General features: G+C 59.7%; 5 protein-coding genes across 7 annotated transcripts; 2 read left to right on the top strand and 3 right to left on the bottom strand.

The window, feature by feature from the left end:
• Nucleotides 1-34,670: 34,670 nt before the first annotated feature.
• Nucleotides 34,671-44,928, bottom strand: MEF2B (myocyte enhancer factor 2B). Of its 2 annotated transcripts, none has more exons than XM_065652691.1 (9): nt 44,789-44,928; nt 38,372-38,451; nt 38,042-38,245; nt 37,842-37,970; nt 37,600-37,762; nt 36,562-36,692; nt 36,091-36,187; nt 35,912-35,993; nt 34,671-35,443 (listed from the first exon to the last, which is right to left on the bottom strand). In XM_065652691.1, exons 2-9 carry the CDS (start codon nt 38,423-38,425, stop codon nt 35,143-35,145), a joined length of 1,161 nt encoding a protein of 386 aa, XP_065508763.1. In that variant the 5' UTR covers nt 38,426-38,451; nt 44,789-44,928; the 3' UTR covers nt 34,671-35,142. The 2 variants fall into 2 exon arrangements, with proteins under 2 accessions (XP_065508763.1, XP_065508764.1); XM_065652692.1 differs by having other exon boundaries at nt 36,091-36,163.
• A 2,781-nt stretch (nt 44,929-47,709) lies between these two features.
• On the top strand, nt 47,710-51,991 carry TMEM221 (transmembrane protein 221). Its single transcript, XM_065652780.1, has 3 exons — nt 47,710-48,005; nt 51,144-51,229; nt 51,480-51,991. The coding sequence occupies exons 1-3, from the start codon at nt 47,710-47,712 to the stop codon at nt 51,989-51,991; spliced, it is 894 nt and encodes a 297-aa protein (XP_065508852.1).
• Nucleotides 51,992-52,297: 306 nt separating this feature from the next.
• On the bottom strand, nt 52,298-59,304 carry BORCS8 (BLOC-1 related complex subunit 8). The gene is made up of 5 exons (XM_065652695.1): nt 59,240-59,304; nt 58,044-58,156; nt 54,229-54,293; nt 53,659-53,766; nt 52,298-52,801 (listed from the first exon to the last, which is right to left on the bottom strand). Exons 1-5 carry the CDS (start codon nt 59,274-59,276, stop codon nt 52,759-52,761), a joined length of 366 nt encoding a protein of 121 aa, XP_065508767.1. The 5' UTR covers nt 59,277-59,304; the 3' UTR covers nt 52,298-52,758.
• A 114-nt stretch (nt 59,305-59,418) lies between these two features.
• On the top strand, nt 59,419-64,201 carry RFXANK (regulatory factor X associated ankyrin containing protein). 2 transcript variants are annotated; one of them, XM_065652433.1, is made up of 10 exons: nt 59,419-59,605; nt 59,934-60,139; nt 60,314-60,379; nt 61,023-61,103; nt 61,397-61,462; nt 61,623-61,723; nt 62,705-62,830; nt 63,208-63,274; nt 63,454-63,534; nt 63,840-64,201. In XM_065652433.1, the coding sequence occupies exons 2-10, from the start codon at nt 59,941-59,943 to the stop codon at nt 63,896-63,898; spliced, it is 846 nt and encodes a 281-aa protein (XP_065508505.1). In that variant the 5' UTR covers nt 59,419-59,605; nt 59,934-59,940; the 3' UTR covers nt 63,899-64,201. The 2 variants fall into 2 exon arrangements, with proteins under 2 accessions (XP_065508505.1, XP_065508504.1); XM_065652432.1 differs by having other exon boundaries at nt 59,419-59,653.
• Nucleotides 64,202-64,682: 481 nt separating this feature from the next.
• On the bottom strand, nt 64,683-66,565 carry NR2C2AP (nuclear receptor 2C2 associated protein). The gene is made up of 6 exons (XM_065652688.1): nt 66,508-66,565; nt 66,036-66,082; nt 65,814-65,904; nt 65,603-65,708; nt 65,258-65,325; nt 64,683-64,969 (listed from the first exon to the last, which is right to left on the bottom strand). The coding sequence occupies exons 2-6, from the start codon at nt 66,074-66,076 to the stop codon at nt 64,853-64,855; spliced, it is 423 nt and encodes a 140-aa protein (XP_065508760.1). The 5' UTR covers nt 66,077-66,082; nt 66,508-66,565; the 3' UTR covers nt 64,683-64,852.
• Nucleotides 66,566-66,814: the final 249 nt, after the last annotated feature.

The following is a 66,814-nucleotide window of genomic DNA, read 5'->3' as shown; positions in this document are numbered from 1 at the left end:
CTGTGGGCGCTGGTGGGTGCCCCTGGTCCAGGCAGGGTGCTGGTGGCCCCGGGGGGTTGCCATGGATATCGATCTCCCAGGCGACGGGATGCGCTTCCCACTAGATGTCGCTTCCGCCCGTGCCCCGAGCATCCCCGCCGGTTGGGGTACCCAAGTTTGGGGGGTGTCACATCCTCCCTGCCCCTAAAACACACCCAGGCCATGCAGCCCCCACTGTGCCCCCTGTGCTGGCTTTGCCCAGGAGCTGAGCAGCCCTTCCGCTGGCGGTGGGGAGAACTCGGGGGTTGTGATGCCAAAAAATCCCCCCAAACCCCTGGTCCTGGTTGCCAGGTGTCCCTGTCTACTAGCCAAGCCAGGGGCCGGGGAAGTAGCACCTTTGCTGGGTGGGCACAGCCCATGTCCTGGTCCCACCCAGAGCCCCCAGACCCCTCCAGCGCTTGCACTGGGGATGCAGCACTGACCGCGGGGTTTGCACAAACCTCTGGAACAAATGCAGGGCCCCAGGATCCTCACAGCCCCCCCACGGCATCGGCTTTCAGCTCCGCCGAGACACAAAAAAAAGGAGGGAAAGGTGGGAAGATGGATGCTCGGGGCACCCCCAGCCCGGCTGCCCTCCCCCAGGACACAAAAGCCCCTTTGAGGGCTGATTTTACACCGCTCCTGCCGGGATGCTCGAATTAGCATCAGCAAAGGGAGCTGCCGAGACAGACGGTTGTCGGTGCTGCTGTAAAGTCGTTGAATTAACAAATTAACAGGGGTCCCCAGTCCCACGCGTGGTGAGGGGGTGTCAGGCCCAGCATCGTCCCCGTATGCACCGGGGGGGCACATTTCCTTGAAGGGCTGGATTCTCAACCGAGAATCCACCGGTCCCGCAGCCAGGGGACCCCATGGGCACCACAGGTGGGGACATCTCGGGGACATCCCACCTCTGGGTGACACTGGGGGCAGCTGGCGTTGCCGGGACCCTCTCCGTGCCCGTTCCCCCCGCACAAGTTTCCCCGTTTTGCACAAAGCCGGCGGCGGGCGGGCATTGTCCGGGCTGCATCGCATTACCCAGGGCTCCCGGAGAAATCGCTTGTATTTCACGCTCCATTGAGCAGCTGCCTGTATATATTTTCTGTGTTGCACTTTTAGCATGACAAAAGGAGAGGGCCTGTGAACTCCTTGCTCTTCAGACCTCTCCGACACGTCCCCTGAGCGGAGCCCCCCTCGGTTAGCATAACAAACTGCCACACTCCCTCCGGCGTGCTCCGACTCCTTCCCAGCCCTTTTCCCCAGGGGGAATTTAATGGATAAGCTCAATATTTGGGCGTCTGGGTCGCCGGCGGCGGGCGGGCAAGCGCGTGCTGGGGGGGTTCGGAGGGATTTCAGCAAGGTCGTCCTTCCGATGCATCCACAGGGGAGACGGTACGGCCCCACGTCACACACACTGTGTTTAACTGGTCACAAGTAAAACACTGGTGGGACCTTGCATCCCTCCCTGGGCATGGGATTGAGCTGACCTGGCACCAGCTCCGCGGCTCTGGCATCCCGATGCTGAGTGAGCAACAGGAGTAACGGAGCTCTGTGGTGACACTGTGCATCGTCCTCTGCCTGCTCCAGGAGCTGCAGGTCTCCAGGCTCTGGTTTTTGCTTTGAAATTTGACTTAAAAGACAGAAAAATAGGGGCTGCGGGGCTGCAGTGAGGCTCAGGACCAGCAGCACCGGCTGGGGCTGGAGCAACCAGTCGGTGCACTGGGAGCTGGTGGTGTTGGTGGGTGTTTGTCCCTCCAGGTCCCCATTTGCACAGCCTGTCCCACCTGTCCCCCATCAGGGCCACCCCTGGGGACCAGCAAAGTGGGGCCAGACCCAGTTCCCAGGTCTGGGGTGGAAATGAGGAGAGGAAGAAGGAGCAAAGTAGAGGTGAGACGTGCCCGTCCCCACGCCAGCCAAGCCCAGAGCTGGGCTGCTCCTGCCTCCCCCAGCCCAAAAGGGACAGGACATTGTCCCCATTGTGGGGAGGGGCAGGGCTGGTGAAATAAAACTCGACCCGCTGGGAAGGAAACACACCCTGGACACCGCGTCGTGCAGGGATTTGGGGTGTCCTGCAAGAAAAAAGGGGTAAAATCCTGCTCAGACACCAGACCAGGCTGCGACACAGCGGGGCTTCCAACACCTTTAATGCGCTTGAGGGTTTTTTCCCTTCTGCCTCGTTGAGCTGCCGACCTCGTCCTCCCGATGCCTGGGGCTTGGTGGCAGCGGCTCCGTGTCCCTCCAGCTTCCCAGGATGTCACCTCACGGTCCGTGCACCTCGCTTGGCACCACTCACGTCACCTGTTAATGGGATAAACTGGTGTGAGCCCAGTCCCAGCCTGGTGAGAGCTGGGGCCACGTCTGCACTCCCTCCTCCCCGGGCTGCCCTGCCCTCGCCAGGCTGGGAACAGCTTGAGTGTCCAGGCAGAGAATTAATTTAAATAAATTTCCATAGGGATTAATTTCTGCCCCTTTCCCATGTGTGCGTGAGAAAAACTGAGCCCGTTTGGGGGGTTTGAGGAGGATGGGGGGACCTTAATCTGCCCACAGCCTCATCCACCCTCGCTGCCCTTCATGTCCAGCTTTGGGAAGGATTTAAGCCCAGCCTAGTGGGTGCTCGGTGCCAGAGATGCTGGTCCTAAGCCAGGGGGAACATCCAGTACCGCCAAAATTTCAAAACTGTCCAAACCAGAGGTACAGAGAGCCAAGAGTCAGTGTTGGGTGCCCCAAAATCCCATCAGGGAGAGAGATTTGGGCTGTGCAAGCCGGCGGGGAAAAAATCCACAGGATTTGCCAGAATCAAAAGCCCACGGATGTCCCCAGTGCACCAGGAGCCTCACCTGGCCTGCGTCCTTCTGGCCCCAAAATCTGCATTTTGTTTTTCCCCCACCGCGAACAGGGCTGGGAAAAATATTCCTGGAGGAGCCGCACGGTCCTGATGCTTGGAAATCCCGGGAGCCAATAATGCCATGATGGTTTTTGGCTTTTCCAGCCCTGCCCAGGACCCTGGTGCACAGGGGCCACTTTTGGCGAGAAGAAATTATAATCCCACCTCCTTAAACAAGTGCAAAAACCTCTAAATGGCAGATGCAGGGTTGTTTTTTTTTTTCCATTCTGCTTAGGATTTGGGATTAAAAGCGTGTGATGGATTCAAATAAGCGGGGTAAATAAATCAAGGCTAGTGAACGCTTGGAAACAAGCAGAGCAATAGCTATTTTTGGCTGTCAAATTTGGGAGGTTTTTAAGGCTCCTTCAGGGCATGAACCGCTGCAAGAATTTGTTACCGTTGCAGCAAAATAAAAGCGCGGGGAGGAGGGAGAATTTCCTTTCTGCTCCCGAGGAGATGGAGACGGGCAAAGCCACCGATGTTGGATCCACCAGGGGTCTCGCACCCACAGAAATGCTGGTTTTGGGCTCTGGGGTGGCCACCGGGGACCCTGGGTGATTTCTGGGGGGACTGTCCCCATGGAGGGTCTGTCCCAGGAACCTGCCGTTGCTCACGAGCGGAGGGTTTTTTCCATCGGGGACAGAGATAGCGGAATTAACCCCATTTCTTGGAAAACGCCGAGCGCGGCGCAGAATGTTGCTGGAATTTTTTGCGAACTAAAAAGAAAAAAAAAAAAATCTCTTTTCCATTTAGATTTTTTTTGCAGGAATCCTAATTTTTCAGTGACTCATGTGTCCCTTTGGGAAAGCAAGGCTGGTGGAAGGGCAGAGCCCACCCACTCGGGCTCTTTTGGGGTGCACAGTGTGCCCCCAACCCTCCTTTTTTGCAAGAAGAGGCTCCTGTTCCCAGGTAAACCCCCCTTGTTTTGTGCCCCCAGCCCATCCCAGAGCCCAGAACGGGCACCCATGGCCCACCCCAGGGTGGGCAGCACCCATGGGTGCTGGGGACCTGACCCATGGGGCAGCACCCAAATAAAAATAAGCTGAATTATAATTTAAGGCAAAGCTCAGCATCAGCACGGAGGTTTCTCTGCTCTTTGCCATGGAAACAAGCGTTGCTAAGGGATTGCTTAATAGGGAGTAAAATATTCTTAAAAATCCAAATTTATGTGGTAGCGGGATTGAACCCTGGGGGGCAGATGGGGGTGGTGGGGGCTGCCCTGCGGCAGATCCCACACACCCCCAAAAATTCCAGTTCTCCGTCCAGTTGGAGAAACCCCTGGCACTGGGAGAACTGGGCACAGGGTGCTGGGTGACATGGGGTGGGACTGGCATGTCAAATGTGAAACTCTTTAGGGATATATGGTATTAAACAGGCTTGTAAAAGGGCTCCCCGGGGGATAACGACACCAGCACCGTCCCCTCGGAGCAACGCTGGGCTCCCGCATGCTGCCTCAGTTTCCCCTCCCACCATCAGCACCCGTGTCCCCCGGCATCCCCCGCGGGCACGTTCGTTTTATTAATTTTATGGGCATGAGGAAAGGGGCTTGGACCCCTCATATCGCCGAAAATAACCCAGGCAGGACCCACCTCTGACCTTGACCCCCGTCCCGGCTCCCTGCGGCAGCTGGGCCGGCGCGCCGGCGGCTCAATGGGCGCTTTGTCTGCGCCCGCCGGCCCCGCGCGGCCCCGTCGGCCCCACTAATATTTATGGAGTCGGCGGTCACCTTCTCCCCCTGTTCCATGCATCTCAATAACAGCCGGGCCGGGGACATCCAGGGAATTTGGGAATTTATAGTCCGGAGAGTTGCTGCTCTATAGCCCTCGGGGGTGTGGAGTGGGGGGTCCTGCCCCTTGGATATCTCATGTGAATAACACACCCTGGCTCACTTTAGGGTCCAGTTCACAGCCCAAAAGCCTTTTCTTAGTTATTATTTTCCTTAAAAAAAAAACCTGTCTAAAAGCAAACAGGTGAGGAGAATTTTCTTGCTTTTCCCAAGTCTTGCAAAGCCCAAAACCAGCTTTTGCAAGGTGGGAAATGTGACGAAGATGCAGCGCTGATTTATTTTACTGTGTTTCTGCTCGCTGCCCAGTTCCTCCATCAATTAAAACAACCAAAAGCTCCAGCAAAAGAACATTTTAAGCTCCTGCCAGAGATGCTGGGGGTGGGTGCAGCCCTGGTACCCAAGCGGAGATTCAGGGCTGCCCTGAGCCCGTCGACATCCCGGGAAGCATCCTGGGCTCCAAAGAATATGATTTAAGAAAGGAAAGGGATCGACCAGGGAAAACTTAACATTTGGGGCAAAAAGAGGATGGATGAAGGCGCAGGATTTGTAAAACCCCAATAAACTTTTCTTTGATGGGTGATTTGGGGCAAGAAGGGACCGAGCATGAACGCAAATTCCTGCGGGGTTATTTCAAACTCTGCTGAAAAAAAAGGGCTGAAGCGGCGGATCTCTGCGGGTGGGAAATGAGGCCAATACGGGCTGTTTCGGTTGTTCCCACAAGTTCCAGAAACTGGTCGATTGAGCCCGATGCTGCCGCCGCTGTTCCCACCTGGATAGGAGCAGGAGCCGCTCCGTGCGGATCGGATGCCGAGTGATGGGGAGCTGCTGATGTTCACATCTCCCCCGCTTCTTGGGGGGAAAATGCAGCGTAAAAATGATCCAGCAAATCCCCCAAATGACTCACCAGACACCCGGCCATGGACACCGGCGGCTCTTCCAGCAAATCTTCAGGGACCCTCAATCCCCCCCGGGACGTGGAGCTGCTCCCACGCGCCGTCCCCAAAGGCACGTGCTGCCCCGTCCTGCAGAAACCGGATTTTGGGGCTGTTTCACTGGACTCTGGGAAATGCCCCAGGATAAATGAACCAAACTGGTCCTTTCTCAGCTTTGCCGTCATTTGCTGATAAATCCTCTTGATTTGGAGCAAACCAGCCCCTGGCTGATCCCGGCGCGGAGCGGAGCAATCCCCTGGTGCCGATGGGCGTTTCTGTGCTGGTTCGGTGCTTAATTGGGCTGGGAGGCAATGAGCAGAAAGGTGCTGGGATGCCAGGTGTGTCCAGAAACTGCCCTGCATGGAAAAAAATCCTGGGTTTGGGCTGTTTAACCCCAGAGCTGTGCTTCAAGCAGGGTTTTCTCTGGGGCCGTGCTTATCCTGACCCCCAAATATCGCATGGGAGAGAAGGGGAGGAAGGGGGATGCTGGGGAAAGCGGAGCTGTGATTTTTACGCACGCTGAGCTCCTTTCTAGGGGAACAGCTACAACCTCAGTCCCTCTGTCCCCACCGCACTGGGACACCCTGGGGAAACACGAGCTTCCCCCAGCACCAACCCTGACGCAGCTTGAGCTGGAGCAGCTTCCAGCCTATTTAAAAGAAAACTAATTTATTTTCCTCCTCCTTTGCTGGATGCGGGTTGGAAGGTGCCATGGAGCATCCTGCCCGATGCTCAACGCTGAGCTGTGTCTGCGCAGCCCGGAGCTGCCGTTTCCCGCAGTTGGTCCTCGCGGAGCCGCAGAGCATCTCCCGTCATCCCTGCGCACACGCGGCTGCTTCTCCTTCCCCTTCCCCAGGGCTCGGTCAGGGAAATGCTGCGTGACACGGGTCCCTCGAGCGCTGGCGGCTGGAGATGAATCTGGAGTGTCACCTCCTGCCACCACCCTCGTCCCCAGCCTGCGGAGGGGGACGCATGGGGGATAACGTGCCCCTGCAAATAGTGGGGTGAGCAGAGGAGGATGGGAAAGTCCCGGGAGGCAAAAATAAACCAATTTTTGTGAAGCTGGAGCTCCAGACCTCCTTTATGCAAAGGGTTGGTGTTGCTGTCTGTGCAGGGCAAGAGCTGATGGGGCTGGGGGATGATGATTTTTGGAGATGCCTTGAGCAAGGTGGGTTTAATCCAAGTGGGAAACAGGGGTTTTGCTGCAAGAGGAGGTTGCGGGGAGGTGTTTGGGGCACAGGGGCAGCTCACCCGGGGATGCCCAAGCAAGAGCTTCCACCAAACCACAAACCAGCTTGCGAACGGCTCGACCAACAGGGACAGGACCCAATGGTGGCACAACAAGGACCGAGACCGGCACAGCCCTCCCGGGAGCGAACCGCCAGCGGGTGACGGAGGGTGGTTGTAACGAGCATCATTGCCGGCTTGCTGAGCTCGGCATAATTGTTGCAAAAACCGCTGCGCACATGCTGAGCTTCATAATTATCAGCCTTGTCTGCCAGGCTCTCCCCTTCCCCCAGCACAACGGCACACTTGATTATGATTATGGTGGCTAATTTTGTCTGGTGCATCTTAGGCATATGGGCCCCCACCTGCTCTGAATATGCAAACGCCGCTGATTTGCTCCTCGGTGGCCGGGGGGGCCGCAGAGCAGGCGGGGAGGGGGGACCCTGCCCAGCGCCGCGAACAAAGAAACCCAATGCGGCGGCGCGGGCACAAAGAGCCGCCGGCACCGGCGCTGCCCACGGAACGGCACGACACGGCACGACGTGGCACGAACTGTCCGGTTTTGTTCCCCGTGGGTGAGATGGAGCATCCGTGAGCAGCAGAAGGATGGTGTGCATGTATAGCATGGTGTGCACATGCACACATATCCCAATTTGTGCACGTATACCGTGACACGCGTGTATACACATATACCAATTCATGCACGTGTACTGTGGTGTGCACATATACACACGTACCAAATTGTGCACGTATACTGTGATATGCACATATACACATGTGTGAATTTGTGCACATATACCGCGGTGTGCACGTACACACGTATCCCAGTTTGTGCACACATACTGCGGCGCGACATATGCACATCTGCCAATTCGTGCGCGTATACCGTGGCGTGCACAGATACGCATATGCCAATTTGTGCACATATACACATCTCCCAACTCATGCACGTGAACCGTTGCATGCACATGCACATCCCTGCACAATCCGCACCCTCCAGACACCCCCCACAACACAACCCCCCGTATTTCCCCACTCCAGCCCGGTTTTCCCGCATCCCCGTTGGATGCACCCGCGTCCTGCAGCCTTGCAACCCCTCCCGTGTTGTTTTACGAAACGTCAGAGTGGGGTTTTTGCTGGCGGGGCAGTAACATGATGGCGAGGGGGCAGCGGAGGTGGGCTCGCGTCTGGGGCCGCTGGCGGGGGGGGACTTTGCCATGCTAATGGATAATTAGATGGGCAGACAGACTGACAAAGATCCAGATGGATGGATAGATGCCATGAGGATCTGGTGACAGATAAATAGGCAGATGCTAATGGGCAGCGCAAACAACAGCTTAGGCTCCTGCTAATTCCCACTGTAATTTTTAAGCTCTCTCCATCCCCCCGCCTTTTCCCCTGCCTCTCTCCCCCAATGCAGAGCTCTCAGCAGCGCATCCATCACTTATTATTTTTATATATATATTTTTGTTGTCGTTGTTGTTGTTTTGGTTTTTGCACAGAAGTAGCAGAAATGGCTTGTAAGGGCTCTAACGAATAACAAGTCACAGTGACCTGGGGTGCGCATCATGCGGGGGGCTTGGGGAGGAAACCCCTGGGGTTACCCTGGGATGGGTCAGAACCTGGCTCGGCTGTTGGGGCATCTCCATCCCTCCTTCTCCAACACTATTTCTCAATTAAAAAAAAATAAAAAAATAAAAAAAATAATTAAAAAAAAAAGGTTTGCCATTTTACTTCCACCGCAGGGACAAGAAGAAAATTGGGAACAGAGGGGAGAGGAGGATGAGGCGGACAGAGCCAGAGAGCTGTGGCCGAGCGGCGGTGCAGACAAAAGAAAGCATCTTCGCTTGTTTTCCCTTGCCGGGGGGAATCCACGTGGCGGTTGCGGGAAGGCGGGGAAAGTGGGAAGGGGAGAAAAATCCCGCTGGAAGGGCTTTCGGGAGATTTATCGCCCCGCACGGCGCAGCCACCTGCCTGCCATGGGTGCCGCTCGCGGGACCGGGCTCGTTAGCTGCGACCCCCAGTTAACGAGCTACGGGCTTCAGGGATGCTCAGGGGGTTCTAGAACTTTGAGTCTTCCCAGTTTGGTGTCACCAGCGTTGTCACCCCCTGTCCCAGCCTGGAGGGGCTGAGCTTTGGCATCAGCCGGAGCCTCGAGCATCGGCGGCAGGTACCAGCCCCGTGTCTGCCCCGCTCTGGGCTCCTCTCCATCCTACCTGCCCGTCTCCTGCCGCATCACCTCGCCCTGACTTGTCTCTCAACCCCCGGAACCTCCTACCAACACCATACATCCATATACACCATACCACCATGTATATGCACACCATATATGTGTGTATATATAACAAACATATAATCTCTTCCTTTTTCTTGTTTCCAGTGGAAGCAGGCTGCTGATACAATTAAAAGTTTCACCAGAAACGACCCTGTTGCAAGCATTCTGAGGTTGGTTTGGTTGGGTTTTTTTTGGTTTTGTTTTTTTTTTAAGAAGCCGATTCGAGTTCTCAGCAACTTGCTGAGAAAGCGCCCGGGGGCTTTTCTGATGAGCTCCCGCAGGTATTCCCAATTTCCTTCCTTTGCTTTGCGAGGTAAGTGGGAAAAAAAAAAAGAAAAGATAAATATTTTCCTTATAAATATAAATATATGTATAAAATACATTCCAGGGATTTTTTTCCCTGTGCAGATCCCTCTTTCCAAGACTTATCCAGTTTCTGCACCATCATCTCACCCAGCAGTTACGGGTCAGGGTGACAGGGTGGGCCCTATTAAGTAATGTGGAAATGTGCGAAAGCTTTAATTCCTAGTTTAAAAAAAATTCCTTTTCTGGGCACAGATGTCAAAAGCACCTTCAATTCTTGACTGTTTTCCTTCCCGTCACAAAATACCTTGGGAGAAATCCCCAAAAGCAGCTTCACCCCTCCCCGTGCATCAGCCAAGGGCAGCACCTGGGTGATGCCAGGACGTGGAACCATCACTAAAAAAAAGCCAATATTGGGAACGTGAAGGATCAGAGAGGTTGAAAATACAGCCCAGCTTTTGCGGAATTAATTCTAGACCAATTTCTTGCTGCGGCCATCACCTGCCAAAATCCCACCTCTCCTTTTGGGTGTCGCCCTCATCCCTCTACAAGCACGTGGGTTTTTGGGGGAGGGATAATGGAGGTAAGGACACGGCCGTTGACCAGGACAGACGGACGGCATCCCCAGGACGGACGGAATTTGGCGCGGCGAAGGGGGTGGCGGTGGCATCGCCCAGACACGGCGTTTAATTAAGATGCAGGAGCGGTATTTTGGGTGCAAAAAGCGGAGGGGGAAGGGTTAAGGGGCGGCGGGAGAGAGGGGTGAGAAGAAAGCCCCGAAGAAAAGAAGGGACCTCTTAGCGCCCAGCGGCGGGGCTTGATGGCTTAATTACCATATTCAAATCTAATTAATTCCCCTTTGCATAAAAAGGCCACGGCTGGGCGTGGGACCAGCCTTGCAGATGGCGTCTCATGCTCAGCACCATTTTGGGGCCGCCGGCCATCTTAGAGCAACGAGGAGGAGGAGGAGGAGGAGGAGGAGGAGGAAGGCGGCTTTGCCCACAGCGCCGAGCATCTGCTCGGGGCACCCGTTGTGCACGGGGCTGCGCCGGGCGCCAGCACCGACAAACCCCATCAACCAGTATTAATATCACTCTGAGGAAGAAGAGGCTATTTAAAAGCAGGGAGGAAGAGGGAACGAAGCAAAAAACGGATGGGGAGGCGGGGCGCAAAGCGATGGGGCGTCGTAAGTTTGGGGGTATTAATGTGTCCCTCGTCTTTGGTTGGGGATCCCTGCCCCATCGCGGCATCTCGGGGTCTCCGGGTGGGACGGCACCGGTTTCTGTGCTGAGGGATGACGTGGGGATCAGCATCTCAGAGGGGGTGGGCGATGGGGAGCAAGGCACGGCCCGGGGCTCAGGGAGACGTACGTCTTGCTCCCCAAAAAATCAGCATCAACATGGCCATGGGAACATCCCAGCCCCATCTCTAGAGGATCCTGCATCACCCTTGGAGTGCCGGCCAGCAGGAAAAGCAGCAAGAAAATATACATCCTCAATAAGCAGATACCCCAAACCACTTCTGCACAGGCATTTTTGGGGGGAAAACAGGGGATAATACTCTTTATCTTTATTCTTTATCTGCCCATCGTGCACCTGGGGGTGAACCAAATCCCTGCCAGAAAACCAGCCCCGAGAGCACGGGCATCGCGGCAGCGCCAGCTGCCAGGCTCACCCTGGGAAAAGTGAGTGTGATTTTTTTTCTTTTCTTCTTCCTAATGTTTCGGACAGCTTCGCTGTCACGTGAAAAACTCGGAGGATCGAGGACCGCAGGGGATGTCGGGTTTTTTTCTCCCTTGACTGACTCCCAAGGATGCGATGCTGCTGCTGCTGCTGCGGGGCTGCGCTCCTCCCCACCCCCCTTCCCAGCGCCGCTGGGGCCAGGATCCAACCCCTACCCCAAACCAGGAGAGGGAATCACTTGTGGGGCTAAATCCACCAGGAAAAATGGGATTTGGGGGGGTTTGGGTGGGGCAGAGCAGGAGAATCTGGGGGTGGTGAGGGAGGCTGCGCATCCAGCTGGGGGCAAAGAGAGAGGTGGGGGAGGAAGATTCTCCCTTGTGCTGTTTAGTCACAGAAAAGGATGTTTTTGAGTCACAGAGGAAAGATTTTTAGATGTACATTAAAAAGGAAATTGGGGGAAAATGTCAATTATTTGGCAACCAAAAGCTGTTACCGGTAGTCTTCCACTAGATTTGAGAGGGCAATCTAAACGTTTTCAAAGAGGAATATAAATAAAATGGGGACAGAAGCTGAGATTTTTTTTCCCCTGACAACAATAAGAAAAAACCCCACCCATTGTGGGTGCCCCCTCCCCGGTGCTGCACCCCCAAATCCCCAGCTGGTGAGAGCCCGGGGAGAGGTTTTGCAGGGAAAACTCAGCGCTGGGTTTGCAAGAAGAGCGAGGAAAACAAAAAAAAGTTCAAACTTACCCCGTCTGGGAGAAACGAGGGGGTCTCGAGCATCCCTGGGGGAGAACGTCCCTCACCAGGCTCCGCAGGTCTGAAGGGATGTGACCAAACCAGCCTGTCCCCGATGGTCACATATCACTTTGTCACTGCAAACCCATGGCAGGCAGGCAGGAAAGCCTGTTCCAAGGCACCCACAGGGCTCCTCCAGCCTTTGGTGTCCAGGGCGAGGATGCTGCGGGGTTTGGGGTCTCCCCACGCTGGCCTGGCTGCTCCCCTGGGCTCTGGATGCTGCGCCCCATCCCCATCCCGGTGAGAGATGCTGCTGGAGCACATTGATCCAAGCAAAGTGGGGATTTCTCCTCTGCAAAAACCAAAACGAGCGATACTGTCACATCCAAAACCACAGTGATCGTCTGCAAACACACACCGATCACCTCCTTCATCCCACATCCTGCATCCCGCAGCCCACACCCTGCATCCTGCATCCTGGATCCCACATCCAGCATCCTGCACCCCATGTCCTGTATCCTCTGTCCCACACCCTGCATCCTGCATCCCGGATCACACATCCAGCATCCCGGATCACACATCCAGCATCCTGCATCCCACGTCCCACATCCCACATCCTTCATCCTGCATCCAGTTCTGCAGTCCTGCATCCCAAAAACTCTACCCCTCGGGTGTCTGATGGGAAGCAGGGACCCCAAAACCACCAGAGATGTGGGGGGGGGAGTTGTCGGCGCTGCCCCAGACGGGTGGTTGGAAATGGAGGCGGGGGACACCAAGGGGACACCCAAGGGGACGGGGGGGTCAGACACAATGCTGCCATTGAGGGGGCCACGCCAGGGGTCCTGGCCCTTCCTGCCCAGACACAATAGGGGCGGCCCCGCGTGCCACTTGTGCGCATTGTGCGGTGACGAGCCCCCCCCCCAGCCCCTCCTTTCTGTCCCCCATCGGATAATGGATCCGCTTTGTGTGCTTGGCTGGACAAGGACTTTGTGACAGAGAAAGAGCCGGTGTTTGTCTGTCAGAAGAGATCGGCCAAGAAAGGGACGGGGAGGAGCGGTGGCGGGAGCGGGGCAGGGTCCCTCGCCGCAGCATTGGACTTGCACGATGCCTGTGCCACCGGGGCGGGAGGACAAGTCCTTGCCGGGAACTTGGGGACATGCAGCCTGGTGACCACGGTGCTGCTGGACCTGTCGCTCAAACCCCGTCCCCGGTCCTGGTGAGCATCCCGGCGAGCATCCCACCATCCTCTCCCCAAGCCCAACCCAAATCCGTGGTGGCAGAGGGTCCGTGTCCCCCTGCCCGGCTCCGGTCCTAGCAAGCCCCCCCCAGCCACTGTTTCTGGGGATGGGATCAGCAAAACCTATGGGAGATTAATCCTCCGTCCGCCTCGCTCTCGCCGTACTGGCGTGCGGGAAGGCGGATGGGATAATCCCCAGCTCCAGCCTAGCCAGAGCTGCAAAGAGCAGGATTAATAAGAACCAGGCTTTAATTTCTGCAGGTCCCTTTTCCTGCAGTGTCCCCAATTCCAGCACATCAGGTAATTAAGGGACAGGGGAGCTCTGCCATGTCCTGGCTGCTCTGGGAGGGGAGAGCCAGCCCTGGCACCATCCGGCTGGGAAAACTGGGATTTCAGCTGTCGTTGCATGTGCAGGTACACGTGTGTGCTCACGGGGACACGCTAACGCCACGCGGCCACACACGCTCCACGGGAGCAAGCGCAGGGTCCCTCCGGCAGCAAACCCTGCGCAACGCGGGGCTGAAAAACCAGGATTATTTCCTGTTAAACCAATTGAGGAAACTGTTCACATTTATCCTATAGGTTGGGGAAGGTTTCTTAGTTGCTGAAATTCTGTTTGGTTTTTTTTTTTTTTTAAATCAGGTCTGTGCAAGTGCCGGTATTTAATTAAAACGTAGAATTTTATTTCCCCAAATTTTAGGCTGATAATTGGTCTCTTGATTTGTTGACGGGTCTGTGCTCGCTACCGGGTGCTTGGGGAACATCTGCCAGCCCCGACCCTTCCCAACGAGGCCAAGATGGGGACATAACTTCAGGAAAAACCCAAACCTCATCACACCAGGTGCAGGTTCATCCATCAGTGGTATTACCAGCCCAGGCTCTGCATCCCAGGACACTCCTCGCGTGGGTGGCATTTTGAGGTGACAACAACCATGGGGCTGGAGGTGGCATCTCAGCAGCACATCCCCCTCCCCCAGTGTATTTTCATGTTTGTTTTGGGGTGCGGGTACCCACATAGGGTGAGCATCTCCGGCAGCATCACCCCGGGGGACCCTGAACCCGCATCCCGGGTGCTGCGGGCGGCTTGTCGCCCATCAGGGAAAGCGGCTGGAAGGAGGGGGATGATTAGGGTGGCCTGTGGAGTAATTATCTCATTGGGCAAGTAATACCCTTTCAGCAGGAGCGGGGTGGGGAAGTATTGTTCGGGTTTAGGGATTACATCAACCCGGCTGGAGCAGACAATGTGCTCCCCCTGGGAAGAGGCAGCTCAGCCCCGGGGGGAGAGGAGGGAGGCAGGGGCTGGAGCTGTCTCAATTAGCGAGTGTCCCAGCCTGGAAAAGGATGGTGGGGGCTCATGGGGGGTATATGGGGGGGAGAAAAGCATCCTTAACCCTTCGTGTTCCTCCCAGGAGGGAACTGGGTCCTTCACCCCTGCACTGAGCGCTGCAGGGACAAGGAGATGCTGAGAGGGCTGAGTGCATCCCCTCCTCCCCGTGATGCTGAGGAAAGCAAAGCACAGCCCGTTTTGTCCTTTTTTTGCCTCTTTTTTTGTTTATGACAGCCCAATGCCAGCCCCTTCCAGCCTCCCTGCACATCAGTTGGCCACTGCATCCTCACATTGGGGACAGACAGCAATTGGGGACAGTGCCCAGGGTCACTGGAGGGTCCAGGCAGGTGGTGAGGAGGGCACGTCCCCACCCCCAACCCCAAAAAGCCATCCTGGGGACAGAGGGGACAACAACCCTGTGCACCTACACCCAGTGACCCGCAGCAGGGGGCACGGCAGGTCCTTGGCAACCCCCCAAAACACCAGCTTTGGGCACCAGCCCACCCGGCACGGCCGCCCCGCTCTGCCCGGCGTGGGCTTGGGGTTAGTTTTGGGCCGGATTCATGGTAAATCAGGCGTGAGGCCGGCGAGGCGGCGGCAGCCACGGCGCCAGGTTACCGGCGGAGCGAGGGGCCGGCTCCACCTGGCCCTCGCCATCCGCGGGGTGATTAAACACGGGGCTCCCAGCTGCCATACATTTTTAAATAAATGAATAATACATAGCGGGGTGATAAATAAATAACGGCCATACATTTGAACTTAGCCTCTGAGAAAATCCTTTTAGTTCAAAAGGACCGGGGCTCTTGGAAAGGGGGAGCCCATGCATTTTGAATGGGCTGCCATCAAGTGTCAGGGCTTGGCAAGGGAGACGAGGAGGGGGAGGGATAAAACCGGCTCCGCCACAAGCAGGGGGGACAGGGACAAGGTCCTTGGGCATCGTCAAGGGTGGCTTTAGCGGGAACAGCAGTGATGGCACCGAGGGCTGCAGGTGCCCCGATGCTGGGCACCGAGAGCACAATGTGCCCCGAATCCCTGGGAAGGAGGGGGGTGAGGATGGAGGGTGCCGTGCCAAGACGCGAAGGGCAGGCCCGGAGGAAGGCGAGCGGCACATGAAAGGTCCGGTCCTGCTAAGCCTGGCTCTGCTGAGGAAGAGTCCCCGTTTAACAGAGCAAAGGCAGCGTTTACTTAAGCAGTGGCCCCATAAAGAGGTGGGTGGCCCTGGAAGGCGGCCCAGACAAATACGAGGGGATTAGACAAGTGAAAGGTGTGAGCAGAGGGACAGAAGGGAGGAGGATGCTCAGAGAAAACCGTTAGCGGGGGCATAACAAAGTGCCTGGAGAGGCAGAGGCAGGTGGGAGCTGGATGGGGGGAACCGTATTGTCAATTTTTAGAGAGGAATCCAGAGAGACCCCATGTCAGAGGAGCTGGGGGGGAGTGGGATTAGCTTGTGGCTGCCCCGAGCCCCTGTATGGGGCGGCTGATGGTGGCGCACCTGCCCCAAAGACGTGTCCCTGACACACACAGCCATGCACACGCATGTTCTGGCCATGCACATGCATGTTCCAGCCATGCATATGCATGTTCCCGCCATCCTCAGCCATGCACACGTCTGTTCTGGCCATGGACACGCATGTTCCAGTGAAGCACAGCCCTGCACAAACATGTCCCAGCCATGCACAAGTGTGTTCCAGCCATGCACAACCATGCACATGCATGTCTAGGCCATGCACAACCATGCACGCATATGTCCTGGCCATGCACATGCATGTTCCGATAAAGCACAGCCGTGCACACACATGTCCCAGCCATGAACACATGTTCTGGCCATGCACACACATGTTCCAGCCATGCACACGCATGTCCCAGCCATGCACACACATGTCCCAGCCGTGCACATGTGTCCCAGGACACGCTCCTGGTGGGACTCACTCCCTTGCCCTTCGTGAAGCCCAAGAGCCGTGGAGGCAACTTTAATTCTTTGTGCAAACTGCTCCCGCTCGCTTGCATCGCTAAGTGGGTATTGATTTATTAGGCTGTAATTTAAGGCAGAACGTTTTCAAATGAACTCACACACCAAGCCCAGGCACGAGAATAAACAAGACCTGATTTATTTGCTGCCCGTCTCTCAGCAGATGCCTGGCTGGGCCGGCGGCACCGTGGGGCGAGGGGGAAGAGGGACCAGCTGTGGCTGGAACCTGGCATGGGACAGCCAGGAGGGGACAATCCCCTTCTCGTCCCACACACATCCCGCGCTCCCCAGCAGCCCCGTGCAATGTCCCCCAGAGCCACCACCAGTGCTGGGGTGCAGGGGATGGGGACAGTGGCAGCGAGGACAGCCCAGACCCAGGCTCACCATCCCAAGGGGCAGCAGAGTCCTCCTGGCACCAGGACATCGCCCCTGTGCCCCTGGCTGCCGGGACATTGTGCCAGGACCACCAAGACCCCCCCAGCAGCACTGGATCATTCCCTGTTTGGGCTCTGGAAACTGCAGCCTTTGGACCAAACCCTTTAACTTGTCCCCAGCACAAACCCACAGCTTCATCCTCCTGACGCGCAGCCACGAGGCCAAACCTCCGCCGGCATCACTGAATGCGCAGAGCCGGGACCGGGGAGGCGGGGGGGTCATTTCACACCCCCCTCCAACATCTCAGCATCCCCGGTCCGCCTCCACCAGCTGAGTCCCCGGTGTCAAACCCCCGCCAGGTCCCATCTGCGGGACCCGGTGGCCGCGGCGCATTCCTGCGAGCCGGCCCCGGCGCAGCAGCTGCCGGCCAGAGCCCATCGCCGCGGCGCGGGCAGCTCGTCTTGACCTTGCCGGTCAGGTGTTGGGAGAAAGAAGCCGGGGGGGAATAAAAAATAAAACAACCCCTCGGTGCCGCCAGCCGTCATCGGGGCACGGGGAGGGTTTAATGCAGCGGGGACCATAATGGGGCCGGCTGGGGGAGCGAGGGCGAGGAGAAATTAGTGTCAATGTGTGTGTGCCTTAAACAAACCTGCGCCGGGGTGACGTGAATGAGGGCACAGCCTTGTGTATATATTAGTGATGGGATCTGACCTCGCTGGGAGGGCTCCTTCCCTCGCTCCGCTCCTCTGGGCGTGGGAAAAAGGCCTGGGCTCTTTTCACAGCTGTTCTCGCTGCTGCACTGAGCTAATGGAGGGGCTGCCCGGCTCCCTCCCTCCCCCCCCGCCGCCTTTTCAGTCCTTCAGCAAAAAAAAAAAAAAAAAAAAAAAAAAAAATCCCTTTCACAGTCCCTTAAAAACACACCTCATTGTTCCCGCCTGGGTTGCATTGAAATGCCACTCGCACCCCCCGTCTCCCGGAGCAGCCGGCCCCCAACACCGGCTTGGGCTGCGGCGTGCACACGCGTGTGCAAGCCCGGGCGTGCGGGTGTGCCCGGCTAGAAGCTGATACATTGCAGATGGCAGGGGGTTTCATGCCTTTTTTCATCTCCCTTTTATCCAGATGCTTCAATTTTGATATAAGAAATTAGCCAAAAGGTACCAGCGCCCATCTCTTCTTTGCAAACCCAGAGGCTCAGCGAGAGGAGGGGACACGTGGCCGTCCGTCCATCTACAACCCAGCCGTGGGGACCCCAAACACTCCGCCACCACCCTGAGCTCCTCTGTCCCTGTTTCACAACCAGCATTTGATGCTCCCAGAGCAAATATTCCACATTAAATCCCCATCTGCCACACGAAGCGATGAGATTCCCCGGGGATGGGGCGGTTGGGGCACATCACACCTTGATTTCCCCCAACATCCAGCCTGTGGCTTTCCCCAAAAATCCTCTCCGAGCTCTGTAGAAATCCAAGATTTCTAGAAAACAATAAACAGCCGTGCGAGGATCAGCCCTCGCCTGGTTTCCCAGGGAATTAGGGCAGAGAAAGTCTGGGCTCAGCCTCCCGGGGAGCTGCCGGGGCCCTGCTCGCCGCGCAGCCGCCGAGGAGGGGGGGCTGCTCCTTGAAGCCGGTGGCGGTGGCACAGGCACAGCCCCCCCGCCAGCCCCAGCATCTTCCCTTGTCTGCCAGGGCCCAGCCCCAGAATAGCACCGGGATCGTGCTTTTCATTAAAAATAAATAAATACATTTCTGGTGGCGGCGGGGGAAGGCATGAAAACACCATGCGCAAAGGCTGGAGAACCAGGAGACGAAGGCGGCGAAACCCAGAGTTGTTATTTTTTTGAAGCATCTGGAATTTTTTAAGCTGATCTCCTGCTATCCTTGGGGGCAGGAGGGGGACATCACAGCTTGGCGTTAGCAGCAGGACGGACGGACAGGACAGCATCCTCGGGGCCCGCTCGTGCCTCCCCGCGTGCTTTTCCCGCTGACCTTTCCCCGCTGCTCTGATAGATACTTTCTGACAAAAGCGGGGACATCACACACCTTCCATCCTCCCTCCGCGCCCGACGCAGGGACATCGCCACTAGCAAGTCCCTGTCACCGGCTATTAGGGGGACAAGGTCTCTGCTGCCACCCTGCTCTTTCCGCATGATCACCAGCCCCAGTGCCAGGCGGGGGGGTGGTCCCCTGACCCCCCTGCTAAATAACGCATGTGCCCCATGTTCGCCGTTTCCAAACGCAAATCTGTTTAACCGCCACACGCGGGTTTGTTAGCGGCGAGGACGAGCTCTGGCTCTTTGAAGTCAACATATGGACGTGATGCTGCACGTATGTGCGTGACCTACATTCAGGGCTGGAGCAGTTTTTCCCCGGGGTGGGCGATGCCCACGTGTGCCCGTAGTAAGGGGGCTCGACAAAACCTTGTCCCCCACCAAAGAACCATCAGTCCCTGAGGGATTTTCCCTGTGCCGGGAGGATTCCGGCTGTGGGGAGAGGGAAAGGCTTCGGCAAACGCTGCTGGGTTGGAGCATCCTGAAAAATCAGGAGCCTGAGCAAAGGGTTTGGCTTTGGCAAGAGTCACACAGTGACAAAGGCCACATCTTCGGCACCCTGAGCATCACCAACACATGGCGGGTCCCCCTGTATCCCTACCCCGGTCCCCACGCCCCAGCGAGCACCCGCCCCGCTCCTCTCGCTTTCAAATCTTGCCATTTTCCCGGCTGGTTTTGATTTTTCCACCCAGTGCAGCCATGGAGTTTCCATAGAAACACGAACATATTAAACTGTAAATTATAATTTCTCCATTAAAAAAAAAAAAAAGAGAGAGAGAGAAAGCAAAGCTCCAGCGCATCGTGTGGGGCTGGGAACAGAGAACAGAGCCCAATGTCTGAGGAAGCTGGTCCTGCACGCAGGGTCTCCCTCCACCACCAGCACCTGATTTATCCAGGTTGGAGCCTTTTCCTGACATCTATAAAAATGAGCAGCTAAAGAGCCAGCTGGGCCATCCTCTCCAGCTTTGGGGGAATAAACGGGAGCTCCACCACCGCAGTGACACACACCTGATGGGAAGGAATTGTTATTTACCATTGCCTGTTCAATGGTTATTTTTAAATGGCCTGAAGTTAAACACATCAGTGTTTTTCATTTTCTCCTCCTCGTGGATGTGTTTTTGGCTGGGGTTCTTACCCTTTCTGTCTATTTACGTGATACTTTTTATCATAAATGACTTTTTCCTTTCCCTCCTGCTAGCAAGTTAGAAAATCACCAGCTTGCAGTGGGAGGAAGGGGTGGCACTGGGGTGGGGGGACAGCAAAGGGACCCCCTCACCCAGAGAATTTGGGTTTAACCCCAGCATCCCGCCAGCCACGAGCTCTCTATTCCCATCTCCACGGCTGGGACAGGGTTTTGGGGAGCACCCCATTGCCCCCAACTTGCTCTGCGGTGCCAGCACCGAGATGCTCAGCCCAGCTCCTCACCCCATGCCGGGACAAGGACCAGAGACCCCCCAACTCATGCCTGACCCTCCAAACCATCCTCCTGCCCCAAAGTAGCCGGGCCAAGCACCCCGGCAGCGCCTGGAATTATCCTCAGCGTAACATCCCCCGGGGGAACAAGATTGCAGCTTAGGGCCTAATGGAGAAGAGGAAAGAGATGGGATTAAAAGGAAAATAATGACTATTTCTTTAGCGAGGCTGGGGAAATGAGATGGGGATTAGTGTCCTCTTTACCAGCAGCCCCCAATCCTGCTGGGCGGTCCCGGATCCAGAGATGCCCACGCTTGGCATGGCTCCCAAGGGTGACACAGGGACTGGTGGCACCAACTCCGGAGGGACAAGCCTGGCTGTCCCGAGCATGAGGCCGAATTGCCGAATCCATCCCGAGCACCTGCCGCATCCCTCTGCCGCCGCCTCTGCCCGCGGATGGCACGAAACGAAGGCGATTTTGCAAATATTTGCCAACACAGTGGTTTTCCTCTCCCAGCAGATTTGCCGGGAGAATTTATAAAATATTCTGTGAGGAATAAAACACTGAAAATTAAAACTTCACTTGCAAAGGCACAAGCCCAAGAATAAACCTGAAAGGCTCCTTTCTCTCGCCTTCGGTTGCACACATCGCACGGTGCAATTGGCTGCTTCCCTGGAATAGATTCAGTTGCTATGATACCAAGTTTGCTTTTAACGAACCCCAGAAAATTAATGGTATTCAGCAGATATGTCCTTAAAGTGGAACCTATTTTAAGAAATTCTCACTGAATGGTTTACAAGTACTCAGGAGGGAGGAGAAGGTTTCCTGAGTGCAGCAGAGGCTGCACCGGTTCCCCCTCTGCTCCCAGACGGGATTTTGGGGTGCATGTCGTTGTGTTTTGGGGTACAGGAGCAGTGAGAGCACAACTGACGTGCAGCATCAGCCCTGGGTGCTGTGCAGTCTGCATCCCTCCCACTGCTGCTCGACTGCCGCTTTGCATCTTCCCGGCTGTCCCCACGCGGCCTCGCCGCTGCTCAAACGCTTCTCCCGCCGGCCAGGGGCTCCCACCGATGCTACGGAAACACGGGGAGGTTGGTGCAAGCAGCCGCTGCCCAAACCCGTGCACAAAGCTGCAGGGTTCAAGGCTGGTCCAGATCTTGAGATGGCCAAAGGGATGGAAGTGGGTTCAGCAGGGAAATCCTGCTCGGACAGAAACCTGCTGTCCCTCGGAGGAGCTCAGGGCGAATAACCGAGGAGCCGGGGAAGGTTTTTCTCCTGGCACAATGTCCCATCCATCCGGCCCCGTGAGCAGAGCGCAGGGTGGCATCGGCCATCGGACAGGGCATATTTCCCCCAGGGACCTGTGTCCCCACCAAGGAGACAAGCTGGTGGCTCCGGACACTGCAGCCCTGTGTTGTGCTTCAGCAAAGGCTTTTTCCCATCTCAGCACAACCACAGCTAAAGCAGCCGCACCCCTGTCCCCATCCTCAAGCCACAGGGCATACGAGGGATCATCTCCTCTTTTTCCCACACCATATTTTGGGGTATACAAGGGCTGTTACTGCTTTATCCCACACTCTATAGAATGTCCACATCCTCCCTGTCGAGAAGAAGGGCCAAACTGGGCAAGTCCAGGATGTTGGAGCAAGCTGGGGATGCAGAATCAGTGCCAGGTATCAAAGAGATCCGGGACGAGGAATCTGTCCCTCTCCTTCCTGAACAAAGCAAGAGCTGTTGAGATGGAGGAAAGTGCACCCCTACCTCCCACACCCCAAATTCCTTCTCTGCTTCAGACTCCAGCAATATCAGCTGAAAGAGGAGGCACAACCCCAGGGAGCAGCGAAACCCCGGCCAGGATGCACAGGGCAGGGAGAGGCTCATGGGACAAGGGATTGAGGCATTGAGCCTTTAATATTTGGAACTGATGCTCTTCCCCTTGTCATTTCTCAGCATCAACCCAGCCAGGGAACTGATGCACCGAAGAACCGAGCGGCAAAGGTGGGGAATTGGATGTGCCCCGGTGCCACCGCCCTGCTCAGGCTGAACCGTGCGGGTCCCCACAGGAGAGCGGGGGGTGGTCCGGTGTGACCAGGGCCTGATCCTGCGATGGTTTAAGTGCGTGAGTCCCCCTGCGGAACCTCCCCACCGACCACTGTCAAATGCCTGAGAGCGGGGGGCTAGCGCTGCCCGCTCTGAGCTGCACCCCAAAACACGCACCTGAAAATCCCTTCCCTGATCTTCCCAGGAAAAAGTGAGGACCGCTCAGCCTCTGGGGTCAGCACTTACAGCCCTTCCCCTCTTCCAGAATCAGCCATCGGGGCTGGATCTGGCCCTTCCCGTCCTGCACGGCCCCCGCAGCCCCCAGGCAGCCCAGGCTCAGCCCCGCATCCCTCGCACCAAAAATTCTCGCCAGGCACCGCGAGGACCGAGAGGAGCTGGAGGAAGCAGGAGGGAAGGAGGGACCTGTCTGCAACCAACACCCCGACCCTCGGGCAGCAAAGCAGGAGCACTGGGGGAACCTGGAGGGACTGCGGGGAGGCTGAGACTGGAGGAGTACCGATACCCTCAGAGTGATGCTCCCAAATCCTCCTCTCTGAAGAACAAAGCTGCAATCTCTCTGCAGATGCAGAATAACCAACAAGCGATGATGATTTATTTCTTTTCCCCAGAAAATAAACTGGCCTCAGAAACGGGTTTATGCTAAATTACAATTTGCATGCGGTAATATATTTAAGCATCTTTCCTTCTACTTTGTTATAAACAGGGTTTCTCTGGGGGTTATTTCTGAGCTGGCCCCGTTTCCTTTATCTCTGGCACACCCAGCGCAAGCGAGCTTAATTGTCAACGCGGAAATTAAAACCACTGCGGGAAAAAAAATAAAAAATAATAAAATAAAGATTCTGGGTTTGTAGATAGCCTGAGGAACCCCAGGTTGGAATAAAAAAAATCACCCAGGCATAGGCACTAGGTCTGGGCCTCAATGATTACAGACAAAACCCCACTGAAATTTCCACCCCATGTTTGGCTTCCAGCCGCTCTCCCCCTTAAGGCACCGGGGCCAGTGTTTGGGGGAGGCCGGTGGCCGCTGAGTCCCTCTCCTGCCGGGAGGGCAGGGCTTTTCTCCCGGAGAATAGCGAGCGGGTTTTTACATTCGGTTCTCTAGCTTTATGATATCACATACACTCATACAGCTAGATAACCAAAGAGAAAAACCAACCCAGGTCTTTATAAAATGGGCCTCGGCTGTGCTGCGCCCCCGGGGGTGTTTTGCTCCCACGTTGGAGCCCCCCAGAGCAGCCGTGATCTGTGTCCCCTTGTCACCAATAATGAAGAAACCCCAACGGTTTGGGTGGGAGAGCAGGAACCTGCCTCGGCATGCGACACACGACCCCAGCGCTCCCCAAAGCCCACCCGAGCACCCCAGCTTCTGCACCCCAAAGGAGACCCACACCCCAAAGCGAGCTCAGCTCCACGCAGCCCCCCATGGCCTGGGGGCCATCACGGATGAGGATGCTCCACCAGGATCAATCCTTGCTGCCTGCGGCCCACGGATCTGCCGCCTTCCCAGCCCCAAATTCACCCCCAGACCCACTCCGGAGCCCACTCCCACTTTATAATTACTGTAAATTACTGGCACGGAACTGCTGAGTCATGAGAGTGGTCGGGGAAGGGAGAGACCCAGCCGAAAGGGCCCCCCCCGGGGGTTTCCACCGCGCCCCCGCTCTCCTCTCCTCTTCCTCCCCTTCCTCTCGCACCCACTCCCTGCACCGGGCCCTGCAAACCCGGGAGGGACGTCGCATATTCTGGGGGGTCTGGGCTGTGAATTTCCCGGGGAGAGACACCCTGCATCCCAGGGGGGCCCCGTCCTTGCCCGTAGGAACCCCACACCGCGACCGGGAGGCTCCGGGCACCGGTTGGGTCGCGGCGGGGGATGCTCCCGGCTGCTTGGAGGGAAACTCGGTGGAGCGGCTGCCCCTGGTCCGCAGCGAGGCAAAGCTCCCCGGGCAGGGAGGGGGAGAAGAGGGGGGACCCCGTGGAAGGGACATGGGGAGAGGACCCAGAGAAGGGTCCCGGGGAAGGGGTACCTGCTCGCCCCGCTGGGGCCGGTGCTGCCCGAGGTGGCCGTCGGCTCCGAGTCGCCACATCCTTCCCAGGCTGGCAGTGGGGAGGAGGCTCGGCCCGGGACGGAGGCTGGATGTCTCCACCCGCTGCCGGTGCGGGTCCCGCTCCCTCTCCCCAGAGCCTCCGGGACCTGCCTCTAAAGTTGAGGCAGAGCCGGCGGCGGAGGGATGGCGAGAGGGCGGGGGAGGGCGGGAGGAGGGACGGGGCGGCCGGCGGGGACAAAGCCCGAGCGGCGGGGCTGGGACAGACCGGGCGTGGGGCCGGGGCAGGGGTCACCCCCCCCGGGGGGCAGCCCCATTCGCCACGGCCGCCGTTGTCCCCGGGGACTGGCCCGTCTGCTCGGCCCGGGGCCCCCCCGGACCCAGCCTCCCGCAGCAGCCGGCCCGCCCCGTCGGGGAGGCGGCGGTGCCCCGGGGGTAACCCCGCTCGGGCAGGGCTGTGGCGGAGCCGCCCCCACGGCCAAGCCTGGGATTAAAGCCGACATGCCCGGGGAGGGGAAGAGACCGAGGCGGCGGGGGCAACCGGACCCTCCCGTCGAGGCTGCGCTCACGGGCCCCGCTTGCAAAAGGGAAAATTTGCGGCTGCTCTTGAGTAAAACCGAGCCGTAAAAGGGTCCCTCGACCGCCCCGGCCTCGACTCTGTCCCCCGGCCGGAGAGGAACCCCTCCGGGCCCGGGACAAAGCGGGGTCGCGGCTCGGAGGGGCGGCGGGACAGAGCCCGGGGCGCGGTGCCGAGGTCCGGCTCCACGTCCCCCCCGTGCGGCCGCCCAGGGCCGGTCCCGGCCGGCCGTGTCCCGGTGCGAGGGACCCGCTCTGCTTTCCCGGTACGGCGGGGCAGCCCCGGCAAGGGGCGAGGAGAGCAGCGGCCTTTCCCCGGCACTCCCGCCGCCTCACACCGGGAGCGCACCGGCGGGCACAGCCGTGACCCCCGTGTGCACACACCCACCCAGAAGTGCCCGGGTACCGGTGCACACACCCGGGAGCACAGGCAGGTGCATCCCCTCGCTGCCCGGTGGACACCCAGGAGCGCTCACACCGATGCGCGCACACGCCCCGGTGCGCTCTCACTGATGCTCACACTCGTCCCGGTGCACGCCCGGCCCCGCACACGCACCCGTGAACTCCCATGCACCCCCGCAGGACACCCTGGCTCTCCTCAGCCTCTTCCGTGCCCCCGGCCCCCACAGCCTTGCTCCGGCCCGGCGGGCTCCGCAGCCCTCCCGGGGCCGCCTCGTCGCACCTCGCTCCGGTAAAACGGCAGAAAACGAAACTAACCGGCGGCCCGGGCATAGCACCGGCCCCGACCCCCGGCACAGCGCCGTGACGGTGCCCCGACTCCGGGGAGCCCCGAGAGGGCTCCACTTCCAGTGGGGACCGGGAGCAGCGGGTCGGGGAGAATGGCGGGGCCCGGCTTCCTCTCACAGCGCTCCCGGTTTCGGAGAGAAGGCACGGATCGTCCCGGTCCTCCGCTGTCCTCACCCGCCCTTTTATATATACACACTTATATATCTAAATATAGATTTAACATATATAATATAAAAGAACATTTGTTCTTGAAGAAGCTGGGAGCGATGCACGGCGGCGCTTGCAGAGATGCCAACCCGCGAGCACCGGGGGTTCCCCGGGAGCAGCGGGGCTTTGTGCCCCGCACCGGGCACCCTCAGGATGGGGGAGCCTTTGGCAGGAGCTCCATCCGCAAGCGGCGGCCGCAGCATTGCGGGGAGCGGGCGGAAAACGCTCCCGCCGGCACCGGGCACCGGCGACCGGGCACCGGCACCGGCCCCGCCGCTCTCCGTGGTGCTGAACCGCCGCCGCCGCCACTCCGCGGGGCCGTGCGGGGTCGTGCCTCCTCCGTCTCTCTCTTTCCAAGCCGACACTAATTAATTATTATTATTGCTATTAATTATTATCGTTATCATCCCTGCGGTTCCCGTCGCTCCGGTGCACCGCGGCACGGCCAACCGTTCCCAGCGGGAAGATGGTGCCAGCGAGGCAGCCGGTTGCCAAATTAACGGACCGTCCTCCCGCACACCCCCGGTAGCTACCGCCCGCGGTCCCCTTCGTGGGTCCGCACTGCCCGTGGGCCGAACCCACGCCGTTACCTCCGCAGCCGGGCTCCGAAATCCCTCTCCTGCCCGGCCCCGAGTGGCGGCGGCCCCAGCGGGCTCGGCCCCGCTGCCGTCCACACCGGCCGGGACACCGCCGGTCCCGGCCCCGCTCCGCCGCCCTGGTGGGTTCCGCTACCGAACCGCTCGTTCCCCGGGCGGGCCCGGTCGCGGTCCTTCCCCAAAAGGTAAAACCTCAGCAACGACCTCGGCTCCAAACCTACGCCAAAGGAACGAACGGGACCGGTGGAGCTTCTCCGCCACCCCAGGAGCACAATCGGGCCCGGGGCCGGCTCAAGGAAGGGCCGGTTCGGGCACCGGAGGGGCCGAGGAGCAGCATCCGTGCCGGTGCCGTTCCTCCGCCGCCCGCGGGCCCGGTAGCTGCCGCGCAGGGCCCGGGCGGGCCGCAGCAGGCCGGTTGCCGATCACCGCTACCAATGGCCCCCCTGTCCCCCGAGAGGCTTGATAATTCCCGACACGGGAAGAGAGGCCGCCCCACGCGTGTCCGCGGCGGGGGCTCCACGGGGCCCGCAGGGCCCGGTTCCTCCCTGGCACTTACCGAGTCGTCGCCCGCCTGTACGCCTCGCCCGGGCGGCTGCGGGCGCTGGCTCCGGCCCCGGTGCCTCTCGTTCCCGCTTCTTCCCCTCCCCTACACCCTCGTGTGAATCAAATACCTTCACTACAGCAGCCATGTTGGGCTCCGGTGCGAGCACGGCGGTCGCCGCAGGAACCGCCGGCCGCCTGGGCGGGAGGCAGCACGGCTCGGAACGGCGCAGGGGCCCCGGTTCTCACCGGAGAACCGGAGCCCGAGCAGCCCGCCCGGCCGCCAGCCCCTGTCTCCCATCGCACGGAGGGATGCCGCGGTGTGCCGCTCCACGCCAGCCCGGTAACTTCCCACCGTTAGCAGTAACACCACTAACTGCGGGTCCCGGCACCTGCCCTGCAACCCTCCGGTCGAACCGGCCGCATCCCGGGGCTGCCTTTGGAAAAGAGGTGGGGGGGAAGCCGCGGTTACCTCCGCCTCGCCCGGTGTGCCAGTTCCCGGCGCCGCCGCTCGGCCGAGCCCACCTGGGGAGGGAAAGAGAGAGAAGAGGCGTCAGGAGGAGCCGCCGCCATCGCTCCAACTTGGAGCAACTTTCCCGGCGAGGCTGGCAGCGGGGGCGGGGGGTGGGCGGCGCTGGAGCCCCTGCCCGTCCAGCCGGGGCCGGTCCCACCGGCGGGCAGGGCGTGGGATGCCCTAAAACGGGTCTCTTCCACCCGTGGAGTGGGGACACCCACCTGGAGCCCCGGCCCTGCCCGAGGGGGCCACGCCAGGACACGGCCTCTGCTGCCAGGGAAATACAGGAGACCCTCGCGTAGAGCCAGCCCCACACCCAGCGTCTGTCTGTCTGTCTTTGCCGGGCGGGGGCGGCCCAGTTTTCCCGCGCCGTGGGCACCGGAGCGTTCCCGGGCACCGGAGCATCGCACCGGGCAGCTGCCGTCGCTCCCCGGGCAGCAGAGCCGCTCGCCCGCCCGGGCCGGTGCCCCTCGAAAGCAGATTTTTCAGCTGTTTTTTTGGGGGGTTCTTTTTTCCCCTTTTTCCTCCCACCGAGATTTTTTCCCCATTTTTTCCTTTCTCCTTTTCCCTCCCCATTTTTATTTTTGTCGTTTGATTCCAACGTTGTCGCTGGGAATAATTTGCATTTAAAATACAACGACTCGTACCCTGCACATCGCTTTGCAGCTCAATTCAACCAGCACCGGAGTGGGGGGGACCAACCCCGAGGAAAAGCGGTCCCCAAATCCCCGGCCAAATCCACCCCAATTCCTGCCTGGCTGGAAATATCGATGTGTGCGAAAACGAAAGGTTTAACAGATTTTAATGATATTCTTTCTGCAGCCGCTGTCACCCAAAGATGTTGTAGCAACAAAGAGCGGAAGGGAATTTGACGCTCATATTTTTGGCCTGTTCCCGTACAGAAATATTCCCGCAAAGCCCCGAACTCTTTGCAAACATTGATCTCTCTAAAAGCAATCCTATCCTGCCCTGCAAAAGAAAATCTGATTTTATATTTTTCCCCTCCTCGCTGCTAAGCCTGTCGGAGGATCCACACACGCGGTACCCGCTGAAACTAATAGCGAAGAGGGTGACTGGAAATCAAACAGCTGCCCCCCCCAGTCCAAACTGGGAGCAAACGGTTTCCCCCCGCGCACGGCAAAGATTTCCCCGCTCGGGAAACAACGGCGTGGAAATCCCCGCCGTGCCCGCTCGGGCAGAGCCAGACGCTTCAACACAGGAAAAACACCAGTTACTTTTTTAGAGGGGAAAACATAATAATAAAACAAGCTAATATATATATTTTTTCATTTCTCCAGAAATGCCGGATTCAGCCCCGACCCTTTGCGTGGGGAATATTTTTCTGACCTGACTTTTTTTTTTTTTTTGGTGGCTGGGATAGAGCCTCGTACCAACGCAAGGTGGGGGACGGGAGGGGATGCCCACACAACACACCGCCCCGGCACAGCACCCCCAGACCCCCGCGTCCCTGCTCTCCTTTTTTTTTCCCTCCAACCCCTCCCCCCAAAAAATAGCTTCACACACCGAAACTTCGCTCCGGCAGCCCCTTACCTCGGGCACCGGGCAGGGCAGGGCTGTCGGTCCGACCGGCCCGGGGCTATAAACCCCGGGGGTGGCTTTTGTGAGTTTGCCGGAGTTTCCCCGGGCTGTCCCCTTTTGTGTCCCATTGCCATCTAGAGGCCCTGATTAATTAATTTCACACCGGAGCTCGAGAGAAAATTTTCCCACAAAACAAGTGGCCGAGGAGATGTGAAACCCCAAAGAAAAGGAGTCAACATCAAGTTCAACAGCATGCGGGGAAAGGGCCTTAATTTCCATCACAATCGCGTCTGAGCGGGGGCCGGGCGGGGGGCGGCGGACGGCGGCCCCCGCGCCCCCTCCGCGCGTTCCCAGGCTCGGAACAATCGCGCTCTGTTTGCCTCGCACATGCCGGCGTTTGGGCACGGAGGCTGCCTTGGGATAACAGGAATAATGAGGGGAGGGGGGTTTAGGGGAAAGGAGGGGTGTGGGGGAGTGATGGAGGGTTGGGAAAAGCGGGGTGTTGGGGGGATGTGAAGCGGAGGAGCGCGCACCTGGGGACCGGCCGGTACCGACCTGTTGAGCCCCCCCGCCCCGGTCGGGAGCAGCCGGTGGAGTTTGCGGCAAGGGTCGGGATGGGCAAGAGGGAACCGTGGGCCTCCGTGGGGCAGGGGGGTCCCCAAAGCCGGGAGGGGACGGAGCCGGACCCCGGTGTTGGGAGGACGACGACTTTTCCTCAAGTTTGGTGCTTCACCTGTCCCCCCCGCCCCTATCCCCGACCACTCGTTTTCCCACAGCCCCGGGGGAGCGGGGGGTGCATGCCCCGGGGGGGCGGGGGGCCGGGGCCCGGGGTGGCCGAGGCGGTGGTGGACGTGTCCTGCAACCCAAGCAGCTCGGCTCCGCCGGGCATTGTCCCCACGGAGCCCGTGGCCATTGTTCCCAGCGCTGCGGGAGCCAGAGGGAGGGCAGCTTTCCACGCCTCGCCCCCCCCCACCTCGCCCCCACCCCAACACTCACACCGGGACCCGCAGCCCTTAATCTGGAGGGGGGAAAAAAGGCAAAAAACACCCCATCCCACAAAAAATAAAAGGCCCGGGGTGGGAGGGGGGGGGAGCACGAGGTCCCCCCTCGCAGACTTCCTCCAAGTTGGGAGAAGCGGGAGAGGGAGCGGGGGGGCTGCCGGTGCCCGCACAGCCCTGCCCCTCCGGCGGGCAGCACCGGCAGCTGCCCCGGCCCGGCCCGGGGAGCTCAGTTCTGGGCAGGGAGAGGGAAAACCAGCGACGAAAAAAAGGGGAGTGGGGGGGGGATTATTTACCTCCCTCCGCACATCTGCATCCATTAATGACTTAGCGACAGCGTGAGCCGAGAACCACCGGGACACCGGCAGCCTCCGGGGCGGGGACTGGGGGGGACGCGGCACCGGCCCCGGGCAGGACGCGGAGCCCGGAGCCATCCAGGCGATGCGGAGCGCGGCGGAGCCGGTTGCGGCTCTCGGAGCGGACTGGCAGGAGCAGAAGGGCTGCGGGAAGCGAAGCCCCCCGCGATCACGTTGCCTTTACGTGGGGTTAAACAGATAACGTCTGCCTGGGGCTTTAACGCCGGGAACCTCCGACCGGGCCCGGGCAGCCCCGGCCCGCAGCCGCCGGGCCCTCGGGAGGGGCGGGGGGGGGGCGGATTCCGCCCAAACATCCATTTTGTCCCTTTTGGAAATGGAGATAGGAGAGAGGAGGGAAAAATGCGCTGCCTTTTTTTTTTTTTTTTTAATCTGCTTTCTCCATATTTTACTACGTAAGGCATGACGTCCTCACGTCGGGAGCGGGATAGGTTAGCCCTGCGCTGGGGGGGCGGGGGGGGCGGCTCTGGCTGCAGAACCTAAAAATAACGGGGATTTTATTATTTTTAAAAAAATCATCATAATAATTCCTGTGACCCCGCGGATACGGCTCCGCACGGGCAGCGGGAGGCAGGGCCGGATCGGATCCCATCCCCCCCGGGCCCGGGTACCGCGGGACCGTCAGAGCTCGGGGTACCCCACGGGGTGCGGAGGGAGCGGGGCTGCACCCGGAGCGGAGGGGAAGGTGCGGGGGTGTCCTCCTGCCTTCCCGGCCTGGGCTGGGGCAGCGGCAGAAGGCGGCGGGCGGGCAGGGTCACCCGGCTCCCCGGCCGGTGCAGGATTATTCCGTGTAAAGAAAGCAGAAATCGACTATTTTTTAATTAAACCAAAAATCCCCCCGCCCCGGCTGTCAATACGTCTAAGCTCCGAAGTATCCGGGAACGGAGCGCCTCCGCCCCTGTCTCCCCCAGTACACCGGGATTTTCAGAGCGCGTTAAAAAAATCAGTGGCTGCAAAGGCGGCTCCACGCAGTACCCGGCGGGGTTTGCACCCCAAATTCGGCCCTGAAGATGGTTGAGGGCAAACCCCTGCAGACACCGAGCTGCGGAGCGGGGCCGGTGTGGGCCCGGGCTGGCTCTGGCCATGGGAGAGATCGGGGTGCGCGTCCCCCGTCACGGAGCCGGGACAGGGCCGGTGCCGTGTTCCGCCCCGGTGCCCCCCCAGCACCGCCCGCGCCCGGTACGGGCAGCCCCCGGCTCGGCGCTGCCGGGGAGGCCGCCGGCTCCGCGCTCTTCCCTAATGAGCTCCGCTTATGTATTTTCGCTCCAACGAATATTCCTACCGGCGGTGCTGGGGGAGAGCCGGGACGCGCTGCCCCGGCCGCCCACCGCCCGTTCCGTCGAACCGGGGCTTCGCGGGGACCCGGCCCGTTCCTCCCCGTTCCGTCCGGTCCAGGAGCAGCAGGAGGCCGGGCCTGCACTTCGGACACCCTAAATCTTGCCGCCGGCCCCGGAATAACCATTCCTGGCAGTGGGGTGCGAACCCCGGGCTGCTCGGTCCCACCACCGGGGCCACTCCCGGCAAAAGGCCCTCGGGGCCCTGCCCGGCTCCTCCAGCCCCCGGTACCGGTGGGCTCGGTCCCACTCCCCCGAGGGCGGGGGTTTGGATGGGGGCGGCGGCGTGTTTTGGCTTCCTGATAACGTTTTGATCAAAAATTCATTAAGAGGCGCTCGGCGCGGTGCCATGAATATTTCAGGGATTTTGCAAAACAACAAAGTGGGTGTTTGGGGGAGGATACACGGGGAGGGGGGGGAAGAAGCGGGGAGACAGCCCCCGGTGACCGGCTCGGCCCCGGTTTGCTGCGGCGGGGTGGTGAGGAGGGACCGGGCACCCCCGGCCCGGCGCTCGTTCCCGCCCCGTTCTGAGGCGTTGAACGGCTCCGGGTAACCCGGGAGCAGAGATCGGCCCCCGCTTGGAGCCGGCGGCCCGGCCCGGCCCATCGGTTCACTGCAGTGGCAGGCAGCGCCCAGCCCTGGGGGCCACCGCGACTGCCCGGAGCCGCCCCGGCGCTGCTCCGCGGTCACGCGTGGCCGTGGGGCTCCGAGGGGCTGCACCTCTCCCGATTCCCGCAGCCGGGACGGGCCCGGAGCTCTCCCGGTGAAGGAGCCGCCTGGGTGGGGGCAGCGGGGGGACCCCATCCCCACCTGAGATGTTTCCCCCCAGTAGCATCACAACCCCGTGGGATACAGGCAATCAATCCACACCCACCCGCGCTGCGATCTGATGACAAGAGGCTGCTCCCCCACTCTGGGGGGGGATGGTCCCCCAAAACCAACCTGCCTGCATTTTTCCCAGCAAGGATGCACCATGGCTGCAACGTCCACAGCCCCCCCAAATCGGGGACCAGAGCCCCAACAGCAAATCCAAGCCTTGGCAAAGTACCGGTGCCGACCGGGAGACAAAGCCCCACCAGCTCCACAGCCCCCCGCCCTGCCGGAGCAGTACGGCCGCCTGCCATCCTGGGCCTGCAGGTAACTGGGCTTTACTGGAGCAGCTTCCCCAGCCAGCTGGGAAAGGGACACAGGGGCACAGAGGTGGGGAGATGGCCCAGACCCATCCACCGTGGACCAGGACCCCGTAGGATGGACGGGTTGGGGACACAGAGCGGGTGCAAATGCTCTCTCTTCCCAGTGTCATCCCAAGCACTGTCCCCCCACCAAAGCCGAGTGTCCCTGGGTGCAATGGGCCGTTCCACTGTCTCTGCCGCACTGCAGGGACGCTCGGTGGGTGGATGGGGGCACGAGGCTGGGGGCACAGGGCAGAGGGACCTCTCTGCAAGGCCAAAGTGGGGCTAGGGACACCCCAGGGCACCCTCCACCCAGGTTTAGGATCTGTCGCAATGGGGTATTACTGGACCTGCAGGCAGCCGGGGGGATGTGCATCTCTGGTCGGCTCTGGGGTCTCCTACCGCTGCCCTCCGGGTCGCGCCGGCCACTCCCGTGTCCCCGCGGTGGGATGCAGCAAGTCACCCCCTGGCAGCCCCAGCCCCTCCCCAGGGCTCACCTCACCCTGACATTTCCTGGCGCTCCTTCCATGCCAGCAGGTTGCCATAGCAAATCTAAATCTTACAAACAAAACCAGGAGAAAAGCCTTATTAGCATATATTCAAATGAGCCATGCAATAATGCAAACCATAAATCATGCAGTCATTGCTATTCAATCAGTGTCTCTTACCCCAGCCCCCACACTTTCCCCAGGTGTCTCGCCTCCTCCTTGCTTGCAGAAGCCCCTTCCCAGCCCCAAGGGTGGCCTGGGAGGGGACACACCAGCTGGGGGGGACCTGGGCCAAGGCTGGATCCAGCCCTGGGCTCTCAAGGCTCCGCAGAGCCCCTAATCCCAGCTGGTATTTATGTCACTCGTTGGGCTCTGTTAAACAGGGCAAACTCTTCCCAGGATTAATCTGCTACCCATGTTTTAATCTCGAGGCTCATCCACCAGTATTCCCACTCCCCCGGCAGGAAGGGGACAAGCTCAGCACTGGCGAGTGGCCGGTGTGGAGAGAACCCCCCATCCCCACCCAATCCCAGCCTGTGAGTGCCCAGGCAGTACTGGGGGGAACCCACGCCCCCCCTGAAACCAGAGGATGGATGATGGGCACTGCAAAACCCTGCCCCCCCCCGCGCCTTGCTCACCTCTCAGCAGCATGGCCATGGTCACCGCCACAGCCATACCCAGCACACTGCAGGCCCCAGGGATGCTCCCCTGCCCCAGGGAGCCGCAGAAAACCCCCCCACCCCAGCCCTGAGCTATAAGAGACACAGCTCAGCTGGGCCGGTCCCCCCCCGATTAACCCCCGACTTGCTCCCACCGATGCCGATCTTAGGGGCATGGCAAAGGTTTTTCCCCCTCCTGCCTGCTCCCAGTGCCAGGCTGTGGTGCTGAGATCTTCTGAACAGCTTTTTGGGGTCTCCCAGGGAGCCGAGAAGGGGGGAGCAGCACGGCTGGACCCCAGGGACCCAGTCAGAGCTGGGGGTGACCCGGTTGTCACCCGCATCACTGAGTCAATGACTCTGGAGGGGCAATGCTGAGCCTGAGGGACATGGGGGACAGCAGCGCTGAGCCAAAGGGGGTCAGGGTATGGGCTACTTCTCCCCTTGGGGACACTAACAACCTGCTACCTCGTTAGCCACCCCGAATCATGCTGCTGACCCCAAGAAGCTCACGCCAGACACCCCGACACTCCCAGCTCTTTATTGGTGAGAAGACAATAAATAGAAAAGAGCCGCTGGGCTGGGGGAGCAGCACCCACCGCCCTCCCCGCCTCCCTCCATCCCTCGCACCGTGGGACCCCCGGCAGCGCCCCCGGCCGGGGGCAGGATTGGGCCCGGGCTGTGCAGGGCTGGACCCGCTGCTGGTGCTCTCAGTCCTGCTGCCACCGCGTGGCACTTCTCAGGCATTCCCGCCGGCTGGGGACACGCAGGGACAGACGGACAGACGGGGATGGACAGTGTCCGGCACCGGACATGGGGCAGGGGTTGCGCTCTTTGCTCCGGGGAGCCCTGGCCTGGCAGGGGGCTGGGGGGCAGAGCTGCAGGGAGGGGGGGCTGGTGGCGTGTGGGGGGCACCGGCATGGGGAGGGGATTTGCTGGGAGCTGCAGCCCCAGGATGAGGGACCAGGACCCCACGGGAAGCCCTGCGGCACTGCTGACTCCCCGGGGCAGCATCGCAAAGGGCACAGGGGGGCTGAGGATGGGGGCAAAGCAGGGGGCTCCCCCCACCCTGCACCCCATCGGCCTCGCTATCTCTGCCACGTGTCCATGGCCTGCGCTCGCCGTGCAGGGACAGGGACCCGCTGCTCCTCCGCCAGCGGCCGGGGGGTCCCCATGGGGTAGGGGTACCCCTTGGCATAGTCGTCCCGCTGCTGGAGGTCTCCGGGGCCTCGGGAGGCTTCGCTCAGGGAGACCAGGCTGGCCAGGGGGGGCTGGGGGGTGCCCAGCCCCGGGGACACCCGCTCCGACTTGATGCTGATGGTTTGGTGCTGCGGGGAGGTGCCGGGGGCCAGGGACGGCTCTTCAGTGGGGACGATCCGGCTGCTGACCCTGGGGTGTGAGGAGGAGAGGAGTGAGGCCAGGTCTCCTTGCACCCCTCGCCGAGGTGTACAGGGTGGGGACAGGCTGAGCTGACCCCCTCTCTTCGCCCAGGTGGGGCTGAGACCCCCCAAACTCACCTCACATCCCAGCTCTGACCCAGCCAGGCACTGGGCAGCTGCCCACCTGGCTGCTGGGAGCCTGGTGTGTGGTGGGAGGGACACCGGGGACAGGTCCCCTGGGAAATGTGGTTTGAAATAGGGTCTCCTAACAGCGGAGGGTGGGAGCGGGTGACTCTGTGCGCTCCCGTTTTGGGGTGAAGCTGGACAGACTCCAGCATAGCCAGTGGCGGGGGGGTTGCACTTTGGGTGACAGTTGTACCCAGGGCTGGGAGGTGGCACCCATGGGTGCTGCAGCTCCTCACGAACAGGCTCATCCCCAACCCATGCTTCCCCTCTCCACAGCTCCCTCCATCCTTACCCCAGCGCTGCCATGTCCCGGGGGTGCTGCCACGCCGTGGGGCTGGGCTGCAGGAATCCGGGGGGCTCGCCAGCCCCAAACTCTGCCAAGCAGGAGACCAAGAGTGAGCAGGAGCTGGGGGGACGTCCATGGCGGGTGGGGGGCTCATGCTGTCCAAGGGCCAAGGGGCCAGAACTCACCTGCTTGTGCTGGGGTGAGGAAGGGGAAGCCGGGGACGCCCGAACTGCCCGGGGTGAGCACGGGACTCAGGGTCTGCAGAGTGGGGTACAGTGGCCGCTGTGGGAAATTGGGGTGTCCCCCCATCAGGCTTCATGCTGCTGACCTCCTGGGGGGCTTGTTACATCCCCCCACCCCTTCCTGTGCCCCCCAGCAAAGCCCCGGTGTGGGGCTGAGGAAGAGGAGGTGGGAGTGGATCAGAGGAGCTCCTTGCTGAATTTGCGGAGGGGACATCCATGTGGCCCAAGGCCACCGAGCATCCTGCTGCCACCGACTCCCATGGGAACCGCATGGGAACCCCATGGCCAGGGGGTCCTGGGCATCAGGGGCACCTGGGGGACCCCGGGGCAGGGAGCTGCAGAACTGGGGGGCTGCCAGCGGGCCAGCCCAAGCAGTGGATGCTACAGGCCCGCCGTCCCCACCGTGGCACTCACCGCTGCACTGCCACTGCTCCGGCCATGGGCTTCGGCACGCCGGCCCTCCGCCCCCAGGTACAGCGGCGGGGGGGTTTTGGTTGCCAGGGCTCGGGTCAGGTTGCCAGTGGGGAAGAGAGGGTAGCCGATACCTGGGTGGGCAGAGGAACGGGAGGATGCACAGAGGGGCCCTGAGGGATGCAGGGTCCCAGGGGCTCTGGTCCTCGGGGGGATTCCCATGGATGTGGCTGGTGGCCCCGGTGGCCTCATCACCGCAGGCGGCCGTGCGTGCACGCACAGTGTCGCGCTCCGGCAAACCCACATCCTGCACAAGGCTGTCGGCGCACCTGGGCTGCGGTGGCCGCCCCCGGCATCAATGCGGCCACACGCTGCAAGTGGAAATGATGCGCGAAGGCGGTGGCCGGATCCGGCCCTGGGGCCAGCTGGCTGCAAACCTCCCCAGCCGGACCCCGCCGTGGGTGGCACCCTCGTCCCAGCTGCCCACAAAGCATCTGGGACTTCCTGCAGCGACATCCAGTGTGCCTGGGGCCACCACACTGTCCCCATCCAAGGAGACAGGGATGCTGCATTGTGCACTGGGAATATCGCCCAGCTGTCCCCGTGCCACCAACCACCCATCCACCCGGGGGGTTTGCAGAGGGTTAAGCCCCAGCATCTGTTGTGTGGCCCTGGAGGCACCCACGTCCCCATCGCCCAGGCTGGTGCCACCCCGCCGGGCAGGATGAGCTCCTCATATCCATCTCCTGTGGGTGCAGGGTGCCAGGGTGCCAGGGCCAGCTGGGTGCTGGGAGGGTGCAGGATGCAGCTGGAAGGAGCAGGGGACGGTGTTGCCACAGCTGCGGCAGCTCTACCTGCCCACGCACCCGCCCCAGCCCCGGTAAGTCCCCAGGAGATGCTGCAAGAGGAGCTTTGCATGTGGTACCCGGCTGGGAAAATCCCCGTGGGGCCAGCAAGGATGGGGTGCTCATGGTGGGGACAGAGTGCCCATCACAGGGACCTTCTCTACGCAGCATCCCTGGGTGACGTGTCCGAGCCTACCTGGGGGCAGCGGTCCTGGCGAGCGTCCCGGTGGCTTCGGTGCTGCCGGTTTGAAGGGGGGTGGGCGGCCCTGGCCCTGCGGGGACCCGCTGGCGCTGCCCAGGGACGTGTCGGTGGCCGGCGGGGAGCTGCCGTAGGCGGCTTCAGGCAGCGGCACCGGGCTCTACGGGACAAAGCGGGGATGAGGGACAGGGACAGGACCCTTGGGGACCATTGGGGACTGTGGGGTGGCAGCGACTCACATAAAACCTGGGCCGTGCCACTGACAGGTCCATGCCCTCACTCAGCCTTCGTCCCTTCTCCCCGGGGTCCAGCCCCTCGTCCAGCTCCAGCTCGTGGCTCTCCAGCCCCAGCCCCTTGCGCTTCAGTGTCTGCAGGAGCCAGGGGGTGAGGAGGGTCCCCCAACCACCCCGAAACCCTCCCGGCCACCCCCGGCCGCTACCTCGAGGATGTCGGAGTTGGTGCGGCTCTCGTGGGGCTCGCTGTACTCTGTGTACTTGAGCAGCACCTTGTCCATGTCGGTGCTGGCGTACTGGAAGAGGCGGTTGGTGCTGTTGAAGATGATGAGGGCGATCTCGCAGTCGCACAGGACGCTCAGCTCGTACGCCTTCTTCATCAGCCCGAATTTCCGCTTGGTGAAAGTCACCTGCGGAGCAGGGAAAGAGGACGGGATGCTGCACCCTGGATCCCTGGATTCAGCCCCAAATCCCCCTCCGTGGCCTCATGGTTCTGCATCCCCCTTGTCCCCACCTTGTCCCCAAGCCGCTCCTACCTGCCGGTTCCGCTGATCCAGTATTCGGCTGATCTGTATTTTTTTCCGGCCCATTTTCGCCTCTTACACGTGACGGGGGGCTGGAAAAGAGCAAAAAGGCCCTGAGCCCCCTTTGGCCCAAGCAAGCAGCCACCCCAGCACTGCGTGCACCTCCTCGCCCCTTCAACCACCAAAAATAAGTTTTGCTGAAAAAAAAAAGTTTTCAGAGGAAGTTCCGGCATATTTTTTTTTTCAGCAAAGATGGTGGCAAACTGAAAAATGAAAAAAAAAAAAAAAATGGGAAATGCTGCTGTGGCAAGAGGGAAAAATCCCCTTTAGCTCTGTCCAGTCGCTTCCGCTGACCCAGCTCCATCACCCCAACCCTGGGGACCCCAGCACCTGCGTGTCCGGCTGGAAAGCGGCAGCGCCGTGATGCCAGGGCCCTCGCCGGGAGCTCGGGATCAGCCTCGGCATCCCCGGGCACCGTCCTGAACACACGGGGGCTGCTCCCACCCTGCCCCGCGCACGGGTGCTGGGACGGGGGACGGGGAGGGTGGTTATAAGGGAGGCCGGGCTGGCTGCGGGGAGGGTCCATCAAACAAAAGGGCTGGTTTTAGGTTCAAGTTGGTTTTTTTAATTTTTTTTTTTTTTTTTTTTAATGTGAACAGACTAAATTTGACCTCCGCCATTTGCAGGTCAGGAAGTGGCTGTATGAGGAGACAGCAAAGCGAAACCACCCACCTCCGTGGGCCATGTGAGCTGGTGGTGGGATGTGCGAGGGGTCAGGGGACCCCATGTCCCATCCTGTCGCGGGGTGCCAGCACCCATGGCAGCCTGGCACCGGGCTGAGACACCCCCGCGATCTCCCCCTGTCACCTCAGGGACCCACATCTTGCTCCTCTTGTCATCCCCCAGCAGCGCTCACCCCCAAACCCCTCCGGGACACCCCGGTGCCACCGCAGCCCGGTGCGGAGCCACGGGTGGCATCAAGATGCTCCCAACGGGACCCTCACACCCAGCCCCTCCACCCCAATTTGGGTGCAGAGCTTGGTCCCCGCTGTCCCCAAGCCACAGACACGGGGCAAGAGCCAAACTGGGAGGCTGGTGGGACTGGGAGGTCTGTGCTGTGATTCCCCAGGGATGACAGGCACCCCAGGAGCCCCCAAACTCTTCCAGCAGCCCCCCCATGGCAGGGATGTACCCCAGGGATGCAGGTTGGGGACTGGCCAACCCTTTGCTCCCCAATGCCCCGGCTTGTCCCGCTTCCCCCTCTCGAGCACGTTGCCATTTACCATCTTGCTCAGCTGCTATATTTAGCTGATCAAAACTAATTTTAATTTATGGAAGGAAATTGTGCTGCCGTTCCCACGGCCCCTGCTGCCACCCTGTGTCCCAGGGCCCACGCACGACACCAAGGTACAGGGGGTGCCAAGACCACCCCAGCCCCCGCTTCTCCGGAAAAGCCAACGGTTCCCTGGTGAAAACCAGAGTTTTTCCCAACAATTTCTGCTGCCGATGCGGGGTGGGGGCTGCTCCTGCCCTCCCAGCGCTGACACCTGCGGCACAGCATCGGGCCAGGGCTGTCCGGGGGGGGTCAGCTCTCACCTGCCCACCTCCATCCCATCGCCTTGAATCTGGGGGGCAGAAACCAGAGCTGTTCCCCAGAGAGCTCTGACTTGTCACTGAGTTTGGGTCGGGAGATGTTCATCCAGCTGTGAGTCCCCGTGTCCCTGCACAGCATCACCCCAGGCAGGGGGGCTTAAAGGCTCCAGGCTGCTGGGGACAGAGGGACATGTCGCCCTGTCCGCAGCAAGGACATAAAATGCTGCCAAGGGTCCCCTCAGCTGGGGCCACCACCCCCAGCTCCTCAGCACCCCAGTTTCCAGCTGCATGGGAAGCACAGAGGGAGATGGTCCCTGCACTGGGACCGACCCTGCAAAGCCCTGACCTGGCAGTGTCCCCTCTGTGCTGCTCCATGGGAGGGGACAGGGGACAACAGCCACCCCCAGGGTACCAGCGTCTGCCCATCTGCCCAGGCACGGTCCTCTGGGAGTGGGATACGGGGGTATCAGCGCCCATGGAGTGATGCTGTGGGGGTGGCAGGGGGCACCAGCACTCATGGGGTGATGCTGTGGGGGTCTCAGGGGGGCACCAGCATCCATAGGGTGATACTGCGGGGATCTTGGGGGGGCACCAGCACCCATGGGGTGATGCTGCAGGGACCCCAGCCCAGAATAGCAGGTGGGGGTGGGAGGCAAGAGGAAGCAGCAGCTGCAGCACCATGGGGCTGGGGGACCTGGGGACCCACCATGGCCGGACTCCTGACACATTCACCGTGGCTGGGGCTGGGGCAGCTCATCCCCCGCACTGGGGAATCCATCGGAGGCCTCGTGCAACATGTGGGGTGGTTTCATCAGCCACCTCCCCGGGCAGCTCATTACAGCTCCGCGACTCCTGGGGCATCGCCTCGGCCGCTCGGCCACCACCGCCACATGGGACACCCGCGGGGACACCCGCAGCCCCAGGCCACTGCCGCCACCAGCACCGCGGCCACGTGCCGGGGTCTTGCAGGACGGCGTGGGGTTCAGCGTGGCCATAGGGCAGGGGAGGAATGAACTCCAGGAGCGGGTACAAAACATCTGGGCTTGCTGTCACCACGGGTCCCAGTGCCTCGGTCACCGCACTGCGGCAGGGCACCGGCGCTCGGGTCCCCCCGGACAAGTATTAAGGGCTGGGAGGGGAGGGGGGGCACTCTCACTCTGGATTTTAATTGCTGCTCTGGGTGATAAGGCGATAAAGCAGCATTAAGCCTGCAGGCGATTATCGCAGCCGGCGGCGACGGGCACAACGGGGCAGCTCTGCCACCTTCATCCCACGGTCCAGCGAGGTGGCATCCTCCAGCCTCGTCACCATGGCTGGGGACAGCAGCCTGGGTCCCATCAGGAGCCGAGGGCTCATGGCTCGGGACCCCCGAGCAGAAGGGAGTGGGGTTGGGGTGCCAGCCCCGCAGGAAACCCCATTGCATTAATCTCCACCATGACCCACCTCGCGCAAACGGCTCCTCATTAGCGTGGCCGTGATGGGGACTCACACCACGGTCCAGCTGCGGGGATGAAGCACCCATCACCGTCATTGTCACAAACAAAACCAAAGCTCTCGAGCCCTCAAAACCTCGTGGAGAGGAGACGCTGCGGCGGGCAGCGCTGCCTGGCATCCCGCCGGCCTCCGCTCCCTCCCACGCGAGATTATCTTTAGTCCGGGCTCACTGCTCGCTCGCACGCACCGGGCTCGCTTCCACACCCTCGTCCCCACCGTCCCTCTGCCAGCGCCCGCAGCGAGGTGCCACCCCGACCCCCCAGCCACAACGAGCTTTATAATTAACTCCCTGGATCCTGTACATCTTCAGGGGTCATTCACGTGTAAACTTCCTATCCCAGTTCCTAATTAATGCGCTGAGACGAAGTGAACCCCTTGAGAACAATGTGTTTTTCCGTGTGCTGCAGTCCCGGCACAGTGCGGGATGCTCGTGGAGGTACCGGGGGGGATCCCAGCACTGCCTTTTACACCTTTACATTCTTCTCCATCCCTGAATGATCCCAGAAATGTTAAATACAATAAGTTTATTCTAAAGTCAAAGTGAGGAGGTTATTAGGGGGGCACCTGGACCCCAGCTCAGGGTCTCCAAGCTCCCCGTCCTTCATCTTTCCATCCCCATAGGACAAAGCAGCAGCAATGTAGAAATTGGGGAAAAAATACCATTTTCACCAAATTATGGGGATTTTGTTGCAAATCTGAAAGCTGAGAGTGGCTGGGTGGAAATGGAGGGGGAAGAGAGCAGCCAGCAAGTATGTGCTGTTGGCATTTGGCAGCTCCCAAAAAGTGTTTTGTCAGAGAAAAAATATTGATTAAAGTGGGAGAAAGAGTTTCCATCCCATCTTTTCCATGGAGGAGAAGCAAGCTTGGCTGGGGAGGGAAAAATCTGAGCCAGTGGCAGTGAAATCCCTGGAGGGGCCAAGTCAGAGGCTGCTTTACCGGGGCTGGGAGGGCAACGGGCTTGAAATGGGGCTTTAAGGACCACCCATCACAGATGGACACATGGTGCTGGGGCCACCACGGGCCACGTCCAGCCCTGGCCGGTGCTGTCCTGCTCCCCACTGGGGATGTGGCCCCGGTTCTCACTCGTCCCCGGGGAACGGCAGCGCTGGGGCCTCGTGGTGCAAGCAGCATCCCTGGCCCGGCGCAGCGAAACGTCAAAGTTGACCAGGGTTTCTGCCAGGGGTTCTGCTTTTTATAGGCTGTTTAAACAACTAACCAGTACAAACCAGAGCGGGGTCAGCGGCGCTGGGGAGGAAGAAGGAGCCTGCTGGGAAGCAGGGGAAAGGAGAGTCCAGCAGTGCTGCGGGGGTTGGGGACCACCAGGACACGAAGGACATGTCAGGGTGCTGGGGACAAGTATTTGCCTCCACTAAGCACCTTCCCCCATCTCCCAAGCGTCACTCCAGCAAAGTCCCTGGGGGCAATTATAATTTATCTATCTACCCCCATGGCATAGCTGTGTGCCTCTCCAGAGCCAAATCCAGATTTTGGTTGGGCGCGGGGGGACCCGGCCCCCATCCAGCCCCAGCTCCGCGCAGGGTGACACAGACCGAAAGTCCCACCAGCACCCGGCACTGCCACAGCCCGGTGCCATCAGGTGACATGCAGTGACGGGCGGAGGCTTTTCAGTTCCAAAATGACTGTGTGAAAGAAGGAAGGATCGAAACGTCCCCAAAAAACGAGGCGGCTCTTTACCTTGGAAAGACAGACTGACACATGGATCCCCTCTGGAACCCAGACCATCTTTTTTGCTCCATGTCAGCACCAGCCAAGGGAAGAAACAAGCTGTTCTCGCAGGGTTGGGCCACCCCACACTGCAGCTGGACATTAATCTGGGAAATGACGCTGGTTTGCTGCTGGGGGGTTTGCTGGGGGCAGCCAGAAGTTGCTGGCGTTAGGGCTGCATGGTGTACAAACCTGGTTTGCTCCTGACAATCCTGCTGTGATTATCACGAAGAGGAGGGAAATCCGAGGGTCTTAAATACGCTTAATTCCCCCCTGCTCCTTCTGGGCACCTCCACAGCAGTGCAGCATCCCGGACTCTCCAGCTTCTCCACAAAGTTTCTCAAATCCCTTTTCCTTCCCTGCTGCTGTACCGGCTGGGTCTCAGCACCAGGATGTCACCAGTGCCCCAGGCAAGCGGGAGCGTTTGACACCCTAAACCAAACCTGGGGCCTGCGTCTCCATCCCAAATCCACCTCCACCCTGAGCTACATGGGTCTCCCGCACACGTCACCTGCGTGTGACGTGTCCAGCTGGCAGCCAGTGACATGGAAAAGGGCCAGGATCCAGTTCCCCGACCAGGTTGCCCACGCTCCTGTCCCAGCTGGTACCTGATGCCCCAAGGGATGCGCAGGGACCAAGGGGACACAGCCGATCGTCCCCCTGGCACAGGTCCCTGCCTTCCAGCTCAGACATCAGCTGCCACATTAGCTCATGACCTGTGAAATCCCATCTCCAGAGCCAGGAGCTCTGGGAAACTTTCTCTCATTAAAAGAGTAAAGCCCCGGGGACGGGAACTCGCTGGTAATCGGCTGCAGCAGGCGGGAGGATCCGGCAGAGGATCCACCTTGCTGTCCCCATGGGGATCCATGTGCACTGGGACACGCTGGAGATGCCACATGCTGGTGAGAGCCATGGACGGGTCACATCCCCACCCAGGAGCAGTAAGGAACTGGGCTGCTATAAACTGCCAGAGCGGTGTGACACCCCAGAGAAGCTACGGTGACATCAGGCCTTGGCCGTACATGGGGCTGTCCCGGTGCTGCGTCACTGGTGGCGTTACAACTTACTCCATGCCGAGCCAACAGCCTGGCAGTGCTGTGCCTCAGTTTCCCTTCTGCGCAGTGGGTTCAGTCCCAGTGCCCAAAGGCCGTGGCAGGCCCGGGGGTGGCAGGAAGGTGGCTGGCGGGCCCGGGGCAGGACCGCCGCCATCCAGGCTGCACTTTTGGGTTAAACCCGGGCGTTCCTCCCTGCACAGACACGAGTAAAAATAACCGCCCCGAGCGCAGCGCAAACCACAGGCTTTTTATAGCCCGCCATCCCTAGACGGCGGGGCGGGGGCCGGGGCTCCGCCGTGCCCAGACCAGCCCGCGGGGCGCCGGAACGGCCGTACCGACACGTCTCGGGGGCCGGTACCGCTCCCCCAGACCGTGCGCCCCGACGGGGCAGCCGGTAGGATGCGCAGGGCCTCCCGCCGTGGAGGGGAGCCCCGTCGGGGCAGACGGACGGGCCCTAGGGGTGCGCGGCCGCCACTTTCCTCCTCCCCGGTACCGGCAACACCGGAGAGCGGCCGCGTCCCGGTGCGCCCGGGATCCCGCTCCCCCAACCCGGGACACGCACCTGGACAGCGGCTCTTCCTCCTCGGTAACTCCCGCCGGCTCGGCCGCAGGTGCCTGGCACTGCAGCGGAGCCGGCCCGGCCCTGGTGCGGCCCCACCGCCGCCTGGTGCGGCTCCCGGTCCCGGTCCCGGTCCCGGTGCCTGTCCCCGGAGCCGCGCGCTGCCCGCCGCCTGCCCGAGCCGCGCCGGCAACATTTGCATAACCCCGCCCTCCCCGTGCATAGATTTGCATATCCCCGCCCACATCCGGGTGTGATTTGCATATCACCGCCCATCTCGCCAAAATATTTGTATAGCCCCGCCCCCTTCCACTGAAATATTTGCATAGCGCCGCCGGGCTCGCTCGCCATTGGTGGTCGCTGCGGGGCTGATTTGCATAGCTCCGCCTCTGCCGGGAAACGGGGCGGGGCGGGGGTGGAGGGGCGGGGCGAGCTGGGGAGATCGCGGGGACCCGGGGGTTGGGATGGGAGTGAAGCTGTTGGGATCCGGGGGGGCTGGAATAGGGGATTTGACAGGGGAGGACGTGGGTGAGTTTGTGGGAATTTGGGGGCTGGGATCACCCCCGAAGTTTAGGGGTTCCCGGGGGTTACTGTGTCCTCGCTGAGGGGTTCAGGCTTGGGCTGAGATGGAGGGTCCTCCCCCGAACCCGCGATCTGCCGGGCAGCCCCAGGTGGGGGCCGTGGTCCCATGGGGACGGTGGCCATGCCGGGGGTCTCGCTCCCTCTGGCTGCGGCGGGGACGCTCAGGGCTGTCCCGGAGCTGCTGGGTGTGGGGTTCCCCCGGGAGCACCCGTGTTTACAGCAGCCAAGGGGAACTGATGCAATTCCCAAGCTCCCGTTACGTGAGCGGAGCCGCCCGGGAAGCAGTTGGGAAGGGGGCTCTCAAGGGCTGGAAATCAGCTCCCACACCAGCCCTGCGGTGGGGACACCTCCATCCCGGCCGTGCTGGGGGTCCCGTCCCAGCCCCGGGGAGCTCGGGAGCAGGGGCTGGAGAGATGGGAACTCTCTGGATAAGGATTTTGGTGCAGGCTGCGCTGGCAGAAAGGACACGACAGCTTTCTTAGATCTGCTTTTAAAGCTCATGATTTATAGAGGTCTTCAGAGTGCGATTAGCAGACCGTTAATTAGCCCTGCTCATAATCTTAATTGATCCTGAAGAAGAGGTGGGAGGGAGAACAGAAGTGCGAGAGCACCGCAGAGCAGCACCCCGGCAGCCACTGAGTCCGAGATGACACATCCAGACGCCCTGTGCTGCCTGGGCCGGGCTTTGGGGACAAACGGGGTGGCCCTTTTGCCTGTCCCGTCCCCCCGCCTTCCCCTGGGGCTGGCGGAGAACCGCACAGCAGCCGAACCCCTGCTTTGGGTGCAGGGGCTGCCTGAACCCCCTGCTCAGGGAGTGCCCAGTCTGGGCTCTACCTGGCTGCTCCCTGCAGCAGCTTGAAAGCTTTGAGCTCCCTCTTGAGGCCCTCCCTGCCCCAAAATCCTGGGGTTTTGGGGAGCCTGAGCTGCTGGATGCCTCAGGTGCACCCCTCTGGACACAGCTGAGCCCCGTTGCTTTCTGCACCATGGGGAAGGGACAGAGACACCATCATCAGGAGCTAGTTTGGGGATTTTGGGCCAAGTACCGGTGACACAGGACCAGGGCCTGACATCCTCCCCAGCCAAAAATGCGAGCGGGGCTGGAAATGAGCCAGGAGCCAAACCTGCATTGCCTGCCAAGGCCAACACACCAGCTTTCAAAATAGCCCGTGTCTCACGCGGCTCCGGCCGGAGTGGAAGATGCCAGCGGGAACCACCCACGCGGGACGGGAAGGCCGGCAGCGCCGCGACGGGCAGCGCTCTGCCGCCAGACGGAAAGGTCACCCCGTCCGGATCCCACAGCCAGGCTTGGGCACGGACCCAGGCGCTGATGACACCAGGCTGGAGGAGTCAGCATCACAGCCGGTCCCCTGGCCTTGGCCCTGGCAGGGTGCCTGGGATGTGCACGGAAAGGTCTGATCCCCATGTCCCCTCGTCCCATGTGCCAGGGAAGCTGCTGTGCCGGAGAGTCTGGGTTTGAGTAGGGAAATCCTGCCTCAGTTTCCCCACTGTTCCCAAGGCGCAGGGTCTTTCCCAAGGTAACAGGTGACCTGCAGAGCAAACTTTCCTGAATTAATCCTCCTCAAATCCTCCCCGATTCCCAGGTGGGGCCCGCTGGCTGGGCAGATCCCAGGGGAAAAGGTGCTTCTGCTTCCCAGGATATTTATAAGACACGGGAAACTTGTGCCGGCCCCAAGGGCTGGTGGCTGCCGGCAGGGCCTCGCGGGACCTGTCGCAGCCTTGCGGGACTGAGAACATTCTGGGTGCTCACTCCTGACCCAGCGAGGATGCTCCCCATCCACCCATCCCTCTGCCCGTCCATCCATCTGCCTGTCCCTCTGTCCATCCTTCCATCCATCCGCCCATCCCTCCATCCCTCTATCCGTCCACCCGAGCCCACACGGGCTCCTCGGACTCCCCCGGTCCTGCTCCTTCCATCACTCCTCAAGCCCCCACCGGCCCCGAAGAGGCTCCCGGGGCCCCGTCAGGGGGAGGATCCCGGGCGGAGCCGCCCTGTGCTGCCCGGGGCGGGGGGGCCCGGCCCGGGGGAGCCGCTCGGCTCCAGCCCCTGCGACGAGGGGCCGGACCGGGAGGCAGGACCGGCCCGCCCCGGCCGGGCAGCGGCGCAGGGCGGGAGGCGAACTCCCAGCCGGGCCGCAGCTCCGCCGCCCCGAGCAGCGCTCCCGAGCCAGTGCCGGTTCCCGCTCCCCGTTCCCGCTTCCCCATCCCGGGCGCACCGGACGGAGACGGGAGCGCACGCAACTTTGTCGGGGCGGAGCAAGCCTGCCGGCCCGGTGACTCTCTCGCTTACCGGTGCTCCCCCGGTTGCCGGTGCCGGCCCCGCCATGCCTACCGCTTACCGGCAGCGGGCCCTGACGGTGCTGCTGCTGTTCGGCACGTTGGCCGCCGCCATGGCCCTGCTCGCCTCCAGCCTCATCTTCCAGCTGCCGTCGGGGCGGGTCGGTCCCGGTCCCGGTGCCGGTCGAGGGGCTTTACCGGAGCCAGCGGCCGCGGTGCTGCTGCCGGTGTCGGCCGTGCTGGCCGCGCTCTGCCTGGTGCTCAACGTGAGCTGCCTCCTGCTCTGCCTCCTCCACGGCTACTTCAGCACCGAGCTGTGCCGGGGACAGCCCGGGCCCGAGCGGTGAGAGCTGCGGGGGTGCCGGGGGATGTGGGGAGCACCGGGGATTGGGGGGGTGCAGGAGGATGTGAGTGGCACCGGGGATTGGAGGTGCAGGGGTGTGTGGGGGGCACTGGGGATTGGGGGTGCCGGGGGATGTGGGGGCACCAGGATGCTCTGGAGGTGCAGGGAGGGGCTCAGAGGAGTTTGGGAGGAGGGGGTCTGCAGGTGGGGAGGGTGCTGGGGGGTGCAGAAGGGATTGAGGGGTGCAGGAGAGTACCGCTGTGCCTGTCCCCATGTTGTGGGCTCACACACAGCCCCGTCGACCTCTCCTGCACCCCAAGATCTGGCCTTTGCCAGGGCCTCCCACGTCTCTGCAAAAATGCGTTGTGGGGAGCGAACAATGCTGCTGTGAGTACCTGGATATCACAAAATTCACCTCTGCTGTAAACATGCTGCTTAATTTGGGGTGCAGCTGTGCATAATGACTGTATCGGCTGGGAGTTTATAGCAGCCCTGCCAGCCGGCTGCACTAATACACTCTAATTTCCCCAATAACATCCTTGTGGAAACCCAGGGTCCTTCTCTGGGCTTGCCCGGGCACCTGGGGTCCCAGCACCCCCCCATTGCAGTTCAGCTCTGGGGACAAGGTGGGTCAGACGCGCTGGGCCTGGCCACAACACCCAGGAGCACCCAAAATTTGTCGCTTTGCAGCGGCAGAGCTGAGCTCTCTGGGTCTCTGCCGAGGTGGTTGCACAGGCAGCACCAAAATGACCACAGGGATCATTAACCATAAACATGTGTTGACTTAATTATTACCAGCACATTTACACTTGCAAAACTGTTTCTGAAGCAATTCCCCTCTCCTTTCTCGGCAGAGACCTGGGCTGGGTCGGTGGCTCCTCTGCCCACACCAGCCTAGCACCAGCTCCTCAGTTAAAATCAAAAACAACTCATGAATAATCAGATTTAAAAGCATCTTGGTGGTGGACGCTGGTCTGTATGTGGAGGTCCCTCCATGTAACTCATGCGATCGTCCCCAGGGGACCATTTTAGGACCACTTGGACTTCAGCAAGTCAAAATTCATTTAAAGGAAATCATAATGTTTCAACAGTTCCTTCTGTCCCTAATGAGACAAACCCATCAATGCCTCATGCTCTGCACCCCAGCAAGTGGCAGCGTCTCCTCTCAGCATCTTCCAAGCGAAGCTGATGCTTAGTGAGCTCGTTAGCGAAGGAGAGCAAAAAATTTCTGCAAAACACAAAGTTCCCGTAGCAAACTTTGCTTTCGGTAGGAGCTCCATTTCTGTTGGAAAACTCTTACAGCAGAAAAATCCCCAGCAGCTGTAAATTTGTCTGAGATCTGGGGTTGATTTGGGCTGTAAAATGCTCAGTTGCGAAGCTGGGAGGTTCAACAAAATCCCGAGTGTGACACAGGAGCAGCGCTAATCAGGCAGCCAGATGCAAAGTCACAGGGACAGCCCGTGCTCAGACAGCAGCGACTTGCTCAAGGACTTACAGGGCAGAGCGACCATCGTCCTGCCGGTGCGTCTCACCGAGCAGGGAAGCTGCTCCCTAACAATTTCACTTTAAATTATATTTCTGTGCTCTGCTCCAGGGCCCTGGCAAAGCCAGAGGCTGCTTTTGCCTTTGCTGCGGGCAATGCGAGGTGTTGGGAGCCCTGGGCCGGTGTCCCTTTGCCTGGTATCTCAAGGATGTCACTTAGTCTGGTTGTGCCTCAGTTTCCCCAGCTGCCACCGGAAGGTTCTGCTCATCTTTGGGAGGAAAAGGGCAGGTTCTTGGGATGCAGGGATGCTGCCCCTGGGCAGGAGGTCTCCCCCACGATGTGGGATGCCATGAGTTGCCGTCTCCTCGTGGCCAAGGCACCGGTTTCATTAGGGGACCCGCTCACGTCCCAGGGACCTTTCCCACGTTGGGCTTGTCACACTGAATTACCGCTCGGCTTCTCAGCGCTGCGCTCAATAGTCCCAGCCAGCTCCAAACAAAGTCCTTCTCCTCCCCGCTAATCCTCCCCCTGACTCAGGTAATTAATAAAACAAAGCGGCTGCTCTTCCCCAGAGCGAGTCCAGGGTCTATTAACAGCTCCTGGCTGCGGGTGGCAACGGCCAAGGGGCTACAAGAAGCCTGGGAGGGGCCAGGCCATGCTGGGGGGAGCCTGGGCCAGGGCACAGCATCCCCGGGGGCCAAATTCACCCCACGGGTGCAAAGAACTGGGCTTATCCTGCCCCTTTGGCGGGTCCTTCCCAGCCAGGGCACATTTCCAACCACCTCCCTGGGATTTTTGGAGGTTGTCAGCGGGACCTTGTGCACCGCCAGTTGTTGCAAGGGACTGTTTGCATCTTCTCAGCATCCCTCTGCCGTTCCACCCCCCCGAGTCGCCTGGCACCCGTCTGCCACACTATGCCGCGTCCCCTAATGACCTCTCCCAATTAGCACAGGCATCCTCTGGTGACAGCAGCCTCCAAATCCCAGCAAGAACTGGGGTTTGCCAGGTCAACCTGGCTCTGGCGATGCCCAAACAGAGAGTGTGCCCTGGAAAATGGAGGCAGCAGGCGCAGGGGTGGGTGCTGGGTGGAAAACAAAGGCTCTGCTGGAATCAAACTGGTCTTTTTTTAAGCACAATTCAAGTACCAAGCCCCCTCCAGACAAAAGGTTTGCAATCGGAGCTGAGCACAGAAATCCAACCCCAAGGGTGAAGAGAGAGCCCGGCCTTGATTCAATGCGCCAGCACTTTTCTTGTCATTCTTTAAGGGCTTGACACACCCCGGTTTTGTTCCTTTCTTGCTCTTCAGGGTTTGCTGAACAGGGGCAAATCACCTGAAAAAGAAGCCTCCAGCCATTTCTTTCTCCTGAGCCCCTGCCCCCAGCTGCTTTCTAGAACACACGAGCCAGGCAGGAAAAGTTGGAAATGTCAAGAGATTTCAAAAATCTGCTGTTCCAGAGCAGGAAGAACGCAGCCCGGGGGAAAATCTCAACCCAGCAGAGGTCCCTGGGCTTGTGAGCCAGCTCTGAACCTCTTCTCTACGCAAAAAACAATTTCAGTTTCTCAGCCGGGGCCAGAGCATCAGCTTTTTTTCCCCTGTGCTGAGAGCAGGGCCAGGGGATGACACAGCCCTGCGGTTTTTGTCACCTGTTTTGCAGGGCGGACTGGTTCCTTCTGGACAGCCGGAGGGTTCGCCACGCCGCCATCGGCTTGTTCTGCTGCGGGGTCTCCGTCTACCTCACAGGCAAGTGCCCATTTCCCACCAGTACAGCCCAGCAGGGAGGAGCATTTTCAGCCCAGTGCACTGGTCGCTGGGTGCCCGTGAGCTTCTGAGTTTCTCCTGCGGCGTCGGGTTTGTTTTGCAGATGGCTTTGCCAGCTCATTCCTATAGTACAAACTTGCTGCTCTGGGTGACAAACCTGAAGTTTGCAGGTCAGGTGCATCATCGCTTTAGTGCTTCTGGTTCCTCAAGCTGTTCTGCGCTCTCCTTCCAGCTCTCGCCATCTACATGCTGCTGCTGTTTGAACTGGAGGCCGGCATCGCCAGTGCCTGCATCCTCTCCTCCGGCATCATCGTCCTGCTGATCACGGTGACGCACGCCCTGGTACGGGCTTCCCAAGTCTCACGCCGCAGCCGCTCCGAGGTCTCTCACACCCTGTACGAGAACGACTCTGCCCAGCATGGCGAATCCTCCGCCAGCGATTTGAACAACAAGAACGCGGCTTCACCCCGGCCCCGGCCTGAGATTCACCGGGAATTTTCCTTCCCTCCTTTCCTGGAGCACAAATCCCAGCTGGGATCTGCGGCCAGCAGCAACTTCACCTCCTCGGGCAGCCCCGGGCTTCGCTCCGAGAGCTACAACCCGCCCCGAACGCACCGGACACTGTCAGCGGACTCGGGGCTGCTGCAGGCACAGGGCAAGCCCTGGAACGGCGTCGCGCGGGAGATGAGGGACGTGCTGGCGCGCAAACCCGCAGCCTCGGGCAAGGACTCCACTCTGGTGTGAGCGAAGTGGGAACTTCTCACCCCTGCAGGCACCAGGGTCAAGATTCGCATCTCTGTTTGGAGCTTAATTATAGGTCACGTCTCACCAGAGCTGAGTAGCAGCTGCTTTTCCACCTTCTGCTTGGGGTCTGTGTGGCCGCTGCTTGATGGGGATGAAGAAAGTAATTTTTTTGTCGTTATTGTTGTTTGAAGCACAGGACAGTTTCTTTTTTCACTTGGAAGGCTCCAACTCTGGGCATCTTTGTTTTGTCCCATGCCCTTTGGAACACGCAGAGCTGCCAGGCTGCAAGACCCCCCGGCCCGAGTGAGCAACAGGGGAAGGTTTCAGACAAAACTTTTTATTATTGTTCTCACTTAAACCAAATTCAGCAACTCCCTGGCACGCACATGAAAAACTCTCCTTGCAGAACGCCTCCTGAACAAAGCTGAAGTGTGCCTACATTTGCACAGCCATCCACAAAATCCTGAAAGCAAGACCTACTTTTTATGAGATATTTCTGTGGCCAAGAGGTAGAGAGAAAAACATCTCATTGGAGTCTGGAAAGGACAAAAGCAGAACCAGCCCGTGTCCCTGTGGAAAGGGACAAAAGTGCTCCCTGAAACACCCCCCCAAAACAGCAGTCCTGACCCCAGTGGCAGGATTTGCGGCACCTTGTTCCTGGGAACAGAGACAGAGGCCTCTGCGCAGCTTCCCAGATTCAGCGGGTGGTTTCTCACTTCTCCCCAGCGCTGGAGAAGGCGGCAGAGGATGGTTGGTCTTGTCCGAAATCATGAACTGGCTGGAGGATTCTTGCCTTGGGGGGCAACGGTGCTGTAGAAAGAAAAGAGAGTCACGTCCAGCAGATGGGTGGGACAGCGGCAGCCATAAGAGTGTGACAAACCAGGGGCTCCCTCAGATAAAACCTCCCTCCTCGCAGCACACACCAGCCCCCGTGGGTGTCCAGGGCAATCTTTGCAGCCACACTGCTGCAAAAACCACTAAAAATGCTCTGGGCTGCACTGAGTGGGACCCTGACATGCAGGCAACTGGGAAAATGTGGAACCTGGAGCAGAATTGTTGAAGGGAGAGTCATTCTGCAGAGATGGGGCTTTCTGTTCTACCAGGGATGGGCATTTGGGAATTTTTCTCACTCCCACCCAGTCGGACTCCAACACCAATACTATTCTCAGGAGAGACGTACACCAGACTCAGACGATCTGCCAAATGATATTTTAGTAGCTGTGGTTCAACTGCAAACCTACAAAAATGCATCATCGTTCTGCTACCACTTATCTCTGTGGGATTCTGCCCAAAAAGAGCCAGAAACACAAGACAGGACAGTCCCAAACGCAGCTCTCACCTCCTCCATCCCAGCAGCATCATCTCACTACAAACGCCTTTGACACAAAGATTTAATGTATTACACAACCAAACATCCCTTTTTAAATATGGAAATAAATTATTTTCCAGTTATTCTTTTGTTAAAAAAGATTATTTGTTTCCCAGTAAACAAAGCCAGAAGATCACTGCAAGGCAAGCAACGTGCTCTTTCAAATAATCATCTAGAATCGTGTGAGTGAGGTATTATAACTGCTGGGCGTGTTTGTGTGAGCTGCGTCACATCAGCAAAGGCTCTGCCAGCCACAACGGTCACTCTGCACCCAGGCAGCGTCACATCCCCGCGCTACCTGCGGCCCTGCGCAGCGTTCAGCTGCTCCTTCATGGCGATGGCGTGTTTGAGCAGACTGTCGATGCTCTTGAAGTACACGCTGCTGTCAGTCATGTTCTTGATGGCACTGAAAGGAGAAAACCGGGGGATGGGTTAGTATTTCCAAAGGCATCGCGGTTTTAGAGCAAAGCGTGTAGTGAAAGGACAAGGGGTGATGGTTTTAAATTAAAAGGGGAGTTTCGGGCTGGACACGAGGAAGGAATTGTTGGCCCTGAGGGTGGTGAGAGCCTGGCCCAGGTTGGCCAGAGAGGTGGTGGATGAACCATCCCTGGAGACATCCCAGGCCAGGCTGGACGGGGCTCTGAGCAACCTGAGCTGGTGCAGATGTCCCTGCTCATGGCAGGGGTGGCACTGGGGGAGCTTTGAAAGTCCCTTCTAACCCAAACTGTTCTGATTCTATGATTCACACACTGTGCTCTCACCCCAGTTTACACCGGAGAGGTGTCAGAGAAGCGCACATGGCTTCTGCTTGGTTTTTAGCACCTCTGCCTGCGAACACAACCCTCCTGCTCGCGGGAGTCTCTCATACCTGCAGGCGTACTCCACTGTGTAGATGGCTCCTTGGCTTTGCTCCTCCCAGCTCTGCATGTCAGACTGGAAGAGAAAAGAAGAGAAAGCAGCATCATTAGGCACACGCTGCACAGACGCAGTGATCCGCTCTGCATCCTTGTCCTCCCGTCTGCTCTGAAATCCTGGTTCTGACCCTGAGCAGCAGCCAGCACTGAGCCCTTCGGTGCTGGGGAGGCCCCACCTCGAATCCTGGGGTCAGTTTTGGGCCCCTTGCACCAAGAAAGAGCTTGAGGCGCTGGAGCGAGTTGAGAGAAGGGAACGGAGCTGGGGAAGGGGCTGGAGCACAAGTGTGATGGGAGTGGCTGAGGGAGCTGAGGGGTTTAGTGAGGAGACGGCCTCAAATTGTGCCAGGGGAAGTTGAGGTTGGATCTGGGGAACAATTTCTTCCCCAAAGGGCTGTCGGGCATTGGAACAGGCTGCTCAGGGCAGTGGTGGAGTCACCATCCCTGGAGGGGTTGAACAGATGGAGATGAGGTTCTCAGGGACATGGGGTGGGGTAACTCCATGATCTTGAGGGTCTTTTCCAACCAAAATGATTCTACGATTCCTCTCAGGAGCTGGAAGGAGCCCTGGAAATGTCACCCAAACTCACGCAGCACCACATGCAGCCAGTCCTGGCTTGGGACAGAATTATACACTGTAGCTCCAATGAAAAGAAACAAACAAACAAACACACAAATCACCATGAAAACGCAGCTGAATTCAGAGGTGTAGCTCAATAGATAACTGCTTCCAAAGTCCTTAAGTAGTTCAGGCAGTCTTTAAAATATGTTCTCATGGGAGCTAATTCTCCAGTCTATTCTGCTGGGTCTTGTTAGGAGCCAGAGGGGATCCAAGGGCCCCTTTCTGTGAGCGAAGGATGTCGGGCAGGAGCTTGGACCACGTCCAACGTCACTTCTGCTGCTCAAAGCCTGCCCTCCACCAGGGCGCTCGACCACACGGCTTTAAATGACAAAAGAAACAAGCCTCTGCATGCAAGTTCTCTGCAGGAGAAGGTCCTTCGACCCCAGACTCCCAACCCCACAGCGATCACACTCGTCCCAGAGTCCGGTCACGTTTTACATGCCTGTATCTGTTGCTGCGAACACACTTTGAGTGCAGAGGCAGCTGCGAAAGACGTGGAAACTTCCCCGCAGCTCCTCACCCCAATTTCTCCAAGAGGTGCTGGATGATCTTTAACAAAAATTTAGACCCCAACGTGGCACCGGCTCAGCCATACATGTCCCAGCCACTTCCCTGTGGCCCTGAGGCTTCCCAGCACCAGCAGATTTTAATCATTTCCCGTTATCGCAGCCAGGGATGGCTGTTCCCCGCATTCCCACCACTTCCTGGGATTTTCATGTTGTTAAGTAGGAACAAGAGCCTTTCCCTAGGGCTCCTCCCTTCTTAATCTTTGCTTGATGTCCTTTCTTAAAATTCCCAGGACATGCCCCTTGGATGCAGTCTAAGAACTAAAGCCAGTGATTAATACAGAATATTATTAGTAAATTAATGAGGAGATGTAAGTTCTCAACGGCCCAGGCGAAATCCAGCATGGATCCTGCGTGGGGCTCAGCAGCACAGCGAGGGCCGGGCTCTTATCAGGGAGGCGCTAAATCTGCTTGGAGAGTTGGAGATGGGGAGGAAGGTATTAAGATTATTGTTTTATCCAAGTTGCTCATTGTAAAGCCCTGGAGGTGACCTTCTCTTTGCAGAAACTTTTCTCCCAGCCCCTTCCTGCCCAGTTTTTCCCAGGTTTAATCCCCCTGGGAATTTTGAAGGCTGAATTCTGTTGCTGCACGAGTGAAGGAAAGCTGGAAACCACCAATAAATCCTGTTTCCTTTATACATTACCTCCACCTTGGGACTAAATTAGCTGAGAATGGATCCGCACAGAACATTCCTTTTTCTTCTTTTCTGTTCTGAAGAATTCAAGCCATCTCATCTTAATGCTTTTGCCTGATTTAGATAAAACCTGACAGCGTTTTCACGGTGCGCAGCCCGGCTGACACCCTCCTGTTCCAGTCTCCAACCACAAAGCCGAGGGGCTCCAGCAGAGCAATCCAAAATATTCAGCTCCACCTAACTGAACGCACTGCTGAGCGAATCCGTCTTTCCCAGGGTTTAATCCTCCCAGATCTTCACAGGGACTGGTTACAGCAGGGAGAAGATGCTCCGAAACGTGACGCTGCAGCCTTGGGGAAAAGATGAACTCAAGAGCTGACAAGGCTGGAGGAAAAGTCACTAAGCAGCAGCTCTGGATCTGCAGTTGTTCCAGCAGCCACAAATAATTTTCTTTCCATTCTTCTCCCAGCTTTTGCCACACCAGCGCGGCGTTAAACACAGTTGGGAAGCAGGAAAGGAATGAAGAAGGTGGAAGTGCCCAAGCAGTGGGCAAAAAGGAATGAAAATAACCTGCTGGGGCAGCTCCCTGGGGCAAAGGGCTTTGTCCTGACATGCAGCATTACCGCAGGGAGCACCGAGCTCCTCCTTGCGTACACGAGTGGCCAGGGCAGGAGGGAGGCAGCATGGAAAACAAAAAGATGGAAAGTATCTGGTGGTTGTGACACAGGGGGATGCAGGGTCCTCGTCTTCGCTGCTGGTGTCCACAGGATGGCAGGAGCTCCTTTCTCACAGGAAGAAAGCGGAAAACAGCAGGAATTTCGGCTACAAAAGAGAATTATCTGCATGGCTGCAGCTGGGAAATGAACTTCGATGATCAGTGAGGTCACAGAACGCTGCAGATAACTGCGACAAGCACAGCGAGCAAGGAAAATGAGAGAACCAAAGGTTTTCAGAGATCTCACCCAGCACAAACCCCCCCGCTGACACCACGCTCCGTGTCGCTTCTATCAGCACTTCTGCACCGTCCCTCGTCCTCATTCCGCACCGTTCGGTGACGGGAACTGATCTCTTCCCTCTGCGTGACTTGTCAGACCATTTGGTCCATTTCCTTTTGTTCAGGACGCATCTCCTGAAATCAGGACTATCTTGATTAAACGAAAGCGAGTGACAGCTCAGGAATAATCTTACAGACCTGCCTCCTGCGTGCCAGCGACGCAGCAGCATCATCAGCATGTGCTATACACACATATACATCTCTATATCCCTGCATGCAGACGCGTATATAAAATGCTAATAAATAATTGAATAATGAAGTGTCACAAGGCAGGTTAATTTGGAAAGCAGGGCTGTAAAGCAAAGGTGAAAAATGGGGCCTGACAGCGCATTAGCATGGCCACAAGGCAGTGAGCGATTCGCGAGACGTCGCTCCTAATGAATCACGACTGGCAGAAGAGGGAGAAGGACAACAAGGCGGCGTTAACGTGTCTGCGCTCCGTGCTCTGGAGGGAAGAAGGAACACAGCTGCCAGACGCGATTCATTATCCCGCTTTGCCTCATGTGGGCTTTTCGCACTTGTTTCTTCACGCTCCCCTTTCCCTCCCCCTTATTTTATAGGGGAAATAAAAAAATCTCCCGGTGCAGGCAGAAGTAATAAGATTTAACATCTCCCTCCTCTCTTTATGAGACAGACTCCTCATTTTTCTTTGCCTCCGTGCACAAATCCAGCCGTGTGAGCATGAGGTTGGACTCTCAAGCTTTTTTTTCCCCGAGGTAAATTTGCAACACTCCTTCACCTGCAGCTCAGACCAAGTTGGGGTCCCGCAGCCCCTTGATGGCTGATTTCCTCCCTCCTTCCCAGGAGGGGACACAGGGACGATGCGCTGAGTCAGGAATACAGCTCGTGCTGGATTTTGTCGCAGCTTGGGAGCCCGAAGCGAAGCATCAACTCACCTTGTGCTGCGCGAGCTCCGGGAGGGACCTGCGCACGTGCTCCTGCAGCCGGTACAGAGCCACCGAGGGCTCGTTGGCCAGGACGTACATGCTCTCCGTGAATTTGTCCGTAACTGCAACAAAAAAACCACAGCGGTTATGAAAAGTGGGGAACAAGGGGGAGAAGAGGGGGCTGGAAAAGGTCTCGTGGTCCTGTCTCCAATACAACTAAGAGATGAGAGCAAAATTCTACATTTATTATATTTATTATACTTGGGTTATGCCCATCACCGGGCCCTTTCTGAGCAATTTGGAGGGGGCAGATGAGTTCTGCAGGTCCTCTCCAGACACCTTCCCCAGGTGACATCCTAAAAATGTCCCAGAGGAGACGCTTCCCCCTCCTCCAACCCCTGATCCTGGCCACAGAAACCCCTTTTCAGTCGGTGATTTTCCCAGCTCCGATCACTCCTTCCCCGCAGCTTTTCCAAGCGAACACCGAGAGCTCACCAGAACGAAGAGGTACAAAAATCAAGAGGTTTTTCATTGTTCATGGTTGTGGGGGGAGTGAATCAGGGAGGGTTTTTCTTCCAGGCTGAAGGAAACAACTCTCGCTTTCTGCACAATGTTTTAGGGAAAATTATTTTCTGCTTCTCCCTCCAGAGCTGTTGGTTCAGTGACAAGTGCTCAGGGTCTGTGACACCTACAGGCGTGTCCAGCCTTATGAATAAAAATGAGAATAAATACTAAACTTTACAGGAATAATTATCCCCAGCCAGGACAGATGAAGGTGCTGTGGGTCTGTCTATCTGTCCACCCATCTCTCCTGACAGGTGTCACTCACCAGCCCCTTGCAAAGAGGGGACAAGGCCAGAAAGGAAGACAGCGGGGTCCCGCCCGCCCCGCCGGGTCCTCTCGCGACACGTCGCCCCCTGCCCTGTCACGACATATCGCGACCAACCCCCCGGGGCCTTTCTGGGCCCTGCTGTGGCCGCGGAGCCCCGTCGCCACCTGCGAGGCCCTGTCACAACGTGCCCTGCCCAGGCGTATCTTTCTCCCTCACGACCCGCAAGGCCCTGTCGCGACTTCTCCCTGGCACTGAGGCGCCCTGTCGCGACTCGCAGGGTCCTGTCGCGACCGGCCAAATCGGACCCGGAGAGCGTTGCCGCGACCGGCCCCGCGGCTCCCGGGGGCTCCCAGAGGTTCCCGGTCTCTCCCACCTTTCTTCACCTTCAGCTGCATCTCCGGCTCCTCCATCCCGCCCGGGCCGCCACTTCCGCTTCCGCCAGCGCTCGCCGAAATGGCCCCGGCCGGAAACCCCCGCGGCGCCGCCCCCTCCCCGCAAACCGCCGCGACGGGAAACAGCGACCCAGCACGTTCGTTCCGCCCCGCCCCCCGCCCCCCCTCGACCGGGTGTTCCCCCCGGCCTGTCCCCCCGGCCGCACGGGGACCCCCCGCCGTGCCCCCCGCTCCTCTCGGGCACCTCCCAGCCCGGCGCGACCGCCCCAGCCCGGCCGGAGGAAGGGGAAGTGCCGGGGCAGGACGCGGAACCCCCCCGTTCCCGGCTGTGGCGGGGGCTGCCGGGGGTGGGCCCGGGCTCCGCACCGGGGACCGGCGGCCTGGGACAACCCGGGGTGACCGGGGACAAGGCGGGGGGTGTACGGGGAGAACGGGGTTCCCTTGGCTGGGTGCGAGCGGGACGGGGACGAGCGGTCCGGGGGCGGCCCCGGTGGCAGCTCCGGTGACCGGAGGTTTTGTGGGGACAAGGGCCGGGGGGCCCCAAACAGCGCTGCCGGCACCCAGGAGCTTGGGGACCGCAAGCTCTTGGTGCTGAGGGACCCAGCAGCCTCCCCCCGCCATCCCTGGAGGTGTCCCCCCGACTTGTCCCCTTCCTAACGCGTTGTTTCGTGGCAGGTGTCCCATGGAAGGGGAAGAAGCCGCCGCTCGTCTTGCGGAGACCCCCCCGAACAACAGGGACCCCCAGGAGCTCCCGAAGGAGGGTGAAAATGGAGCTGAGGGAGCGGCAGCTGCGGAGGAGCCGGCTGGGATTGGGGACAGCGGTGTCCCCACGGGGTGTCTGCGGCTGGAGCAGGATGTGCCACGCGTGGAGCACAGGGACGGTGCGTCCTGGGGGCGTTCGGAGCTGAGACCCGGGATCCTGCAGCGTCCGCTCCCCTGTAAACCAGGACGAACGAGCCCTGGGGTCACTGGGGTCTCATTGTGCCACGTCTGGAGCCCAGCGTGGTCCCCGAGGAGCGGAACCGGGGTCCCTAACGGCCACCTTTGTTTTGCAGGTGGAGCAGACGCCCTCCCGAAGCCCTCGGACAGGCAGAGGAGCCCCGAGCTCGCAGCCCTTGACAGTGAGTGTTCCAGGTGCTCGGAGCCGCTCAGGTGCAGCCCTGGCGGCGGGTGGGCATGGGAAAGGTCATCTGGGTCTCTCAGCCCACAAAAGCAGCTAGGAAAAAGTCTTTTATTGCTGCCAGTCCCTCCCATAACATGGCAAGACAAAGTTCAAATCCAGACCTCACAGGGAGAGGCTGCTGCAGTTCCATGAAGTGGAACCAGCGGTGGCAAACTCTTTCCATGGACTTCCCTAATGAACCTACAAATCTCTTGTTTGAAAACACATTGAGATTTCCAAGTGGAGCTCTTCAAGGGTAGGAAATACGAGGATCCCCCAGGCTGTCCTGTGCCATTTCTCGTGTGCAATTATGTCATTAATGCCGGATCCCCACATCCCGCCATGCCTCAGACAGACCCTGCCCCTCCTCGGGAGCCTGTTTGGGCTGTTTCATCTTCCCTGCTCCACTGTCGGTCAAACCTCAGTCTCCAGGCTCTTTACTTGCAAGGGAATAATTTCAGTTTTTGCAGGACTTAAGTTTTTGCCGGGGACAGGAGGGAACAGCTTCAGATAAGGCGCGTGAGACCTGAGATTTCACGAGGCTCTTGGCCTCGGGTCAGGAGGAGGAGACGTGCCCTGAGTCTCTCCTCTCTCCGGAACAGGCTTTCCCCTGAAGCACTCAAACACGCTGACGAACAGGCAACGAGGCAACGAGGTCTCGGCCCTCCCGGCCACGCTGGACAGTGAGTATCGCCGGGCAGAGCATCTCCGTGATGGACGTGGGGTGTGAGAGAGCAAAGGGACAGCGGGACAGGAGCCTTGCTCCATCTCCATGCCGTTCTGTGGCCACCAGGACGGTCTCTCCGGCTGCTCCCAGCTCTGGCCGTGGTGGCTGTCCCCAATGCTGTCATTTACCCATCGGGATTTTTGGGGCTCAGAAAGGGCCTGTCCAGTCACTACCTACCAGATTTGCAGGGACGGTGGGTGCTGAGCTGGGGAAGGTTTGTCCTGACTGGTGAATTCTGTCTGTCCCCAGCACTGTCCATCCACCAGCTTGCGGCCCAGGGAGAGCTCAGCCAGCTAAAAGAGCACCTGCGCAAAGGTTCGTGCCTCTTCCCTTGGGTTCTTACCCCAGATTGCAGCACACCTTTCGATAACCCCGTCAGTTTAGTTTGACAGCCTTTTGTGGGTTTCCTGGGGGGACAGAGAGCAGACAGGGTTTTACCTTTCCTGTTTATGATGTCTCATCCACATTTGTGTAGGTGAGAACTTGGTCAATAAACCTGACGAGCGAGGTTTCACGCCGCTGATCTGGGCTGCAGCCTTCGGAGAGATCGAGACAGTCCGTCACCTGCTGGAATGGGTAAGGCCACGCTCCTGCAGCACCTCAGCGATGGCAGAATTCCCGTCCCCAACCCTGCTGGCTGCCAAATTGTCCAGCACTGTCCTGGTACCATCCCACGGCACCAAACAGGACGTGTTTGCAGTGTTAATGGCTCAGATGCCATCAGATGCTGCTCCCTGTTGGGCTGTGAGCTAAGTCAGGAGCATGAAGAGCCTTATCTCACCGCCAGCAATAACTGCTTGTAATTAAATATCTGCTTATTGGTAATTTGAGATCAGGTTTATCGCTGGGGCCCTATAATCTGCCAGTGAATGTGCTCGCTGAGGTATTGCCGCGGTTAATGAAATCATTGCCGCGTCGTCCTTGAGCGCCAGGCTGGTGGTTGTGGGGTGAGCAGGACCAGACCCTCCTGCGCCCCAGATCAAGCTGCTCCCCAAAGCTCCGTCCCACATCCACACACATCCAGCGATTAATGAGCTCTCATCCCTCATCAGCACTGCCCAAAACCTCTCTGTTACTGTATCAGCAGCAAAACTGCAACGCATTACCAGAGAGACAAACGGAACCCCAAATACACGAGGCGATACATGGATAAAGGGTGTAATAAAGTCCAGGAGAGGTCTGTGGCTGGCAGGGCATGGAGGACAGGGAGGTTTTCTAGATAAATCAGTAAAAAAAGAGACGGTGGGTGCTGTATGCACCGCTAGACAGAGTGGGCAGCACTGCCACTAGTGATGGGAAACAGGGCTGAGTAACAGGAGCCATCAGGCTTGTTCCACTGACACTGGAGAAGGGCTTTTCAGTCCTCACCTGAGAGCTTTGATGATGATTAAAATATGACTTTGGCAAGGAGAGGTCACTGTGACCGTGGGAGCTGTCTCTGCCCTCCTGTTGGGAGCACGATCAGCCTCCCCGGGTCTCAGCGGGGCTGTGATGAGTTCCCCAGGTCTCAGCAGGGTCCCCTTGTCCCCTCGGGACTCACACCCGTGCCGTCCCCAGGGCGCTGACCCCCACGCGCTGGCCAAGGAGCGGGAGAGCGCCCTGTCCCTGGCCAGCATGGGCGGCTACACTGACATCGTCACCATGCTGCTGGAGCGGAACGTGGACATCAACATCTACGACTGGGTGAGTCGGGGGCTTTGCAAAGCTCCTTTTAAAAAGCAGCAGCGAGTTCGCAGCGTTGGGGGCTGAGTTAGTGGCAGCGCCGTTCCCCGAGCTCGCAGCGCTCATTTGCCTGCTCAGGCAGGTGTTTCAAGAAATTAAGCTGGATAATGATTTTAAATGGTTTCCTTGGGTGCTCACACTGGTGATGTTACCGGCCACAAGGAAGCAGCGCTCAGAACTTAAGGTTGTCTTTAAAATGATGCCATTTCAAAGTTATTGTGTGGTGCTCTGTGAGGAAACACCCAGCGAGGAGCTGGGCGAGGGTGGAAAGGGGATCCTGGCAGGTCGGGGACCTGCCCCGCATGAGGCTGATGGTGACACTTTCCATTTCCCCGCAGAACGGCGGCACTCCCCTGCTCTACGCCGTGCGTGGAAACCACGCCAAGTGTGTCGAGGCCCTTTTAGGTAACGGGGGGAAAATCCACACTTAGTCCTTGGCCTCGAATCAGCTCGGGGGTAGAACCTGTGCAGACTGGGGGTGTCACGGGGGGCTGCCCCACATGGATGGGCACTTTTTGGGGGTCCCCTTGCCCTGGTCTGGACCCGGAGGGTGCCGTGCCCTGATCTCCGCTGCCCGCTTGCAGCTCGTGGCGCCGACCTGACGACGGAGGCGGATTCTGGCTACACCCCCATGGATCTGGCTGTGGCCCTGGGGCACAAGAAAGGCAAGTGTCCCACCCCGTGCCTGGCCGGGAGCCCCTGCCTTCCCTCTCAGCCTCCAGCCTCACTCAGGGCTTTTTTTGACCATCCACTATAGCTCCCTGCTCTGCCAAGCAGAGAAACCGAGCTGGAGAAATCAAGACGGGTCCTGTTCCCCTTTCCCCCCCTCCAAACCAAAGCTGTGCTGGGACAGGGGACATGGGGACAGGGGTTTTCCAGCCTCCCACTGGAAAACGGCAGCAAAACAATGCCCAGTTCCTGCCCACACGGGCTTGGCTTCCCTGGGTTTCACTTCTCCCCGCTCCGTTAGTCCAACAGGTGATTGAGAATCACATCCTCAAGCTGTTCCAGAACAAGGAGCTGCCGTGACGCGGCAGCACCAGCGCTTCTCCAGCCCGACGCAGGGTTTTCCTCTGGGACCACCATGGCTTCGCCCCCCCGTCCCGAAACGGGCAGCGGGACGATGCTCCAAGGAAGGAGCACGCGGAGGATGCCGGGATCTACCTGTCCCTGTGGATCTGTCCCTGTCCCCGAGGGCGGCACGGCCGCACTCACACACGGAGACACTTCATTCCTCAGAGCAGCTGCATTTTTGCTCTGTCTGGGCTCAGCTGCTTCGTGCGTGTCTGCATTCAGGTGTTTCATTATTAGAAATAAACGCTAAGGCAGCCATGTGGAGCCCTGTCCGTTGTCTCAGCTGCCAGTCTCCAATCCCAGCACCAGCTACTGGGGAACCGCGAGGGGAACTGGGCCACCCAGCCCTCTGGGTGCACTGGTATTTCTCTCTGGAGCCGTCTCTTTGAAGAGGGAAACTCCTTCTTAACACCATAAGCTTGCCAAGCCCTCCCTGCATGCAGCACTACAACCAGCCAGGGAAAAAATATCCAAAGGCAGCAGCAAATCCTGGCAGGAAGCATCACGGAACGTGGCACAGCCCTGGGTGACACCGGCACCGAACCAGAGCCCTGCGAGGCCAAAACCAGCCACTCTGAGATATTTGGGGGTGATTAGAAGCAGGCAGAGCCCTTGGGACGTGGCAGGAACATCTCTCCTCTCTCCTGCTCCAGCCATGCACCCGCACGGCCATGGCAAACCCCACACGCTCAGTCCCGGGGTGCCACTTGCCCAAAGAGCAGCCGGGAAGGAGAGGGGACATTGTTTATTTGGCTGGCGACACAGGCTGTGTCCTGCCAAAGTCCAGCAAATGGATCCCTGCACTGTTGTCCCTCTGTTACTGCCATCCCAAGGGGTTGGGGTCCCCTCTCCACACCTTGGGGTGCAGCTGGGAGCTGCTGGCGGGGTTTGCTGTCCCTTGTCACTGCCCTAGAGCCGCTGGCCCAGCACGCCGAGGTGGTACACCACAATCCTCCCGAAGAAGTCCGTGCTGTTCTCAAAGGTGATCTTCAGCTTGTCCAGCACCGTCTCCCCCACCTGGAACCTGTGCGGGGCCCGTAAAGGACAAAAAACAGGCAGGGGGACACCACGACATGTGGGTGACAGTTCTGAGGGGTCCCCATGGGGCTTGCACCCCATTGTACCATACCCGGCCACGTCGGGATTTGCTCCAGCTCTGCTGACTTGTGGTAGCAAAGTGCCAAAACCAGGCACTCGCGGGTCTGGTGTTTCAACGGCAGCTCTGCCATCACCCCCCGTTCCCCTCGCAGCCGCGGGTGGCTCTGAACCGCCCCCAACGCCGTCCCACCCAGCCCGCGGCACCGCGAAGGATATCTGCATGGCGTTGGTGTCCTCGGGGTACAGGTCGGATATTTTCACCGGTTCTTCGCCTGTTCTGCAGCCTGCGGAGGACGAAGGAAGCCGGTGGGAGGCTCAGGACTGGGGGAGCCCCCCCGGGTGCCCCCGGCCTTGGCTGCTCCATCCCATCTGCACCCAAAGCATCTCAGAGAACCCCAGCTCCTCGCTGTTCACCTCGCTCTGCTGCAGCCCATGGCCTCAGCCCCTCTCGGGTTTCAGGCTAAAATACCTCTGGGACTCATGATAAACAGCTGCGGGATCCAGGAGTGGGTAAACTGAAGCAGAGGGAACCTCCACACACCCCCAAACCCAGCTCCTCACCTTCCAGCGTGCAGAGCCGGCTGGAGAATCCCCCCTGGAACTGGATGTGGAGCTGCGAGATCCTGACAGTGCTGGGGAAATGCAGGGTGACCCACTGGGACGTGCCCTGAAGGCAGGAACAACACCTGGGTGGTCACCGTGTGCACGGCTCACGTCCCCGCACGTGGCTCCTGTCCCACCCCTCCGGCTTCCCCTGTCCTTGTCCCCTCACCTGGTCCGAGTTCCAGCACGTCTCCTCGCTCGCATCGAACATGTGCTTCTTCCCAAACTGCTTCACGTCCCGGTTCAGCACAGAGCTCACCCTGCGGGGACACCGCGGGGACAGCGTCAGCGCTGGCACAGGGACGGGGACCCAGGAGGGACCTGCCCTGGGGGAGTGGTGGCCGCAGCACCCCGCTGTCCCCCCGCTGTCCCCCCGGGGACCGGGACTCACCGTGTGGCCGTGTCGGCGCAGATCAGGGGCTCCAGGGGCATCGCTGCCTGCGGAGGGAGGGGGGCAAAGATGGGGACAACCGGCAGCACTGGGGACACCCTGAGCAGTACTGGGGACCCCTGGACAGCATTGGGGACACCCCGAGTAGTACTGGGGACCCTTGGACAGTATTGGGGACACCTGAGTGGCACTGGGGACCCCTGGACAGCATTGGGGACACCCTGGCAGCATTGGGGACCCTTGAGCAGCACGGGGGTCACCTCGAGCAGCATTGGGGGCATCCGGACAACGATGGGAACATCCTAGCAGCACTGGGGATCCCAGGACAGCATCGGAGACACCCCGAGCAGCATTCGGGACCCCCGGCCAGCACTGGGGACCCGTGAGCAGCACCGGGGACACCCGGCAGCACAGGGGCACCCCGGGGTCCCCCCGCACCCACCCCCGTCCCCTCCGGCCGCCGCACACTCACCTCCCGCCCGGCGCAGGAAGCGGCGGAGCTACTTCCCCGGGACCCAGGCGTCCGGGAACGCCCTTCCCCCCCCACCCCCCCGCCGCAGCGCTCCGCCCTCCCCGCCGCGGGGACCCAGGCGTGCGGGAGCGCCCTGCCCCCCCCGCGGCCCCCAGCGAGGGGGGGCTGGGGGTGGGTGCCGTCCTGCGCCAGCTCTGTAGGTGGCACTGGCGGAGCGCGGCTGGGAACGGCGGCGCGGGGGGGAGCCCAGTGCCGGGAGTGCGGGAACCCTTGTGCATCCCAGCATCCTGCACATCCCAGCATCCTG

This window comes from Caloenas nicobarica, chromosome 27 (assembly GCF_036013445.1).
Source record: "Caloenas nicobarica isolate bCalNic1 chromosome 27, bCalNic1.hap1, whole genome shotgun sequence".
Taxonomy (NCBI): Eukaryota; Metazoa; Chordata; class Aves; order Columbiformes; family Columbidae; genus Caloenas; species Caloenas nicobarica.
This window is presented reverse-complemented; position numbering and strand designations above follow the sequence as displayed.

What these genes read in the sequence shown, in the direction of transcription:
- MEF2B (XM_065652691.1), bottom strand. Translation starts at nt 38,425, where the DNA reads ATGGGCCGGAAAAAAATACAGATCAGCCGAATACTGGATCAGCGGAAC. An exon ending in CCAACTCCGACATCCTCGAG is followed by an intron (nt 37,971 to 38,041) that starts GTAGCGGCCGGG and finishes TGGCTCCTGCAG; the next exon opens with ACACTGAAGCGCAAGGGGCT. An exon ending in GGAGCAGTGGCAGTGCAGCG is followed by an intron (nt 36,188 to 36,561) that starts GTGAGTGCCACG and finishes AATTTCCCACAG; the next exon opens with CGGCCACTGTACCCCACTCT.
- TMEM221 (XM_065652780.1), top strand. Translation starts at nt 47,710, where the DNA reads ATGCCTACCGCTTACCGGCAGCGGGCCCTGACGGTGCTGCTGCTGTTC. An exon ending in GGACAGCCCGGGCCCGAGCG is followed by an intron (nt 48,006 to 51,143) that starts GTGAGAGCTGCG and finishes CCTGTTTTGCAG; the next exon opens with GGCGGACTGGTTCCTTCTGG. An exon ending in GGTCTCCGTCTACCTCACAG is followed by an intron (nt 51,230 to 51,479) that starts GCAAGTGCCCAT and finishes CTCTCCTTCCAG; the next exon opens with CTCTCGCCATCTACATGCTG.
- BORCS8 (XM_065652695.1), bottom strand. Translation starts at nt 59,276, where the DNA reads ATGGAGGAGCCGGAGATGCAGCTGAAGGTGAAGAAAG. An exon ending in ACAGTGGAGTACGCCTGCAG is followed by an intron (nt 53,767 to 54,228) that starts GTATGAGAGACT and finishes TTCTCCTTTCAG; the next exon opens with TGCCATCAAGAACATGACTG. An exon ending in AACGCTGCGCAGGGCCGCAG is followed by an intron (nt 52,802 to 53,658) that starts GTAGCGCGGGGA and finishes TTCTTTCTACAG; the next exon opens with CACCGTTGCCCCCCAAGGCA.
- RFXANK (XM_065652433.1), top strand. Translation starts at nt 59,941, where the DNA reads ATGGAAGGGGAAGAAGCCGCCGCTCGTCTTGCGGAGACCCCCCCGAAC. An exon ending in ACGCGTGGAGCACAGGGACG is followed by an intron (nt 60,140 to 60,313) that starts GTGCGTCCTGGG and finishes TTTGTTTTGCAG; the next exon opens with GTGGAGCAGACGCCCTCCCG. An exon ending in AAAAGAGCACCTGCGCAAAG is followed by an intron (nt 61,463 to 61,622) that starts GTTCGTGCCTCT and finishes ACATTTGTGTAG; the next exon opens with GTGAGAACTTGGTCAATAAA.
- NR2C2AP (XM_065652688.1), bottom strand. Translation starts at nt 66,076, where the DNA reads ATGCCCCTGGAGCCCCTGATCTGCGCCGACACGGCCACACG. An exon ending in TGCGCCGACACGGCCACACG is followed by an intron (nt 65,905 to 66,035) that starts GTGAGTCCCGGT and finishes GTGTCCCCGCAG; the next exon opens with GGTGAGCTCTGTGCTGAACC. An exon ending in AGGACACCAACGCCATGCAG is followed by an intron (nt 64,970 to 65,257) that starts ATATCCTTCGCG and finishes CGGGCCCCGCAC; the next exon opens with AGGTTCCAGGTGGGGGAGAC.